Genomic DNA, 63,688 nt, shown 5'->3' with positions numbered 1-63,688 from the left:
TCAGATTTACATTTGAGAAATCTCTGGCCACAATACTAGAGGATTCAGAAAACTACAGCTGAGGTATTTGTAATGAATTTACATTATTTAGTAAACATAAACTTCCACAGAGTGATCTTGTTTATTTTGGATATTTTCATATGTTGGAGCTGTTCTTTGCCTCCATAGTCTTCGCAGATGTAAGCCGAAGGGACTTCTTGCATTCTTTAAATTGGCATGTGCTCAAGCTCCATGTCAAACCCAGACTGAGAAGGTTACAAATTATTTTACAAGTGGTTGTAACAGCCGGGGAGCTGCTGCCTAGTTCCTTTGGTGCAGGTTTTGTACCAGCTTGTGGTTAATAGTTGTTTCAGTGACAGTCAGGTTAAAGCCTCTGCCAGTACCATGAAGTACTTTAATGAGCAGAGCACTCTAAGGACTTAGGGCTGCGTGCTGACCGGCATCAACATGCTTGTCCTAGCTTCATAGAGAACCGTGAAGAATTTCATGGCATCTCTCCTACTCGTGGAGGAAAATGATGTGTTGCAGCTGTGATCAAGTTTCATTGTTCTGCCGTTGTGCAGAACTATAGTTTTGATAGCCCACAGGCAACGCAGAGCAGTGGCTCAACCTCTCACCTAAAAATTTGCAGCCAGGATGAGCAAATATGTTTTCCCTGGGATCTGTGCAGAACTGGATGCAAACTCTGAGCAGCTTAATCCCCCCAGGGTAGCATTAGATTCTGGGACAAAGCAGTCTTACTTTGCTAGAAAATATGTGAAAATTGTTCCCAAAGAGCTTGCAATTCTGTCAGGAACACACATAGCTTCTTGCAACGATTGCATTGTTATTCAAAACAGCGACAAGAAATTTCTGTTTAGACTCTACGTAAAAAGGATTTAAGCTTGCACCTGTGAGAGAAATCAAACGTGTTAGAAGCTAATATGTCTGATCTTGCAGGGTGGATCTCCTTGCCAGATAATCCCTTCTAGGAGGAGTTTTGTTGCAGCGTGAGAGCAGCCCACTATGTGTGTACACATAAATTATATACTGCACGTGTGTATGTGTGTGTGTTAGAGCACGTGTGTGAATACACACCCGTACATACAGCTGTACTTCATTACTGATGTTCAAAAACATGCTGATAAGAAAAAAGATTCCTTGGTGCAGAGTTCACACTGGCCAGCAGTGCTTGGACCTCCCATGTCCCTCAGGTCAATGCAGGAGGGATAATCTTCATTTTGCCATCAGGATCCACAACACAAAGCTCTGCTTCCATCACATGGGAACCGGCTGCCAGTGCTTAGCTGGCTTTAGCTGCATATCAGCGTATGAGTTTGCTGAAAGTGAAACTGTGTGCTTCTTATCTTCAAAAGAAAAAAATTATCAGAAAATGAAGTTAATTTTTCTCTGCCATTCATACAATGGAAAAGTATATATATATACTTTTATATACACATATAGTATATACATATAAAATATAAAGAACTTTATACATATAAAATATAGTATACACATATAAAATATAAAGAAGAACAGACCCACTGTAAAACATAACCCCCCAGAGCTTTTTGTGCATCTTGTAGCAGATATGACTGGTATTGTGAAGAACTAAAATTTGTGTAAATTCAAGCATTTGTTAACCAGATACCTTATTTAGTGCTCTTTCTATTGAAAGAAAGACTCAGGTAAGACTCTGTTGCGTTAGGTTTTATTTCGCAGGAGATCAGACACTCTGAAGGCTGACAAAAGCATTTCAGCTTACATCAAATTTCAGCTCCTTTAGGAAAGTCCTTGCTAAAATGCCACCCAGAGAAAGCAAGCACTTGGTCCTGTGGACCGAACTTGGCTTATTATTTTTCAGTCTTCTAGTACTAATTGGATATTCTGCCTCTGCAGCTTATCTAATTTGGAAAGAATAACAACAGAATCGGGATTCTGGACACCGGTGGAAGCGAGCGCATTCCAGTAATGGAGAGCGCATGGCTCCTGAGCCCTGGGCACCGGGCCAGCCCAGCTTGGTATAAACACACATCTTCATTAACTCTCATTTAGAGAGGGATCGACTGATGTTAGCGTAAACCCAAGTAGTGTAAACCACCATCCAGATGTAAAGGAGAAAAAAAGCCCTCGGTTTCAGGGTTTTGGCCTTACTGGGAATACCGGGTGTGCCTACGTCCACTGGCTATGGACGCGCCTGGCTCTGGTTAAATGTGAGGCTGCAGCTGGGCGAGGGCTGCAGGACTGCAGTCCCTCACATCCTGCACTCGGCCAGCAGAGCCAAATCTGCCGACCCCTGGGTCAGAGCGTGGTTCTCACCTACTTTCCCAGGCTCTTTCTGGGCTGGAGGGGTGTGGGAGTGGGCGAGAAGTTGTCTTAAATCACAGCGACAGTCCTTTAGAAAGCTGCCTTACATCTTTGACGTGTGGCTACAGAGATTAATTATTTTTAAATGAATCTAAATTAAAAGCTACTTACTTTCTGCATTGTGAGTCGGTGACATTAGCACAGTGGGTGTTTATCATGACAATTATGCTGGGAGTTTCAACATTGACTGCTGTATATATTTGCATCTTTATAGAGAAAAGTTGTCATCTGATCAGTTTTTTTCAAATATTACACTTGCTGTCTAAACTGGAAGGTTTAAAAGGTGCTGTAGAAGTTGGGTTTTCTTCTGCCTTGTAGCTTAATGTATGTGTTTTTTCAAACTTCATTGAAAAACATCTATTTTTGTAGCATCATATACAATTTTTGACCCAAGATCAAGATTTAAAGCAGTCTTGATGGCAACCGAAGAGGAGAGCGCAAACTGGAAGATCTCACAAAAGGTCTCTGTAGATTGAGCAGAAAAATGAAAATGCAGAAGGAAAGCTTTTTGCAGAACTAAGCCCACCCCGCAGCCCATCGGGGACGTGCCCGTCAGCGTGCCCAGCTAGCATCTCATCCAAGCCTACTTAGCTGTGCATCAGTAATGGGATAATGCTGGAAATATGCATCACTAATTTTTAAGACGGCTACTCTTAGAAGAAAGCTATCAGACTTTGTGAAGAGCCTACAGAGACCTGTCAGGGCTACGTTTTATCACCACAACATTTTTATTTCCATGTCTCTGAAGAGCCAGGATCTGTTTAAGTTCCTGCAATGCTCACTTATTGTGCAGTTTCACACAGTACCCGAAGGATATTTGACGCAAAGTTTAGCTCCTTCACGTCAGCTGTAAATGCCCCTTGCTGCGTGATCAGGGAGAGGACTGCAGAATAATAACGCAGCAGCCTTTTAATATGCTCATTGCTAAAAAAGGTTTAGCACCAACTATTTTTTTGCTTCATTTTTGTGAACACAGGGTAAGATATTTTTGCAGCAAGACACTATTTCTTGTAGATATAATATGTTTTATTGCCAGTTTTGGCAATAGCAGCCATGTAAGCTCAGAAGGTCTGTAAAAACCTGAAGGTAGCATGGCATTGCGGGTGTGCTGCTCGCAGCTTTGCTTCGTTTGCATGCAGGCAGGCAGGAGGGACACATGGTTGGAGGCCCTGGCTTCTGATAAGAGCAGAAAGCGGGGTAAGCGTCAAGATTTATAACTGCATCTAGGTCACCTGGCTTCCACTGAGTTCTTTGTACATGAAATCATGTTTCCCTTTATGATTGTGACGGCACTTCTATTAAAGCCAGTTAATCAATCATATTGAGTTCTGTGTTACATCTGCCCCTCCTCTCCCACAGGTTTGTGCACGCTCAGGCCAAAGGCACAGCTCTGTGCCTGCAGCCTAGGGAGGGCCTCCCCACCTCTGCCTCAGAAACTACAGCGTGTTTAGGACTCCGGTGTGAATAATGCACTTTGGGGAACGTGCTACATAAAATAGTTAATGAGGCTGGCTTTCATTCCTGGTGAGTCAAGTTTGGGCCAGCAGTGATTTTCGTGCAGCTTAGGTCGGTCGTTCTGCTGCCTAACAGGAGAGATGTGACTGAATGCATTCACCGTGGCAGAGCCAGGTGTCATCTGAAAGAGAATCTGACAAGAACTGAGGTAACCTTCCTTTTCCCCATTTTGATCTTGTGAGATCAAGGTATTTCATTCACAGTCATAAGTGTTAGATTTCCTTTACCTTCTCCTTGTAACTCTTCCCTGCTGTGTCCCTCCTGGGCCAGGCATCAGCTGGCTCTGCCCATGAGTATGTGCCAGAAATGTCTTCTTGAGCAGCCAGACATGCCCAGGAACACCAGCCTGCACCAGCCTCTCCAACCAGGCTCACTCCCTCTCTCACTCTCATCCTGGTCTGACACGTTTTCTTAGTTTGCCAGCCAGAAATCTCTAACAGTCAGCATTTTCACACCCTGCCTTGGCTTCCACACATGCGTCAGCCCAAGCAATGACCCGTGGAGGATCAAGACGTTCACCAGTTTTCTATGCTTGCAGGATTTGCTTTGAAGGGACCTTGAAAGAGGGACCCTGGGACTTGTCTTCTAGAGCAGTGGCTTTTCCAGGGTGGGAAGGTGAAGGAAAGTGCCCACAGCCAGTGTGCCCTGAAGGGTGGTGATATGGGTACAGGAGTGCTCTGGCCTCAGGAATAACCTAATAAAGGGGTACAGAGTTGGCCTGAGAGACCAACCCTATAGTTCTTGACTCCGCTAATTAAAAGTCATGGGAATTTCCATATGTAAGATTTGGCCCAAAACTATTCTTAGTACTTGGGGAGTACATTTTATGGCTTGGAGTTTGTGATTAAATGGGGAAATTAGTTCTCATGCCCCTTCGTCTCCCGTTTATCAGCATGACTGCATTGCAACCAAAATAAATGACCTTAGAAAGGAGAAATTTATGTTACAAAAATATTCATATAGTCTGTATGGGAAGCATGTGAATATTCCTGAAATATGATCAAAACAAAACCCAGATGACTTAAAGACATTGAAGTAACATTATCTTCCTTTTATTCAACCCAAGCAGAATTTAAATCTGCTACAGGCAGTCTCTAGAAATAGCACTTAATGGGATGCCAGAACACCCTGCAGAAAAGGTACAGCACTCATGTATGTGGATTGTCTCTGATTTCATTCAGTTGTGTGAAAGGGCACAGTCAGATATCCATACTAATGGCAACTGTGGAATCGACCCATTCGGGACGACCGGTTACATGCAGTGGGGCTCTTCCTGGTGGAGAGCAGCAAAAAGAAGTCAAACCAATGTCTCAGTTACTAAAATACATCTTCATCGGCATGTTTTATAGGGGTCTACTCTGACACTTATATCAGAAAGTTAACAGTAACTTTCTAAACTAGTATTTTATAGGTTTTATTTTTATTTATTTTTGAGTATTGGTACTCTTCCTGCCCTTACCCTGGGGCCTCGGGCTGATTTTACACCTCTGTGGGCTTCAAGGTCTGGTGGATTTATGAAACATCCCTGTGCTTGCCTCAGGTTTTCTGTCCGTCCTTATGGTGACTTACCCCTGAATACAGACTGTGAACAGACTGCAGGCGGACCCACCCCAGTGCAGGGACACCGAAATGCTGAGTGGCATTGGTAGGTTTTGCATCTGAGAGGACTCTGCAGAGGAAATATTTCAGTACAAGCAGTAGAACATACATTAGCACTGGGATCAAAGCTTCCACTGATTTCATTGGGGGCAGAAACAGATTTTTTTTTTTATTCTTTCTTCTCGTTTTTCTTCATTTTTGAGAACTTTCTTATTCTTCTGGGCATCTGAGGCCTCAGTTTTTCTGTCCATCTTGATTTTAAGGTAGAGTTGGCAAGAAGAAACAGAAACAGAGAAGAAAGCAGAGCTATTGAATACCGCAGCTAGGCCTTTGAGATTTTTTCCCTGTGAATTTTGTTAGAGACAGCTGAAGTTTTGAGTTTCATTTCATTCTCTTTAGTCAGTCAGGTGGTCAGCTGATAATGTCTTTTGAGTTTCCCTTGCTGTTCTGACTTACCCCTCAGACAGCAAAGCTCTCTAACTTCAGAAACAGAAAAGAATGCAGATGTTCATTATACAAAGCAGAGGGACAAATACATAGGTTTTTGTTTTGTTTTGTTTTGCCAATTTATGATAATGCCTGCCTAGAGAAATATTAAAATAAAACCATATGCTCATATTGCAATCAGTGCCTTTTGAAATGCCGCAACTTAAATTTACTGGTTGTTCTTTTTTTTTTTTTTTTTTCTTCTTTCTTTTCTTTTTAGTTTGAGGTTATTTAAACAAATGCATAAAGAGCTTATCATTAAAAATGCTGACATACATTCTTGCAGAGCATTTGGTTGAGTGGACATTGTTTGCCAATGCCTGACCCTGACTTCCCCAAAGCTGTCTTACTTCATGAAGAATAGATATTAAGAATAGATGGCTGGAAGCCAGTATCAGACAGATTTAATTGAGAAACAAATGAGAGTGATTAGCCATTGGAACAAGCTATGAAGAGAAGTGGAGGACTTTCCATGTCTGGATGTCTTCAAATCAACAATCAAATCTCACATGGATGAAATGAGTAATCAAACAAACATTTCTGGGGCCTCAACAAAGGGCAACTGTATCAATGTCAGTGGCCTGTGATCTGCAAAAGATTGCAGTGTTTAATGGCTCCTTCTGGGTTTATGTCTGAGTTCAGGGCAAATTAAAGTACTGATAATGTGAGTGTGACTGTCTGAACCCTGAATTCCCTTGCAGATCTCTTTGTCCAAGTCTGCCAAACGTCCAAGTATTGAGCGAGGGGGGAAATAATCTTGGAAGAGCCCAGTTTTGAAAAGCTGCCAAGAAAATCACGGGCCCACATGTCCCAGGAGACATCTGTAGGTGAAAATTTCTCACAGCAAAGGGAAGCTGTGAGGAGCCTGGCTGAGGAGGGCTGCCCGCCACCGGGCAGGCCCTACCCTGTGGCCCTGAGTGTCCCTTGGTGACATTGACTAACCCATAAGTCACCCCTGGTTCTTCCCAAATACGCTTCCCATCTAAGCATTGATTTGTGCTAAAACCTTTTAGCACTCGCTAAAACAGAGCTGTTGGTAATTCAAGCATAAGAACAGAAAGCGTTGCAAGGCCCCATGGCACTGGCGGTGACAGCAGTGAGGCCAGCAGGCAGGCACTGCCCAGGCGAGCTCTGCAAAGGCCAGCAGCTCCCCTCTATCACAAGGCAACCGAAATAACACCAACAGCAACCACGGCACTCGTAATCACACGGTTTTTAAAATTCCCAGTGTCACAGCTCTCGGCGCTATGTAGCGAATGGCAATTAGGGGAAGGCCTTGATAGCCTTTCTCTTCACACTCGATTATTGTCAGTGAGATATTTGAGAAGCTGCAACTCTTTCGATCCATTTTCATAACGTTTCTCTTGTAGAACAGGCAAGCACATGCTTTGATTTCAGACCAGCACTCTAACCAGGGGTAGTTGCTTCAAAACTAGAAAGACAAATTGATTCCTTTGCTCTGCGTGTTCCTGTGATCTGAAGTCACAGTGAGATATTTCCCCTGTTATCAGTATGCAGACTCCTGCTTTAAATTGCCAATTTCTGAAACACTTTTCAAGCATGCCTGAAATAGAATATTTCATGTGGAAATAAACGAGTTTGTGAAAGTCTTTTAATTATTTTACTTCAGTGAAAAGATTTAAATCTTAGTCTCTCTGGTTCCACATCTATGTTTTAACTTAAAAGAATATGAAGAAGGTTAATCATTTTCATGCCAAATACAGAACAAAGCATATTTTTCCTTTTCCACACATAATGGCCTGATGAGGTTTTGGAGGGGAGGATGTAATTGTTGCAAGGGAATGTTTGGGAATCAGGTCACACTGGACCTCAGACTCTGGGTCTTTCTGAGTTTGTACAGCCTTGCAGTGACATTTGCAGCCAGTGAACATACCAAGCTTCCTGCCCGGCTCCCAGGGAAGCCTATTCACTCACAATAAATTAAATGAGGACTTCCACATAGCATACCAGCCCCTGGGTTACAGCTGGTGAGCACTGCACCACACAGCATGGTGCCATGGAAATGTTGACTGCGGTTTGGTTTGCTGTGATTTGTATCTGTGCCATGCATTTTAAATCAGGTGTGCATTAATGCATCAATTATCAAGAATGAACCGAGCAGAATGCTGAGGGTTTTTTATAAGGACTTATTCAAGGCGAACTGATTTTTTAATGTGTGTTTTGTTGCAACCAACATTACAGTAATTGAAATAAAATTATATGCAAGATGAAATAGGAAGGTTTTATATAACGAAGAAGCCTAATGATACAACAAATGCCAGAATCATTGTTCATGCCAATTCAAATAAAATGTTTAAACGAATTAGCTATGTTTTTTTTTTTTTTTCTTCAATACTGAAATCCATGAAGATTTTATTAAAAATTACTTCAAAAGCATTCACATCTCTGTTAACTGAGGGCATGCCCATATTTCTAAATAGTATAAGGAGTGGCATCAGAGTTTGGAGTTTCTTTTATGCAGCACAGTGAGCATCTTTCACAGCAGCAAAGCAATCTTGAATATTATTGGGGATTCTGCATCTCAAAGTCCTCTCTTGCTGCCTGGTTCCCAGATAGTGAATCTGTTCTCTGAAAGTCATTGCTTGAGCTGGAGCTTCTACAACACCAGTTTCACAAAAGAGTCTGGGAACTTAGGGGACACACACATTGAGGCAGGTCACACATTAGGGCTACTCCTAGGTATGAAAGTGTTGGCATCTGCAGAACAATCCTTTTTGCTGAGCAGGCACAAAATAGCAGATCCTAGACATTAACACTTGTAGGCAATTTGGCCAGAAATATACACTAGTTCAGTTCTCTTTTTCTGTTTCTGCAAATACAGGTGTTGTTTTTGTTCTGCTTTTTTTTTTTTTTTTTTTTTTTTTTTTTTTTTTTAATTTTCTCCAAAAGGTTTTGCTTTGTTTAATTGGTATTTCTCAGTCTTTACAAAGTCACTAGAAAATCCCCAAGCAGCCAGCTATGGAAACTTTACAAAAGAAATAACACTTCAAGTGTCCTTGAACCCAGTCTTAAGAAGCAGTGCGCTTCTTTAGAACAATTTATCCCCCAAATCTTCCATAACGTCTCATAGATTGCTGTCTGTTTTCCTTGGCTCTGATCCAGGCTGGTGAGTGGTTCAGGTCCCCTGCTCACTCTGTGGCTTCATCATGAACAGATTTCCTGCAAAGTTTCATTTTTTTCTTGTGCCCCTCAGGTATTCTGTGTTTCCTAATTGAGTCAATTTGGGCCTTCCGTGCTGTGATTTCCACCAATGGCTAGAAGGGTCTCTGCTCCCTGGACGCATAGTTGATGTTTATTCATCTAATTCCTCACCCGTACTCACTGTAGGTACATGTCAACACATTTCACCACCTACTTTCTCCTGAAGCACAGCTAAATGCCACCTCACCTTTATAGCCTGAAAAGGGAAGTAAGTGAACTTGCACCAAACTTGACCTTGGCCCCAGGGAGGCTGATCTCAATGTTTGAGCTAACCTTTTTAATCTAATTTGGGTTCCTGCAGCTGTAGCAGAGGCATGGCTGCAGCTCCTCTCCTCCCCCCAAAAGCTCTGAAGGAGAGAGGTGTCGGGCACTGTTTCCTTCACAGACATCCCATCAACTGATTTTCTCAGACTATGGAGATGGTTGGTGTTTTAGAGCCTCCAACATCAACATCAGCTGGGACTTCAGGCTGGGCAGGCAGGATGTCACCCCAGGGTGAGAACACAAGGCATGGACAAGAATTGTAGCCTTTGGGCTAAAAGTGATGGCCTACAATCCCACAGATCGGGGTTTCATTCCTACCTTTCTTCCAAGCGTTTTGTGTCCTTCAACAGGTCAGTTCAGGCAAGGATTACAAGTTCTTTCAGAGCCTGGAGAAGCATGTACGTACCTAGCTGGAGCATCAGCCTGTCAACTTTTGTATCAGGATATCCCGCCTGTAATACAACTAACTCCTTGCACAACCATGACTCAGTTGTACAGGCAGTGGAGACCCCCTGGGCTGGCCCTGGAGTGCAGGAGGTACAAAGACTGCCCAGTGCTTAGCCAGAAATGAGCACGTAAAGACACCCTTAGCAATAGTCCTGAGGTTTTGAATCACTGAGGCTCAATTAAAGCCTGAAACGTATTTTTGTAGACTGCTTTGATACTGTTTATTAAGAAAGGCCTGAATTTTGGTGTTGGACGTCACCTGCTTGTTTATCATTATTAAAAATAAATTTCCTTCTCTGCAGGAAGGAAAGATAAAGTATTGTCTCCATGCTTGTCTGCCCTGAAGCAACAGGTAATAAGTACAAGATAGCAGATAATGAATGTATATGTCCAAACACAACTTGACTGTGTGACTCTGCTTGCAGCCCTCAGCAAGATGTTGGTCTGTCATCAGAGCAATGCCAGACTGCAGCCAGTGAGGATCTGAATGCTAATTTTCCCCTCCCAATGGTTTGTACTGCTTTGAAAAGAAGTTTCCTCTAATGAACATCCCATTAAAACGATTCCCTTACACGACAGTTAGTTGAGAAAGTTCCACCTAGTTTATTTTAAAAAATAATTTTCCAAATAATACTGACAGTTTTTTATTCCAATGATCAGAATTTCTTGAATAATGCTAGAGGAATAAAAAATTGTTGCTTTTTTTTTTTTTTTTTTCCCAGAAGAAGTATATTGCAAAAGATACTTGTGGCTCCACCAGGACTGCTTTTGTGAGAGCATTTGTAGCTTTCCTGATAGCAAGGGCTGTTGGACAGCTAGTTTGTCTGATGTGTGGGGGCTCTCTGACATGTCCCATTTCATAAATCAGGGGAAGCCACAGCTTAAAGTGTTCTCTGCCAGATTCTCAGACACCATAATAAACCACAACCCCATTAACATCACTGGCGATGGGTCTGTTTACAGCAGCTGGCACAGTGTGAAATGCAGCTATTGTCCATGGAGGGAAGAGGATATGAAATGTTGGAGAAGCAGACACTGACAAGCAGATTATATTTAACAACAAAAGAGGAGCAGGATGAAGTCTCCATTACCTTTTTTTTTTTTTTTTTTTTTTTTTTTTAATGCTGCAATTTAATGCTCTTCTACTAACTATTGCCATAAATCTACTGCTCTTCTTTTCCCTCCTACAAGCAGCAGGCTTGTGCTAGCACTGTTCACACTTTGCAACGTGACAACAATTTCTGAGGACCCTTCTAAGGAAAGTCTTATGGTAACTATCAGACATTTACAAGTTACAACAAAATTAGACCAAAAATCCTTAAAATATTCATCCCAGGTGTTCAAAAGTCAAAATGCTGTTGTCAATGGTAACAAAACAGCTCAGCCAATTTCCTTGGAAGCCTGAGACACCAACTGAACAGAGCAAGCAGAGAAGTCTGATAGGATTTTGGCTGTGGCATTGCCATGTTCTGGTCAAAGATAACAAAGCCCAGGGCGCACCACAGGTGCAGCAATTCATGCCAGTGATTTCCAACTGCTTACTCAGTAGATGGAAATATCCCTAATTCTCAGCCACAAGCTTTTTTTTTCTCTTTGAGCTCACTAATTCAGATGAGCCAGTTTTTGTAATTTTTTTCTTTTTTCTCTTTAGCAGATGTCATTCTGCTTCTTCTGCTATGCAGCAAAGAACATAAAATGGAAAATAAAGCTGCTGCTGCCTCTTTTCTGCACTCGTAGTTAGCCAACCACAGGACAAGGTGTGCACAACCCTTATGATTTCTGGCATTCAGAGGGGCTGCCTCTCAGTTTTCTGAAGGTTGGGGCTGCCCCTGACTGACATGGAAGTGGAAGGCAGGCCAGGAGCACCACAGCATCGAGCCAAGGAGGAATCCTTGCCAGCCCGAGCTGCCTACAGACCCACAGGACACATTCCCTGCCCTTATCCACCCAATATGGGCCAGGCTGACAGAGAATTACTCTATCTGCAGCATTGCAAGGAGTCAGCTTCTGGGTATCCAGCCCTGATTTGTTAGTGAAAACTAAAGGGTTGAAAACTGCACTAATTAGGAGGTCTTAACAGCCTCTGACTTAATCTTCAGATCTGTTGTAGGTCACGTACGGGGAAATATGGTTTCATACAATTATAAATTAATGAAGAGTATGTGATTAGTGACAATGAACTCTTTGTGGCTTACGGTTTAGTGGAGAATATTTGTAAAAGAGGACTTTGTGCTCTCAGGGCAATTTATTTTGGAGCAAGAGTGTCTATAATCTGCAGGTGTCTCATTAAATTCGGCTGCTGATTAGAAGAAGCAGCCATGTGCGGAGATGTTCATCAGGGGCTCCGTGATTTGTGGTGTCATGCCTGTTTTCTTCTTAATAGCTACACACTGCTTAGCATTGAAGTTCAGCTGCTATGAGCATAACTCTGCAAAAATAGTAGGTTTCCATTCAGAAGCGAATGGCATCGGGCCAGCTATTGATTTATAGATTGACTTATATACCCCTGCGTAACGAGCGTGAGAACACTTGGTATTACCTGTTACCTTTCCTCAGGAGTACATTAAAAATAATTTTCCACTTGATAAATGGACACATGAAGCGTGATCTTTTCACTGGTCGTTTTCACAGAACTGCGGAGTGTGGTTTTACACAATTACACTGGGGAGGGGGAGGTTGAGAAAGTTTGCCTGTACTCCCAGTTCTGGTTACATGGCTTGGCCTGAAGGCAAGATGGATACATGCCCATCTCTTCCCTGCTCTGACATGTGGTTGAAAGCAGCAACTTGGTGTAATGCCTTGAAAACCAAGCAAACAAATAAACAAACAAACAAACAAAAAAAACCACTTTTATATCTGCCGCATGTACTGCTTCTCTGGGGAGAAAATATTGAAGCTTTTAACAAGAGTGATACATAATTTAGGATCCCACTAAGTCTTACTCATCTGCACAACTAAATGCATTTATTTTGTTATTTCTATAGAATTTATTTCACAATTCTCTGCTAGCTACCTGACAGCTACCTTTTAAAGTCTTTGTACCTCCAGCGTCTGACTGGTCTCTTTTCATCCTTTGTCTTCCAATTTCATCTAAGATAGACAAGGAGCAGTGGGATTTTCTCAGCACTGAGGTTCTGTTTGGGAAGACATATCTAAGTCACACCAAAGGACACCAAACTGTTGGGCTTGATTCTGATTTTTTTCCACACTGGGGTCTTGCAGTGGGTATAGATGATTTCAATATCCACTTTTGTCCCTGAAGGTCTTTCATAGAGTGGTGTAGAGAGGTCCAAATGTGAGTGCAAATTCAGGCATTGCTCATTACACACATGGTGCTGGTCCTGCACAGCACCTAGCACTGGGGCTCTTGTCCACTTAGCCCAAAAGAAACAAAAACATGTTTAAAATGTGGCCATATTGTCTTAGAAGTTCAGATGGAGAACTTGCTAGGTAGAGACCAAATATGTGCTTTTGGCCCCCTTGCGTAAAAAATATCCACAGTTGCAAGAAACATCTGGGTATTTTGAGTAATACCAGTTACAAAAGACCATTATGTTTCTCTGATTTTTAACTTGTGTGGCTGGCATTTTAGAAAAGGATACATGCAGGTACTGAGACATGGAGGTCACCTAGTCCTACCTCCAGCTCATCAGGTAGTTAGACCAGATTTCTTGGGGTCTTGTCCTGGCAAGACACCTTTGAATACCTCCAAAAACAGACTCCGCAACCTCTTTGGGACCTTCTTCACAGTATAAAACTTGTTCTTAATATTGAGTTGGAATTTCTTATTTTCTGCAGTGTGCTGTTGCCTCTTGCCCTGCCACCACGTGCTTCTGAGAAGAGTTTGGCTGCATCTCTTTATGTGCTCCCCTCAGTTGTAGACAGAAGTCTCTTCTTAGGGCTAAAGAAGCCTGGTACCCAGCCTCTTCTCATAAAAATCTTCCCTGTCTTTATGCAACAGAGAGGCTGTATTTGTTTGGTACAGCTTTCTTCTAATAAAAAGCCACCATTATCTTATTCATTTAATAGCACTTGATAGTCCCAGAGCTGTCCACAGAGATGCATACAAACAACCTTTAAAAACCCACACCTATCGATTTGTCACTGCTCCAGCTCTGCTCTGTGCTCCGGCAGAACCGCAGCCTGAGGACGTATCCTCAGAGCAGCTCCTTTAAATATTTATGGCTGCATAGTTGCACACTCCAGCTACCAGGCTTTTATCCAGATGCCCTAGCAGGTGTGTGTGTGCCTGCACAATAATTCCTCATGCTTCCAGAGACAGCATCTGACCTGGCTGACAGTTTTGTGAACTCCTGGACTACAAATTAGACATAGCCCTACTGTGCTTTGCTGCCTAAAATGTGAAAGGAGGGAGCCCAGCAGATTCTTTCACTTCCTTCACACTTTCCATAAAAGCTGCCTTATGTCATGGAGAGTGTTCAGACGAATCTTATGTCTCCCACATTGGAGAGCAGATGGTGTTAAATTCCCCCCTACAATCTTTTTGCAGTGGGTTACATTATGATAGCAGGTTTTTCTCAGCAATGTTTGCACGAGGCTTTCAAAATCCCGGAGCTGTGAGAATGGGGTGAAATCAATCCACAAGGCACTTCCGTGGCTCTGCATTTGCTTTGTTTTATTTCACTGCCCTTCTTGGCACGAATGCAGCGTTTCTCTGAGGCTCCAGTCTTTCGCTGGCTTACAAGGGTGCCGATTTGTGAAAGTTATGAAAGAAGCTTTCCAGGTGGAGACATCACAGGACTGGGGACTGAGCTAGAGGATCACCCTTTAGCAGCCTGTTAAGACCTAGCAGAGAAAAGGCTTTTATTTCCTAGCGAACTTGCCCTAAGAACTACGAGAGTTAATTCTCACTGTCAGCACTGTCAGGACCCTCCAGCCCTGAATCTTGGTTTCTGCTCAAAGACTCACTTTAAATGCTTTGATTTTGTCTTCGCCATTTAACTTCTTTTACATGTGAGGCTTCTTCAAGATTTATGAGTGCTCTTGGGTGACTCTGTTTGGGAAATTATCCCAAGAAAGCTTTGAGGGGGGGCAGCCTGAGAGAAAGAGCTCTGCCCCATGTCCCAGGTACCAGGACACTGCTGCCCTCTCACTTTGCAGACCACTGTGCCAAGGACCACCTTCTGTGCACAAGTGGGTGACAAAATGACTGGGTACTCAGCTGCCACAATGCTACATAGCGCTGAGAGTGACTGAAGAGGATGAAAGGAGCTGAGTTACCACCTTGAACCAGTGGGTTGGGTTGGCCTGATCTACCTGCTTGTCATACCAGGTAGAGAAGAAAAGAAGAGCCTGTGACCTGGAGCTCCCTGCCCCTTCCTAGAGCTGAGAGGAGGTGGCTGAGGTGTGAACAGAGTTATAGCCCTGTTGCTGACGTGCCTGATGCCCCTATCTCTCTCCACTTACAATGCAAGGGGCTTCTGCTGTCCTGGTGACATGAATCAAGATCAAACACTGACATGTCAGTGAATTATGCTGGTGTAGTGTGATACAGCCTGAGCCTTTAAACATGCCTAACACCATATGTGAGTTCATCTAGGTACATATGCAAGGGAAAACAAACTCAAAAAGACTGAGGTGGGACCGAGGATTTCTCCCTGCTATTTAACACAGAGTCCCATTGCAGGCATTTCCGTGGTGCTTGTCACTTTGCTGGCCAAGACTTGGCTTTACTTCTCGTTTTAGAGAGGTATCTACTGAAATGACAAAGGAAATACTGTATATAATGCAGTAGAATTGCATTAACTAATGCCTCTTCAGCAATTTTGCTTTGGCTAATATAATACTGTTCACCTGATGTCTTCTAAGAGCTGGAGATGTGAGTTGGATCCAAAAGTTTAACTCTTTAGTCATGTAAAAAATATCGTAATGAAATCAATGGGTAGAAATGGGTAAAAATGCAGAATTTGCTTAAGTGCTCCATTATTTTTTCATTATTTCTGAGTAGTGTGTGATGTTCATTCATATTACTGATTACTCTCGCATTTTCCTGATTTACATAGTAAATGGTAGGAAAAATGAGAATACTGGGCATTTGTGCAGTGTTCACTGAACATTTGTTAGATGACACTGCAGTTCATCAAATAGATGCAGGAGTGTCTATGTGCGTATGTGATGCCTTTACTACACCAAAATAAATAAATAAATAAATAAATAAAATATGTTGACTATAGGAAGCATCGTAGATGTAAATTTGTCAGTTTTTTTTTGTTGTTGTTGTTGTTCCTCTGTGTTCAAGTCTGGATACACAGTTTTGCCAAGAGTCAGTTGTACTCTTAATCCATCTGAAAGCATATAAGGTTGCATCTAAGGTTGGCAAAACATTTATTTGTATGTATGCAATCTAGAATCAGATACCACGGGTATGATCACATTAAAAGCTAAATTTTGAACACTGGAGTAATTACAGAGATATTTACTTACGTGCTATATATCCAGTCTATTAATCAGGTCATTGTTTCATGTAATAATTATTTAGCCACTGATAACTGTCATCTGCAAGGTTAGAATGGTGCTTAATAATCCTTGAACTAGATATAAAAAATGAAGGAAACTTTTTTTCCAGCTATTACCTTTCTTAGCATAATGGGAAAAAAACTATTTCCTAAGAACATGGACAGCCTGAAATGTCCCACATAGAAATGGAAAAGAAATCATTGGAATACATGTGAAATTTGGAGTAGAAAACACCTGCTTTATTTTCTTTTGAATGGGGAAGAAGTGTAGTTTTTAATTATGCAAATGCTTTTGTTCTTTCCCGCAACTTGATATCTCGTACCTTTAAGAGAATGAACCCAACCTGAACTCAATGCAGTTTGGTCTTTTCCTGCTGCATCATGAATCTTGGAGAGATTATGACCAATTTAAGTGGGGTGGGGGATTCTGTTTCTAACTAGCTGCAAGCAAACCATTAAGGAACCAGCAAGGGAAAATGAGAGGTATTCACAATAGTCTCTGGCTTGGATTATGTGTACCTTGAAAGCACTAGCAGCAGATGCTTGTGGAAGTGATTATGCACTGGATCACATGCAGATCCTTCTGGCTCCCATCGCCACTTATGCACATTTGTAGTATAGGAAAAAAACCCTGCAGTTTAAAGAACAAGAGGCTCAAAGTATATTTCAGAAGGCCAAAATAATCCCAGAGCTTTCATGGAGCTCAGCAATCACTCTGCTGTTTAGGGGCCCAAGCCTGCAGGATATTAGTTTATCAAAACTTTAAAGAACCCTGCAAGATAATGTATCATAGCCTTTCTAGAGATTTCAACATTTTGCCATAATGTAATTTATAAACATACAACACTTTTATTGAGAAAAGTCCTCTTTTCTCCTGTTTTCTTGGGTGATATAAGATGTTGGTAATTGGGGCAGTTTTCTGCATGTATGTAAATCATACTAGTAAAAGCTTTCACTAAATAATTTTATTCTGCCTGCAAACATCATTGTATTATGTCAAAAATCTGCTGTATAGACCTTTAGATGCATACAATGAATTACTTTGGAGATATCATTACTGCACCCCCTGTGCTGTTGTTCTTTATATTTTGAAGAAATATGGTAGGAGTTTTGGGGATTTTTTTTTTTTTTTTCCCACAATCAATTTCTTGGTGTTCTCTGATTTTTCAGGACACGGTCTCTTATTAGCTTTCATTCTGAGCTTAGTTGTCCCAGATTTTCATTTTCCAAGCAACTCATTCTTCCATTTTCTACACGTTGCAGCCTTTTTCTGACGCTGAAAGCCTAATCAAAGTGCAAGCCTTTCTCTTGGTTTCACTGAGGATCTGGAAAGGTGACAGTGCCAGCAGCTCCTGGCGGGTGACTGCTTATTGCTTGGATTCACTGCAGATCAGCCCCAACAGATGGATTTTGCTTGCTCTGGGCTTCTGACAGCATCTGCCTAGGTCGCTGAGCTGATTGCACACTTCCACTGATACCGGTTCTGGGCTTTTTTTAGAGTTGGTTGTCCAGATGTTATTAGAAGCACGAGGCTCTGATGTCCCAGCCTGATACTTAATAAAAGCTGCAATTTATCACTGTCCTACCCATTGCATACCTCAATATGAACTGCTGAGAGACAGGTGGCATGGTATGTGGCTTTAATTCCTTTAAAAAATACAAAAGAAATGAAAAGGGCATTTGAGGTCCACACTTGCAAGCAAGGAAAAGGAAAAATCCATGAGGAGTCCCTAACTCCTGCAACATCCTGATCCCATTTTTCACCGGTAGCAATTGTTTATTCAGTGTTTCTAATCAAAAGAAAATAAACGCTTCCCTCTCTTCTCCCTCTGTCCCAAATAACTGTTTTTGTATCTACTGCTGCCTCAAGCAATGTATCTGAATGCTGTCAGTGAACTCACACTAGGCAGTCAGTAGGCTCTACATGAAATACTGGCTATAGTGATGACCTGTTCTGGGGTATTCACCATTATGTCGACCCCATAAGCACTAAGCAGACCGTGCAAACCCTTTGGGGCAAGTGGACTAGGAAGTGGACTTCCAGCCATACTCACCTCTTGTAAACTGTGGGAGCAGATAGTGTATTTAGGTTATTGCAGAGCTGAAACACCTGCCGTTAATGGAGATGCAAAGAAGGAATAAACAATGACTTAATGTCATTCCTGTTTCCCAGGGAGTCATAAATACATGAGGAAATTGCTGAGTAAGGCACTAACGCAGCAAGTGATAGAAATGAATTAAGAGGTAGTGCCACTTTTATAGGGAGGAGAGGATTCGGGAACAGACTGACCAGGCAAAGACATGGGGTGGAGATCAATTTAAAGGGAACAGACTTGTTGGGCTGAGTGGCCACTTCCAGTACAGCCAAATGCTATAATGCTATTAGTAAACCTATGTAAGAGGATTTTTTTTTTTTTTTTTGTGTGGAGACGTAGCTGCTTTGGAGATAGTAGGAGAAACCAAGCAGCCAAGGCCCAGCAGCAGGCAGGACTTCCATTCAGTGCCCATCTGGGCTGGCCAAACCTCCAGGTGCATGCCAGCTGGTTATCTCTTTATGCCAGGGCTGTTTTTGGTAGCCACTGCTGCCAAGGCAGCTTGAATTGGGCTTTGTCAGAAGGGAGCATCGGGCTGAGGAATCTTTCATTTTTTGCCATAAAATATGGGTGTAAAATAGTGCATTCTCAAATGGTTGTAGTTTGCATCTGCCTCCCTCAGGCAAATGGGACTAAACCATTGTCTTCATTTTCTTTTCTTTCTGTCATAAGGAGGAAAAGGAACTGTGCTCTTTTTTTCTTGTTTTGGTCATTGGTACCTTAGCTGAATTAGTTGGAATTTTTCATTGGCTTCAGTGGCAGCGGTTTTCTCTTCCATTCCCCAGGTTTGAGTGACTTTGCAAGGTGCATGGGACAGTGGAGGATCAAGCCCTGTGTTCACACAATCTCTTAGATTCGCCTCGTCTCCCCCTTCACCAAAGCTAGCCGGAGCTGGCTGAGTAAGTGATATGCACCCTCACAACCCAACCACATACAAATAATCCTATTGTGTTATTACTGAGAGGTTTCTGAGGCACTGTTCATTAGGATTGCACTCTGTATCATGAAAAGAATAAACGAAACTTAATGATCTGGGAAAGTGCATGACATGGGGTAAGGAAGTCCCTCTCAGGTGGAGGTGGCTGCAACTAAGCCCCAAAGGGTTTGGGGAAAGCTCTCTTAGGCAGATTTCCTTCCTAAATCCTGCCAAGAAGAAGGATCTTCTGAATAAAGTGACATCCAACCTGTATTTTTTTGCCACCGCATTTCATTTCACTACATCCTTCTTCTCCCCTCCCATTTAAAAACTGAAACATCACAGCCAGTGGAAATTTGACATGACTGAAATGCAAATGTGAAATTGTGAAGGGGAACCCTGCCATGGGTCACCCTGCTACAAAACATCATGTGTCTGCATTACGTGGCCTTTTCCCTTACAATAGGCTTGGGAAGGAGGAAATGATTAACATGATCAGGGAAACGGGGAAGTGATCATAGAATCATTAAGGTTGGGAAAGACCTCCAAGATCATCTGATCCAACCATCCAACTACGACCTATATCACCCACTAAACCATGTCCCTAAGCACCAGGTCCAACCTCTCTTGACTTCACCACCTCCCTGGGCAACCCGTTCCAATGCCTAACTGCTCTTTCTGAGCAGAAATGTCTCCTCATTTCCATCCTGAACCTCCCCTGGCGCATCTTGAGGCCATTCCCTCTAGTCCTATCAATGGTTACCTGTGAGAAGAGGCCAACCCTTAGCTCCCCACACCTTCCTTTCAGGTAGTTGTAGAGCACAATAAGGTCTCCCCTGAGCCTTCTCCAGACTAAACAACCCCAGTTCCCTCAGCCACTCCTCACAGGACTTGTGCTCCAGGCCCTACACCAGCTTCATAGCGCTTCTCTGGACACCTTCCAGGGCCTCGATATCCTTCTTGTACTGAGGGGCCCGAAGCTAAACACAGAACTCGAGGTGCGGCCTCACCCAGTTTTTTCTTCCCCAGACTAAACACCAGTTTATTCAAATTTGCTTCATAAATGAAGTCTTCACTAAGTAAGATGTGTTTTTTCCTATTTCTGCCTTGTCTCTTTTTTCTCATCTTCTCTCTGCCTTTGGTGGTCATGCGCAGACCCAGGAGTTGGACTCAGTGATCCTTGTGGGTCCCTTCCAACTCAGGATATTCTGTGACTCTGATTCTGATCTGTTTCCATGATTTTGAGATACTTCATCTGTCCCCAGCCCTTGCCCACAACCTATCCTTAAACATTTTCTCTATCAATTTCAGACCTTTAGAACAGGACTTGCTCTGGAATTTGGGTTTCTTCTTATTCTGTTTTGTTTTCCTACTTTTGCAAAGGATGATCTTAAAATAGTGAAATATTGTTTGTCTCCCAGGCTAGAGAAGTGTGGGCTGAACACAACCTGATGAGCCAGGAGCTCTGCAGTTCTAGTTCTGGCTGGGCAGCAGTTTGCTTTCAGTACAGCCCCAGGCAAGGCAGCTGATCTTGTACTCTCCATAAGCTTTTTCAGTACTTGAGTGGTTTTTAAAATTACAGTCGTTTATTGCAAGAAATACTTTCGTTGTTTGTTTTTACTAACGCCAGTTTGAAAATTTGAGCTAGTTTTGGTTAAGTATCAGGTCCTCCTAAACAGCTCACATTTTTCTGGTCACAGGCAGTCACTTCAGGAACATCACTGTGAAGAACTACTGCTGCCCAGAAATAGAAGTTTATGTTAGTTAATAGAAGTTTATAATTAGTGCTCCCAGGCTTCAGGACCATCATAATGCTGAGAAATATAAAAATAAAAAAGGTTAGGCGTTGTTACATGTCTCACATCCACAAAACAGTAATGTCAGTTTTAATACTGATGAGTCCTTCTGAGCTTAGGATTGTCACAGGCTGTTGGGCTGTTGGTTTATTTTTGTTTGTGGGTTTTTAAGGTCTTCATGCCAAAAAGAGCTCAAGGGTGTATTACCCAATATTGAGACTAAATATACACAATGTCTTCTGAACCTGCGTGTTAGATTGTCCAGACACTGCTATGAAGTTTTAAATGAAAAGTTAACGATTTTAAACAAATCTAGGAACCTTTATTTTGTAACTGATTGCAAGATCAAAAATTCTTCTGAAAATTTCCTTTTGTTCATAAAAAAAATACTGCATAAGAAATCACAGGGTCTCAGTATTGTTCTGTTCAGTGCAAAGGACAGATTGTTGGCATTCCTGGGTAATTCTGCTCTCTGGCAAACTAATGCCTCTTATCAAGTGCTCTGATGTTCAAGTGCCTGAGGGCTTGTTCACGTGGTAAAATTCAGTGGCACTATTCATACTTCTCCACTGCAGAATATGAGTATCCACATGGGAACTAAACATGGGAGTAATTATTTTGCTCTAGAAAAGCCCTTAGTACGTAATTTCTCCCATTCTCATATAATTTCTCCCCAGTAAAATAGCTATGTCACAAGTAATGCAGCACACCAGAGAAAATGCGTTTGGGGACATCAGAAAGGAGTGCTTTGTGCAAAAGCAACCCTTCACTCATATAACAATGCATTTCCCTACTTGAACTTTTTTTTTCTTTTTCTTTCTCTCTCTCTCTCTTTTTTTTTTTTTTTTTTTTTTTTTGATACAGAAGACTCTGTCCTTGCTTTTAAATTCTTTATTCTACAGTGAAATAAAAATAAACATCATGCACGTATTTCTCCACACCCATCCATCCACTGTGTTAATTATTGATATTAGATGTGCTGTACTATTTTCATTTCCAGAGCACCACCCACACGTCAGTGGATGCCCAGCACTCAGACAGATGCACTAGCACCAGCTCGGGAAAATAAGCAAGAGTGGAATCAGGTAAAGTAAAACAATTTCACACTTCAAAGGATATTAACAGGACGTGCTGCACCTGCAGCCATGAATTTCATTTGCATAGCAGAAAACCAGTCCTCGTGCTGTGAATGTAAGGCAGCGGGCAGGAGGGGTGAAGGATGGGGACAGAAAACACAGGCTGCCTCGCACGCAGTGTCCCTTAGCACTGGCTGTGCTGTGGCCTTCGCAGTTGTGCCTTTTGTGTCTACTCTGCCCTCAGCAGTTCTCGCTGGCTGACCCGCAGCAGGTGGTACAATTTGGAGAGAGATTTCAGGGGTCTCTGGTGCGCGGCAGCATCCACACGCCCCGGCTCTGCACACTCCTGCACAGCCTTCTGCAGCTGCGGCTGCAGGGGGAAGGAAACCAGCGGCCCTCCGAGGCTGGGAGAAAACCAGCGGCGGAATATTTTGTCACAAATGACCTGAGGAAAGCAAAAAGAGCAGATTGCTGTCTTGTGGGAGCTGTAACTAACGCGCTGCCGCTTCCCCGGGACTGAAGCAAAATGTCTCTACTCGTGTAGCAGCTGAATTTAAAAAAATGCCTTCAGCCATTCAGAGGAAGATAAAGAAAAGGAGTTTGTACAGAGGCTGTTCTCTAGCTGAGGAAACCCGCTTCTGCTCAGGCTGCTCTTGTTTTTCTGCATAACAAGTGGTGAGGATGGGGAGGCTGGGAAGCAAAGTGGAGCTGAGCTGTGCCCCCCAGCCTCTGTGCTGAGCGAGCACATCCCAGCAGCACCACTTGGGTGAGTTATAGGACACCTCAATCCGAGGCCAGGAAACCCATGGACCACTTTCTCTGTATTATCTCCGTACTATGTCTGGAGAGTGGAGAACAGCAGCCACAGCCTCCCACTGCTTACAGGTAGACAGCCTTGACTTCACTGTTAGTGGGGGCAGTAATGATAATGCCCTGCTCCTTCTGCCTCTACTCACATGTGAGGCACTGGGCAAACAACGTCTGTACCAGCTACATGGAAACACAGCAAATAAATGCTAGTGAATATAAAGGTCTGTTTGCTTCTCCAACACAGGATTTCTGAATGGGACTGGCACTTATGTGGCCACATTTAAAAACGTGTCTATCTGCACTGCACGGTGTCCTCGTACATACCATACGTTTTATAGTCAATGTGACTGTAAAAGAAATGGATGCATAAAGCAGCTGTGTCTACTCACTTGCAAGTTGTTATTGGCTCTCTGTGCTCCACATTTTCTGATTTTCAGATTGCATTTTGAAAAGCAATCGAAAAAATTACAGTCGTCATCTCCTGTGCAGTTCTGTTCAAGGATGTCCCTCATTTTGGGCTCAAAAAAGGCCATATCCACATCGATGGCCACCACCTGTGGATAAAAACAAGCCATCAAAACCGGCACAGCATAGACTGGACAGGGTTGAGCAAGCATTCCTTTGCTCCTTTCTCTTGGAAATGCTGTGCTGAGATCATGTGCCTGTGGTGAACCAGAATCTCAATGAAAAGGCTTTCTTCAGTGTAACCGAGCAGCAGTGGTCTTATGAATACCAATTCTTAAACAAAAGCAGTCAGTGCTTACCACAGCAGGAAAGGGAAAATTATATGCGGACAGTATGTGCGTCCCTGAGGTCAACTGGATTGATTTGCCTTAAACCAGGACTATCCACCTTGAAGATTGATTAACTTGTTGTTACAGTTTATGCAGATGGCAACTCAACCTTTTAATTATGTGATGCTGCAAAATTACCCGCAGGCCAGATGGTCTCGTTTCACAATTCACCTTTCAGACTACACTTTGCTGCTGTGGAGAGGAGCGCTGCGATGCATCCAGCAGTACCTGAGCAGCTGTAGAAATGGGTCCCTGAGGCTGCTGAAAGCTGGGAGTGTTTGCCACAGTTCTTGTCATGGGGTGGCAGCTGCCCAGTGAACAGTCTCCCTTCAGTGCTATGAAAGCAGCTGCCAGCACTCCTTCAGAGCCATGCTTAACACTTAACACTCAGACCCTTGACTCAGAGACTCTCATAGAGGCTGAAATACTTTTTACAGGGACCTGGGCAAAACAGAGTTACTTGTGTCCAAAAGACAGTCTTATTTTTGAGATTCAACCTTCCAAAATTACACGGGAAGCTGAACTGTGTGGCTGGAGCAGCAGCTGGATCAACCCCAGCAGCTAAAGATGTCTGGTCTGGTAGAAGTCCAAGCAAACCTTCCACAGGCAAAAGAGGAAGGTCTAATCTTCATTTTATTCTTTTTATTTTATTTTTTTTTCTTTTCCCCTGCCCCCAGGGGAATCTTAAAAAGATGAGGCATAGCTTAAAAACTCAAGTATTTTTAAGGTTGTTGGAGAGGTTGATAATCATGACATAGCCTAGGCAATTTCACACATTTGGAAAGGCAGTTTTTGTTCTTTTTTTCTTTACTTCCTTAAACTTTCTACAGATTTGATATGAACAGCTTGTAGCAACTTGTAGCAAGGCAAAGAGACAGTAAAAACAGTGAAACATTTCTCCAGTCCTATGGTCACTGCACCAGCCTCCCAGCGGGTCTTTGCCAGCACTGAGCACCTTTGACAATCTCACCCGTTGTTCTGCTAGGAAGAAAGAGCCCTAGTTCTCAAACATGCAGCTGCAAAGGGGGTCATTTTTTTCACTGCAATTCACCTGTTACAAAAATGCTTGGGCATCCAACCAGATGCTGTACAGATAGATTTAGGTGACACAACCTGTAAATAGCTACGTCTTGATTTTGTAATGTTTGGAAATTATGATGGAGGTGTTGAGTCCTAAGGAAATGCAGGAAGGAACCAATTCTGGAGACAAATGACAAAGCAGCCTAGGGTTCCCACTTCTTGCCCTCCTCCCATAGTCACTCAACAGGAGCTATCACTAATTCCTCCCTCGGCTTTCTGGCTGTAGGCATCTCCTGCCTCTCAGCCCAGTGGGGTGATAGCTGGAGATACCATCACATAATGTACAAATGGAAGACCCATGTGTAAGCAAAGCAGCAGCTCCTTTTTTTTTTTTTTTTTTTTTTTTTTTTTGTAATTAATTTTCCTAGAAAACACTAAATTAAAATGCTTTGGTCTACCAGAAGGTGACACAACCTCTGTCTCTTTGGACCCCAGAAGTCATGAGACAATCCTGGAAAACCAAGCCTCACCAGAAGGACTTGCAATGGAGGACACATCAAATATCCTTCCTCTTCTCCTAAGTGCAATCAGTTTCCTCTACGTAGCCAGCAAAGCAGATGTTCTAGTGTGTGCTCAGCCATGTGCAGTTACAGCCTGCAGAGTTGAAAAGGATGGGCAAGCCTGCCTTGAAGAACCTCTGTCAGATCTCACTTTGCCTAAATACTGGTATGCTTTTCTTAGTTTCTTGCTACACCTCCCCAACCATTCCCTCTTCAGCTGCTGTATTGCACCTGAATAAACAACGTAAGTGAAGGGAAGATGAAGGGGAAGCACTCTAATTGCTCTTAATGGCTATAAGCTTAGGCAATGTTTATCTAGTGCTCTAAAGATTGGAGTGTCCGTGAGTGCTGATAATAGCATTCGAGCTCCTGACAACACTTTGTATGCACTCCGAGTGCAGAAACCCCACCGACGTCACTGCAAACGGCGAGTCTGGTTCAGACGCTTACTACACGGTGGCTCCAGTCCATGGACACAATTCCCACTGAAATCTGTGGAATTTCTGTCCGCAGACTGAATACATATTCAGCAATATGGTGGTGAGCTATGTCATCTCTTAGAAAACATTTACAATTATCCGCTTCAGAGATACAGCCGTACAATGACAAGTCAAACAGCAGCAGTACCAGGGAGTTTCTTTTCACCATCCTCAAATCGTTTCCAGATCAGATAATCTGAACACTAAAGCAAAAAGATGTGTATGTTTGTATGCAGGGAGTTCCCTTTGTGTCAGAGCAGAGAATCCAGCCATAGTGCTCAGGCTCTTAACAGCTTTCCTTTCAGCAACACTGCCAGAAATAGTTGCCAGGACTCAGGTTACAGCTTCATTCACAGCTTCTGAGATCCCCTTGCCTTTGGGAGGCATCCCTCACCGCATACAAAGGATACGACCCCGTCAGTGTCAGTACCTTTGAGCAGGTGAAACAAGTCAGAACTGAATTAACAGCCCCCAAAACAAGCAGCAGGATCTAGTGCTCTGAGATGTGGCTGCACATATTACGATGACAAAACGTAGTAATAAGGCTCCCCTGTCGGTTTTAAAATGTGTTTGTTTTGCAAAAGCTTGGCCAAAAATTGTATGAGGAGAGACCTGTCATTTTTTGCACAGCCCCTTTCAATCTAGAACTCAACCTCAAAATGCTGCAACACAGCCCCAAGGCCCCAGCTTACCGTGAGATCGTGCCTGATAGCAAAGTTTTCTGGTTTGATGTCACACAGGTGAAGTCGGTGAGAGAAATCATTATCGAAATGCTGCACCATGTCCAGAAAGCTGAGTGCGATGTCAATGATGGCTCTCACTCTGCTTCTGTGGCCAGTAAGGGAGGGACCAGCCATGTCTTCCAAGGGAAAAAGAGTTTTGTGCCAGGCGTGTCCAGCTGTGAGATACTCCACGGCATAGAAGTGTCCACAAGAGCCAATAATTCGTAGCACATGTTTGCTGAAGTCCTGCAGCAAACTGAAGAAGATATATTCCTCCTGCTGGAGCAAGGACCACATGCTGGCCACCTGTGCTTTCCAATGGGGTCCCTTCCTCCTTGTCCACAGGGGCCCCATGGTGTTGTTGGACAGTTCCAGACCCAGAACATTTTTGACCTCCAGGGCTGCCATCAGCAGGAGCTCTGTTTCAGTGATATCCTGTGTTTCCACCTCCTCTAGCATGCTGAGGTGCTGGTAGCTGGAGAAGATTTCCTGTTTGGATTTCAGGATGATGGGCTGGCCTCTCCAGTCAGCCTGGATGACCTTCTTTCCCCTGTCGTAGTACAGGCAGTGTTTGTACACCAGCTTCTGTGCCACACACAGGTCCTCACAGAGGTCGCCGGTCAGGACTCCACTGCTGTAGTCAAGACACTGGAGCGAAAGAGAAGAATGACCATAGCAGGACCAGATGCCCCTGGGCCACTTAGAAGAAAGTCAGAGAATCAGCACAGTGTAACCTAGACATCTCCACTTAAACTACAGCTGGATAGCTGGGTCCCTCAGCAGTCCTGCATGTGCAGGACAATTTTGTGCTGGAGATGCCCTGAAGGAAGCTGTAAGAACCTCCCTCTGCACTGCCTGGAAGCAAAGAGGTTGTACCCAGTACCTCCTGGGCCAAGAACTCTCAGAATTTTTAAATTTGTACATGTTTTATAACAAAATTACTTTTCTGCTTGCTAGTTAAGGGGCCACTGTAAATTCATAAGAGAACTGCAAGGATTCCCCCACCAGTCCTTCCCTCACCCCGTAATTGTTTCCATACCATCATGTCCAAGAGTGTAGGCAGTTGCTATATTCCTAAGGGCATTCAGAAGTGCAGCTGCAGGGACTGCTTTGGGGGAATCAGCAGAGGGGTGATCACTGCTCTCTGGTGAAAGGGGAGCAGACCGTGGTGGTGTAGGAAGCCAAACAGCTGGGAGGAGGCTTGACAGTGCTCTCCTTCCTTGTTTTCTGGCATTTGAGCTTGCATTTAAGCGAGCTGGCAGCTCCCACTGCACGTGGAATACTTGCAATGTCTGCCTGACCCCCGCCTTGTTTGTGACTTGCTGCTACATAAACAGGAAACACAAGCATAAAATTCAAGGGATGCATTTCCTTAGAAGAGCCTCTGAGGTGTGCACTGGGAGAATGAATTCTGATGCCAGGCAATATTCGGAGCCCAGGGTTAAAAACACACCAGGGAGCGGGCATGGGATTAAGTCTAAAATCCAGGAATGGTGCAGGAAAGGGTTAACTTAGCTAAATTTTTAGCTAAATTGGCTGAAACAGCTCACCGAGGGCTGGTCAGACAGACATAAAACCTATACTCCAATGTTCTCACAGCCAAAAGAAAATATTCAATGCCAGCCAGGGGAGCCACGAAGGCAAACTGGCATGAATGTCCCGACCCCGCGTCCAGGGGTGCATGTGTGTGATGCACATATCTGCATCCACATCCGCATCAGCACGGTCAAGCACATTCACTGGGCTGCCCACGGACTTCAGAGCACACAGGTCAGTGGTCTTGCTTTTGAAAATTCGCTCCTATGAATGCAATACAAATGTATTATACCTTTTTAAGTAGGAAACATAATTTTCTCTGTGGAAGTAGTTTAGCAACTCTTGCTGCCTGGAACGCTAGGCAATTTTAGAAAAGATGACGAGCAGAAGGATTTTTTTTTCATTTTGTTTTGGAGCTTAAATATAATTACAGTTAAAATCCTTGCTCTCCTACTGAGAAAACCACAACCTAATTCTTGTTCCGCTACATTAAGAGAATTAGGGTGCAGTCCTGTAATTGGGTCCACATGGGTGAACCCTTGCCCCTGTGGACAGTTTTACCGTGGTCCTTTATCAACCACATTCACTCCTGGAGGGCCCATAGGCTTGTACATCTAGAAGAACCCGTGCCCAGAAGACCTGCAGTCAAGTATGTGAATGTGCAGCCTGTTTTCTTGTGTTGCTATCATGTCATTATTAATGGCATTAATGAGAAAAAGTCATGGAAAAAACAGTCTCACATGTCCCAGGCATAGGAGCTGAGTCATTTTTTGAACTTGCTGCCGTTTGGGACTTGTCTCCTGTTCCATTTCAACCAGTATCTGACAAACAGTCTCTGAATGTGATCCTTCTTGCACTGAACCTGGGCAGTGTTTTGCAAACATAAATTGCCCAAGGAGTTCCTACTCTCACGGTGATGAAATACAGATTGTCCCTAAAGAAATAACATTCTCCATTGGTCACCAATGCAAGCAAGAATCTCAGAAAGATTTCCTGAACTAATCAAAAAGCAGCAGAGCAGTTTGAACAACTTTCAAGAGTTTCTTTACTCACAGAATACAGTGAGTTACAATTCACTCTATGATTTTAAAAATGTCCTCATTTTCCTGTTCATTACAGTCTCAAAGGCCAGCACAGACTGACTCCAACTTTACATCCTCTGTACTTCAGCCCACCTTATTCAAGTGGTTTATGTTTTTCCATATGCACGAAACACTGAGTAAGCTTAGCTCATCAGCCTCTCACTATGACAGTTACTTTTTTCAGCCCCTACATCATTTTTGTATTCTTACTCTCTCCCCATTTCTCTCTCTGATTTCTCCCACAGATCTTAGAAGCACAAACTTCTGAACTGAGTGCCACGGTCCAGTGCTGCAAAGACAGGCAGCAGCCTTTCCCTCATTCTCCATTTGGGATACGGTCAGAGCTCATGTCAGCCTTTTAGGCACGGTCTGCACTGGTAGCTCATGCTGAAGCAATTATTTAACCCCCACATCCTTTCCAAAGTCATGCAGTTTCACAGGACAGTCTTCCATTCTACTGGCATAGGTTGTACTGTTTTGTTCCCCAGTCTATTAGCTCGTAATTTACTTTATTAAAGCCCATTTTTGTGGGCTGAAAACTTTTAGCCAGGTGAGTCAGATTACACTGCAACAAAAAGATGCTCTCTTTGTAATTTGCTCACCCAGGACACTTTGCACTAACTGCAGCCTTCACCATACAAGATTTTATAGCACCGTGATGACTGCTGATAAACAGGAGAATTGAAGTTCAAGGAAATCTTCTAGAAATGGTCTGTCACACTGACACCTCTATCTTAATGGCTGCACTTTGAGATCTGTTGATGAGACAGACACAGGAACACAACGTAAGTGAGGCTTGGACTCACTCATCTGTTTCTGTTTAAATTGGCCACATAATTTTTCATATCCTTAGTTCACTTACCAAGATAAGTTTAAAAAGATGGGTTTAAATTCATGTAAAAAATTAAATTAATGTAAACTCTGCCTAGAATTTATATCAATTTAAATAATTTGCTGCACCACTGCCACTTTGTGTGTAAATCAGGCCTGAGAATGAGTCCTGTCTTGTAATCAAGTACTTCTTCTATGTAAATGCTATGCTGATCAAGCTTTGGGGAGGCAGCAAAATTAATGAAACTCTCCAGAGAAAATCAAAACTGATCACTATGCAATTTAGTTTGTTCAGTGTAAACGAAGGTGAGAGTGATGTTAAGAAACAGCAAGCGGTCCTTCAGAGAGCTGAAAGCTGCCTCTGTCTGACACACGGTGCTGCTCTGCCCTTCCCACAGCAGTACACAGCTACACAGAGCTACGTGTTACTTACGAGAGGGAAAGAAACCCTCAGAAATACCACCTGAAGGAGAATATAGCCATGCAATCATCACCCACTTGTTTAAAACGATTCCTCTTCTTCTGTCCTGCCGCATGCATTACAGATGACCGGCAAAATAGTTTTCCTTGGAAGTTGACTTTGCTTTGTAAAAGATGTGAGGCTGAAGCCACCCGGTTGTTTTGCGACCACCTGCACTTTGAAGAGCTGCGAAACTCACGCAGTGTTGCAAAGGTGTACAAAGACCTACTTCTGGGCTGATGAATACGAGCTTGTTTTTTCCTTGTTCCACTAGGACAGTGCCTTTCTAACGCTATTCGGGAAGCCTGCTGGTTACAACCCTTGGTGCTACTGTCCAAGACTCACCGAAGCAGGCAGACGGATGCGGTGCTCTCAGCTACCATTCCTCTGGAAGGACCTTCTGAAGACAACCTCCAGACCATGCTTGCCACACATGGATGAAGACAACTTCCCAAACTGCTGCCTGAAATCTGGCTCTGCCTGAGCTTCTGCAGCTGTGCCTAATCCTCTCCAAACCTGGGGGAAAGTGCCAGGTCTCCATCCACCCAGCACCAGGTCTCCATCCACCCATTTGCTCCGGTTTCTGATGGCAGTGGATGAAGCTGGGGGGCTCCCCACTGTCCTGTGCCCTCACAGAGGGACGGGCAGGATCCTTCCCCCCGGCTGCAGCCCGGTGCCCAGCATCACTCCCCATCCCTGCGATCGCTCCTCCTCTGTCACACAGAGCCGAGGGAAATTTGGGGGGCAGCTCTTGCTTGCTGCCCATTGTCTGGCTGCCAGCAGCATTCCTCCCTTCCCCTCTCACCAACAGCACCACGAAAAGCCCGAAAGAAGAAGCAAAACCCCGCTGCGCGCCTTAACCCACGCTGCTCCTCTTTCCCCGAGCGCTCCTGGCGCAAACCCTAAAACCTGCTTTTTGCTCATTTTACCCCTGGACGGGGATCCCGGGAAGGGGGAGCATCCTCCTGTCCTCCCTCCCTCTCTCCCTCCCTTCCCCTCGCCCTGCCCCGCCACCTACCAGCCTGGCCAGGATGCTGCGGCCGCTCTCGTCCGTGCAGCGCCCGGGGAAGGCTCCCCGGCGGAGGAGGGCGAGGAGCGAGGCGCTGAGCCCCAGCCAGCAGGCGGCCCAAGCCAGGAGGAAGGCGGCCGAGCTCCGCCGCCGGCCCCGGAGCCGCAGCCGCTTCCAGCAGCCCCCGGCGCCCCTCATCGCGGTGTCCGGCCGCCCGCCCCGGCCCCGCGCCGCATCTCCGCCTCGGGGCGCCGGCCTCGGTGGGTCTGAGGGGAGCGGAGCGGAGGTCCGCCCTCTTTTGGCTGCGCTCTCCCGTGCCAAGCTCCCGTTAAATGAGGGAAAAAAAAAAAAAAAAAAAAAGGAAAAAGTTGTTTGTTCTGCAGGAACTTCCCGGCTTATCTCCCGTTTGTGGCTGTGGGGTTGCTCCTGCGCAGCGCACGAAGTCCTGGCGTCCTTTCCTCAGCCCAGGTGCGGGCACTCCCTGCCTCTCTTTACATCACTGGGCTCACTTCTTCCTCCCTTCGCCCTTCGCTCCCTCCTTGAGAGCCCATCACACCATCACACCGTCCCACCACTCTGCTCAACGTAACGCCCAGCACTCAATGCACAGCTCTGTGCAACCCAGATTTGCTGTCAGATACGGTGAAAAAAGGACCAGGTTCGTGTTTTTTTTTTTTTTTTGTTTTGTTTTGTTTTGTTTTTTTTTTTTCCTTGTGCAGATAGTTACCTCAGGCTACTTGCAGTCCCGTTCCAGGAAGATGAATCGCAATTAGTGAAACCGCTCGGAGGGTAAATTACACAAATGAGTGAGAATAGCAGATCTTGGCCCGTAGATATAGAGCCAGAAAAGAATTCAGTGGGCTTGTTTTAATGTGCGCTTCCTGTAAGATGCTCTGGGGCACATTTTCTTAACAGATTAAGGTGATAAGGGTTAATAGATTAAGGTTCACTGTTGGAGAGCTGGACTCAGGAATACATGTTCTGTACCCTCATGTCCAGCTTCATGAAAAACACCTCCCTGTACAAGTAATTAAAATGAAATGCAAGCCAATTGATGGTGTTGAATTTTACCTCTCAGAACAGCAAAGGGGCAGCAGGTTTGCTGCTGTCCACACCTTCTGCATGCTCACTTCAGTTCTTCCCTGCACAGCAGAGCAGATAAACCATATAGACGGAAAGATAAACACATGGCTGAATTACTCTAGCTTTGTAGTCTGGCAGTGGGGAGAACAACAGGGAGAACAACAACACTTGCATCTCCAAAGTGTTGCAGAGGCAGAATCATTGCCACTGGCCACATCTTCTGTTGTTTACTCTCTCTCCATCTCACTTCTTCACCTGCAGAGCCTGCCCATGGCCACCCTTCCTGTATTTTCTTGTTTCTTCCCCAGTCCTTTTACCTAGAGGAAGGTGCCTTTAGTGGCACTGGGGGTACAGCGTGTTTCACACAGCACCAGAATATCTCCCTCCACCTTGGTTCTGGGCTGTCTGTTTAATGGCTTAGGCACTACCAAAACTATGTATTTTTTACATTTGGGTTCGTAAAACATGCCTCTAGATTTCTCTCTGTGTCCATATTCCCCAAGGGACATTATGTAGTATCTTTTCATTATTCATTACCCTTTCACATCTGTAAAGTTCTGTATGTGTATCGTTTGTGCTGCTCTGAAATAAAATCTTAATTGCTTCTGACTTTGGGCTGGGAACAAAATATGGAGACTTCAGCTCTGGTTAGGTGGCATAGCTGAGCTGCTCTAATTGCTGCTGGCAGAGCCAAGCACATTCCCTCCTCTCCTCTCCTCTACCATTCCCTCCCTTTTTTCCCTCTGTGGCTGCACAGTCCACTCCCTTCCCCTAGCAAGATATGTATTTCGCTGCCCAGTGTATTTACTGAACTCATTAACAGAGCAGAAAACTGTAAACCTGATCTTTGCTGCAATATTTTCAGGCAGGTTAAGCAGTTGGGGTGCCTCAGGATGTGTCCAGGCACACCGACGAGGCTGTGGCAGGGAGCAGTGCTGTGGGGCAGGCACTGAGGGATGGAGTGGGGCACAACCGCTGGCTCAGCTGTATCACATCTGCACGTCAAGGGTGCAGTGTGGTATCACCAATACCAATGAAATTATAGCATTTCTAAGAAGAAATGCAATAAAGAAGAAAAATAGCTAAAAAGTGTTAGGTGAAAGAAACCTGATGAAGGAAATGCAAGTTACGCAGCACTCACACTAGACTGTTTACTGCTTTAATTTCATGGTAAATCCCACAGGAGGCATTTGCAGAGAACAACACTCCATCTTCCCAAGAGGTTTCGATATAGCCTTCAGACAATGGAAAGGGTTTGTACCTCATTTTTCAGTCTCTGAAGTTTCGAATATCCCACTGGCTTTCGTAGGTGTGAAAAGTTGAACAACAGTAGTAAATATCTGCGTGTGTACACACGCACATACCTACTCATACCTGTGTGTATACATATACACACCCATATATACATGTCTTTAGATAAGAACAAGAACCAGTCCAGAAAACTTGGATTCATTAAAAGTTAAAAGTCTGGGTGTTGAAGAATCAGGAGCCTTTCATAGCAATTGGTTGCCAGCTGCAAAATTAAAAGCTAGTTTGGGGTTTCTTCTGACTAACAGAGTCAGTTCCAGCCCATCCACAGTAAAATATAAATCCAAATGTCTCTCTGTCATGTAGCAATTTTCACTAGGAAAAAAAACAAAACACTTCTGCATTAGAGGAACTTTGTTTCCTTTATATATTAAAATGTGGCAATTTGACATTGTGTTTCTGGATCCCTGAAAGAAGCAATATCCCTCTTCTCATTTTAACTGAGAAATAATCTTAATGGAAATTAATTGGTTGAAGTTGAATTAGCCTTATAGAGGGCAGCAAAAATAATTCTGGCTTGGTTTCATCTGTGGCGTCTTGGTCAAGCCAGGACCAGGAGGAGCCCTCAGTGTGGGATCTTGCTGAGCCCACAGTTTTCTCATCGACTTCAGGCAGAAACCGTGTTGCATGGGCTCAAGTTATACCGGGCTGTGAGTCCTTATTTTCCTAGCTACCTAATTCATGATGAGGGTTTAAAAGGAAAAAATGAATCGATCATTAAGAACTGCCTTGGCACTCAAATTAATTAAATGTAAAACTGTTTCATTAGGAATTATTGTTCTGTTTGATCGATTTCATCACCTTCTGTCATTAGCACAAGTTGTCGATGGAAATAGGGTACACTTCTGCCAGTCTTTTGTAGGGCACAAATGGAAGCTCGAGAAACTTTCAAGTGCTGTTCAAATATACCTTAAATTAAGTTTTAACATATAAATATTTCTTTCTGATTTCCTGTGGCAAAGCTGAGTAGCTGAAAAAACATCACAGGGTTTGACGTACATTTGAACATGTCCTTTAGGCAGTGAAATTCCCTGGCAGAGTCCTGAGTTCACCAGAGGAATCGAAATGTATTTTCTCATTTATGCCATTAATCAAAAAGAATATGGTGCAAACTACTCACAGAAGTTTTACCGCATCAGTGTGCAGTGAGTTTATCGGGTCACATTGCAAACCAGAAGCAAAAAAGTGGCATAATCTAAAATACAGAGTACAGCTTTGTGGGCAAGGGAAATGCCTAGACTGATTCACCAATTTAAACAAGAGAAGGTGTTCAGACAGAGAAAGGTTTCCCAGGTATATGCATTAAAAGGAATTTCTAATATGTTTTATCCCCTTTTCTTTTTAGTCTCTGCAGATATTTCTTAGGCATAGCTGCCCATGAAAGCCAAATGCATTTATTTTCTTCTTCCTTCTTACCACTTACTAGATCCCACACTGCAAATTTTAATTGTCTTGCTTTTCTCATACATCCACTTTCAGTTAATCTCTTTATTAACCTCATGCCAACTTTCCCCTCTCATTTGGGAACAGTATCATCTGAAGAAGCCAGGGAGATACTTTGGCAGTGACTGTGGCAGATTGCTGTTTACTTGTAATTCTTCAGACTAGATGAAACAACAAAGATGCAAAAATATTCTTTATTTTTTGTTCATATATCAAAAATTATTCCCAACAAGGTACTGCCTTCTGCTTCTCTACTACATTCCTTGTCCATTCATTCTACCAGTCAGGATGGGGAAAAATAGCTTAATTAACAGTAAGATGCAGCTCCATCATTTCATAAGTGGAATTGTAAATGGAATCGTCTTTGCCAGAAACTGGAGTCAAGGCATTGACTTGAAAAGTCAAGTCAGTGACTTGAGAACAATTTTTCTATCATAAAAGGATACTGTCCAATGGAATCTGCCAGTATGTATCATGTTGTACTTCTGTCCAGGGTGTGCAAAAGGGAGAACAAAGAAAGGAAAATGCTGCAATTTTCGTCGCATCTTTCTATATGCAGTTTCTAAGCTTTGCACCAAGTTCAGGCCCAGTGATCTCATTATACCAGAACTGAATCTCATCTACTGAAGGCTCTTTCTGGCCTTCTGTTATGAGATTCTGAAGCAATCCTAGAAATACTTTGAAGTTGCGGTAAGGTTATACAGAAAGATAAAAGAAGTTTTCTAATAAACTAATTCCCTGTGGCCTTTTGCATTGTGCTGTTATTTACGCTACTGATCTGAAGTCACTCATACAGGCAGCTTATTTTACACAGTAGACTCTCAGGGCTGCAATCGTTTAGATATATAGTAGCTCAAAAGAGTAAGAGAGTTAAGTGTCACCTTTTCTAGTCCAATGACTACATTATACATTCCTGTGTATTTTATGTATTCCAGAAGATGTTTCTAAGGCATGGATATTGTCAAGAAAGTTGCTGTGTTGTCATATAGACAGTCTGGTCTGTAATATAGAAGCAGTCCAGTTTATGTCTGCAGAGACTCTGAAACAAGTTTGTTTTAGGAATTTGCACTAGGCTGATTTTAAAGTTGTTTCACTGACAATACTGATCTAGGGTCACCAAGGTCCCCCCACTTGCATCTTGTTTTGCTGTGGCATTGAAAATGCAGCCCAGGTGTGTCAAGAGTGGCTGAAGAGTAGCTCCCTGCTTCTTAGAGCCATGGAAAGCACACGACTGACTCTTGGACATGGAAAAAAACATCTTTATTGAAGGCACAAGCGACCACCAAGTGGACACTTTTGATATTGCACATGTAAGGGTTTGTAAACTATAAATACAATTTCCAGAGTCAACCCGTGTCACTTTTCTCCATTCACAGAAGGAAATCTAAATTTATAGCATTTTTCTGATTGTTTTGCTTTGTTCTTTTGGCTCAAGGGCTGTGTACTACTATAGTACTCTATGTTTTAAAATTCAATGAGCTGTAGCCATCGCACATAGAGTGGGATAGATCATAGTTCATTTGCAAGTGGGTATGTCCATTTCTTGATTTCTCTTTTACAAATCCAAATAATAAACAGAAGAAAAAAAAAAAAAAAGAGAGAGAGAGAGAAAAAAGAAAGAAAAAAAGAAAAAGAAAAAAAAATAGGATTCAGTAGTATCATGGATAACTTGTGGTGTCAGTTCTGTAAAACTTAATTACTCTCAGTTGGTTTCTTGAAACTGTTCTTTGCAGTTTCTTTGTGAATGATGAATGGCTGGGCATGGTGCAAGCTGCAAAACGATCCATTAGTGAAATTCAATTTTCTCTCCGTCCTTGCAAGTAATTAGCTTTTCTTTAGGTAATATATTGTAAGTTTACATGCATCCAATGTTGGATGACATTTGTTTAGGGAAGAGTAGACAAGTTGGGTGCTGCACTGCTTACAACAAATAGCTCACAATTATACCAAGGTTAAACGTCCATTAGTGCAAGGAACTCCCCCATGTTGCTCCTGGGGAAGAAGTAAGGGTGAGCAATCCTGTCTAGCTGTCTGAGCTGCAGCAATACCACTGCCATGTGAGGTCCCTCCTGTTACATAGAGACATATTCCAAGAATCTGAGTAGTAGTTCTGGTGGCCAGGCCTATTTATGAGGGGCTAATGTCTGCACAGCCATCAGTAGCCAAAATAATAAACAAAGACTGCCAAGGCACTGAAAAGTTCTTATGGCTGAGAAGGCTCAGAAGTGGATTGCCAGAGTTTCTTTCACAGAAACAATCTTCATACACAACTTGCAATTCATTTCCTAAGAACAGACAGAGAGGAGAATTTGCTTCTCAACAAAACCGAGCTGGTGTGTATGGTTCACTCTGTAGATGAGTCTTTCAGGAGATGCAATGTTATCTTCCTATGCTATTTTAAAATCTGGTACTGAGTCATCTCTTCCTACCAGGCCGCATTGCGTTTTGTGAGCCGTCTCTTGGTGAGAAACTAAAACTGAGAAATACTTCAGGGCAATAATGAATCTTTTGAACAAATACTATTTGTCATGGGCTGGAGCAAGTGGCCACTGCGGTTAGCAGGAGTTATCCCATAGTTTTCAGTTGGCTTTGGCATTACGAGTATCTTTCAACTTCAAGAGAGGCACACAGGTTGTTTTTATCAGCACTTCTTTAATTGATAATCAATATGTCCTTTTTCTTAAAAGCAAAACTTTGTATAAGCTTGAAAAATGCCTTTGTGTAATGAAGCTTTTGATCCAGAACTTCTAACAATTTAACTGGCAACTGGTATTCCTTTTTTTTTTTTTTTTTTTTTTTTTAAGTGCCATGTTGTTATCCTTTTCCATCTTCCATTTTCCATCACTTTTCTTCTGTATGATCCCATTTTTCTCCCCCCCTTTTATTTTATTTTTACATTTCTCCTTTTTCTTCAATAATTGACCCTTTCTATCCTTCTTAGGCTTTAGTTATCTACCATCAACAGCATCTGTTAATCATGTCTTTCTTCAGAGGACTTTATGTGTTGTAGCAGGAATACCTTCTTCCACAATCCTTAGCAAGAGGTTTCTTCTTGCTAAGAAGAGAGGCCTCTTCTAATCAAAGAGAGGCCTAATTCTGATCAAGTATCAGTGTACTTATTTTCAATTATCACTAAGGTTTACACTTTACTAGAAAATATTTGATATTCCTTGCTTTCATGTCCTCCTGATTCCTGTACATACTGAAATTGTGCTTTTAGCTCGTTCTGTGCAGAGAAACACACATGTATTCTTACCAAAAAACCCTCATAGCAAGACTCTTAAAACTGGGATTGCATTATTCTGAGTGTGATCCTCAGTTCAGGAAGCAGGGAAATCCACCAAAGGATGGGGAAAGGAATCATAGAATCATTTGGGTTGGAAAAGACTTCTAAGATCATCTAGCCCAACGTTTAGCCTAGCACAGCCAAGTTCAGCATTAAACTATGTCACTAAGCTCTACATCTATACTTTTTTTCTTTTTGAAGAACTCAAGGACAACCTGCTTCCCTGGGCAGCCTGTTCCAATACTTCACAACACTTCCAGTGAAGAATTTTTTTCCTAACTTCCACCCTAAACCTCCCATGGCACAACTTAAGGCTGTTTCCTCATGTCTTGTCAGTTGGTGCTTGGGAGAATAGACTGACCCTTACCTTACTACAGCCTCCTTTAAAGTAACTGTAGAGTGTGATAAGCTCTCCCCTGAGCCTCCCTTTCTCCAAGCTAAACAACCCCAGCTCCCTCAGCCGCTCCTCTTAAGACTTGTTCTTCAGACCCCTCATCAGCTTTGTTGCCTTTCTTTGGACATGCTCCAGCATCTCGATATCCTTGTAGTGAGGGGCAAGTGCAGAGAAAGGAACCACAACGAAACCACAGCAGGCACTGGAGAATGCTCCTGCAGAGCTGCAAGACTAGAGGAAAATTCCATCTGGGGAAGCACTTAAGCTTCATTTCCTTTAGGAGAACATGCATCACTGGCCAAGTTCTTTAATATTTCTATTTCACTTTGGCAAATCAACAAGTTATAAAAGGCAGAATTAAAGTCTCCCAACACTCCAAAATATATTCAACCAGAAATTGAAAGTGACATCTACACTTGCACACAGCATATCCTATGCACTTTCAGCATGGATAAACTGGGCATGCTGTTGGGATGAAAAGTTAGGATAAAATAAAGGCTAGTTGAGATTAAGTTACAAAAGGGTAAAGGTTTTGGCATTTGGGCTCTATGGTCATTCCAAAGAAAAGTTCTGGACTGAGGCAATCTCCAAGGGCTGTGGTTCTCATTTGCATTCAGATCACATCAAGCCAGGCTGTTGACCCTTTGCTTGCCTGTGTATTACACTTGTTTGTTACATGACACGCATCCCACCATTCCCATCTGAGCCATTGGCTTCTTATATTAATGCCAAGGATCAAGACAAGCAGGCAGAAGCAGTGAGTGCTTTAGTGACTCTTAGGCAGAGAAACAGACATTGAACAAAGGGACATTTGTGCGTATTTTACTCCTTTTAGAGATCTGGCACAGCTGGCCTAACACTTCAGCAAAACAAGGAATCATTTGGCATGCCCACTCAATGACTTTCCAAGATATGTTGGCTCTGCAGTTTGTGAGTCCTCCAAGGTGTTGGGGAAGAGCAATCTACTAACAGCCTCTCCTGCCATTCTTTCATCTGTGCTTCAAAATCAGGAGCAGGTACAGTAACTGCCCTCTCTGAGCCTAAGATCCCCTAAATAGAAAGACTGCCTACGTTAGGGCAGTGCAATGTGGAGCACGTTGCCAAAAGCACACTCATTTTTGGCTAATCTGTTCATTAAATTTAGGAGAGTTTCTTTCTGTCTGGATCTCTGCCACTCTCCTAATTTGAGACAGTCTCTCCTGCCTGTAGGCAGGTTTGCCAGTCTATAGGTTTATTTTGGGTTCCTAACAGCTACTGACATTTCCAACACATCACTGCTGCAACCTGACAAGAGTATGCAGAAAATACAGATTGCAATATTGCATATAGACTTAGCAAAATAGAACTTGTAGGGAGGAAAAAAGCCACCTTGCATAAAGGCAGGAAAAGGAGGAGTGAGGAGTTATCCAGCAGTGGACAGCAAGACTCTTGTGTTCTGCTTTGTGCTTTCATGGTTTGCTGGTAAAAACAGTGCCTAAGATGAGAGACTCAAGATTTGTGTTGTCTTAATAAGCTTAGTTTAGCAGATAGCAACTACCAAAGGCTTAGAGTAATCAAATTTTGGTACTTTGTGAGGATACTAGAGGATCTGGAGTAGCAACATGCTTCTAAATGTGGTTTTTAACAGGAAAGTTGCAAGCTCATTCATACAGGGGCTACAAGAGTTGCAGAAAGGTTTGATGCACCTACCACGGAGAAAGGAAGCTGGGGACAGGAAGAATTTTACAAGGATCAGTGAGGAAGGAGAACACCCTTGAGAATCCCAGGCAACTTACAACACACCATTGCAGGCCACTGAGTGGAGCTCCTCAGGCTTGTGCCAACCAAGCCAGAAAGTCAACCTAGCATGGGTGCACACCAGCATAGTGCTGTGCTCATGCAGGCTCATCTGCCAGCTACAGAACCATTGCACGCTGTGTAGTTCACAGGGGGTTAGTGTGGACAGCTTTGTTTTGGGTTGGACTGCATGGAGTCACAGGGAGATATGTGCCCTGGCAGCATCAACCCTCCACCAGACAAGCTCAGTCTAGTGAGAGGACACTGGAAATATAAAAAAGAAGTGTGCAATAAATGGTGGGGCAAAGGAAGGGAAGGTGCAGAGAGAGGTAGAAGGGTCCTTTAGTATTTGTTACTGGGCTGTGAAGCCACACAAAAAGAGCATTTATTTTGTTGGAGGAAGGTTGTGAGGATTCAACTCATTAATTACTGTAAGGCACTCTTGCATATATAGATTAGAAAGGGTATGAACATGCCTAAATATTCAGCACTCTACAGTTACATTCATCACATAAACAGCCCTGCCTCTTCGGAGACCACAGCAAGGTTACTTCTGGAGCTGGATTGCTGACTGGAAAATAGTGACAGTAAATGATATTTTAATTTGTTTTAGTTTAGTGCTATTTCTCTAAATGAGTTTGGCCTCTGAGGCCACATTCTTCCTACCACTTGCTTTTGAAAAGCCAGAGGTAATAGGTGAGGCTTACATTGCTGGAATGCCAACAGCAAGGCAATTTCCAGATGTAAACAGCTCTGTTCACATTTAGTCAACAAAGGCAAAGCTGGCAGGGATGTATGTAATCCCATCATTGGATTTGTCCCATTTATCTCCTTCTGTTGGGTCCAACACAAGCAGTACAGTCCCAGGGAAGATTTCATAGCTGGACAAAAAATAGATGTTGTCATCAATAGGCAGAGAGAGAAGTTAAATACCCCAGAAATTATGGTTATCTTTCTACTGACAAATAGCCAGCAGAGAAAGACAACCCAGCTTATTTATACAGGCCTCCATCACGCGACAAGGTTCTGCCTTCTATGACTCTTTGACTTGAGCCCTGTCAGACTATAGGTTCCTGGACACCAAACTAATTTAGGTTGTAAGGGATTTTGGCAATCACACAGTCCAGAAGCGTGCCCCAAACTCTGGCACTGCCTTCTGGATGGACTTTAGATGTATGTGGTAGATAGGTTGTCTCTTGGTGACCCCAGCATCAGGGCACCATGTATTGAACGTGACTGGCCTTTAGTGCTGAATTGGGCATCACTCAGAATCTAAGACCAGCCACCCCCAGCCTCTCTGATATCTGAGGACAAGCGGGAACTCAAGGGGGATTTGGTCCTGCCAAACTTCTTTACCCTTTAATGCAATACCTGGGGCTCCCCACAAACTCTAGTGAGGCTCTGTGGGCTGTGGGCAGGGTGAGGGGAGCCCCATGATGGTGGGCAAGCACAGGCAGAGCTGGCAGAACCTCGAGGACTTGACAGCCACATACGTATACTGTTGTTTCCAGTCCTGTCCCCGGGATGGGCTGTGGACCCTTGTTGCACCTTTGATTACAGCCCTTTCTTTGGTCCCACTCCCTTTTGGTCCTGATGTGACATGCTGACTGGACCCTGGGCCTGGCTTGGCTCATTGCTTGCCATGTCTGAGGCTACCATCCCCTGGATGCACAGCATTCAGATGTGGTGGGACTGTGCCCCACAGTGAGGGCACGGCCTGCATTGGGTCACCCTTGCTGCAGCCTGCACTCACTGCTCCCCAACAAGTAACTCCAAGGCTGGGAGCTCCCCAGCCTCCCAGACAACCTGTCCAAGTGCTCAGCCCCTTCCATTCTGACACCTAACCATCATGGTGGCCCTCTGCCAACAGTCAGTCCTGTTTGTCCATATCCAATATGTTCCAGTTTGTCTTATTTCTCTTTTATCGAGGGGGAAGGCAGAAAAGATTTATGAAGGAAAACTTACGTGTCTCAGAAGACTCGAGTTCATTCCACAAAGTCTGTGTGTTAATGTGCACATCTGCAGAGAGGATACAAAACCCCACAAGGGTTGGTATAAGGTGTCGATGTACATCAGTTTTACAGATCCATCAAGCTAGTTATGTACTTTCAGTAACAGCCTGGTGACATCTTTCATTCCAGAGGAGTGGAAGAGATGTACGTTTTTTAAGACAGTGACAATGAGGTATTCCCAGGGATCATGGTCCTAAAAGAAGAGGATTAACTTCTTATTTACTTCATAAATGTGCTCTGGGCTCTTAAGCTGATTTCATGAGGCCTGTGATGAAGGTTGGTTGTATGAAACACCCACCTACCTTGTGAAGCACCTGGGAAAACAGAGACACTATCTCCATGAACCCCCTGGACATGACACCTTGACTAGCACACACCCACGCCTACAATCTGCAGATTTAACACACTCTGACTTCTTATGTGTTTGAAAGCATGAAAGGATAGAAGACCATGCAAAAAGTGTTATCTTGAAGCTTTCAAGTCATTATTCAGATTAGTGTATTCAAGTCAAGTGATGTTAATGGAGTCAAAATGTCCATACAGAGGCATGTAAGTGGGTGTGATATAACTAGGACACACTGAAGTTTAGAAGGGATTAAAGCCATCAGTGGGGAATTCCTTAAATACCAGTTGCAACCTGCCTAGTGCTTTGGATTTACTGTCAATCTTCCAAAAACTATAGTGTGTGAAAAAGCAAGTAAATCCACCAAAACTGCATTGTTCTCTTAATCTGTATAATATACAGAAACATAATCTTTCCTTTCAATCTAACAATCCACCTAACAATCTAACAATAATGTGAGTGTCTGATGTTCAGAAAGCTGGGCTTGCAACCCACCTAAACAGAACCATATCAGGATAAAGATGAAAAGAGGAAGACAGAGAGAGAATTTACAAGATAAATAGAGACTGAAGACAGGTAATTTACAGCCTTCTATGTTTTTCTTTTTCTCCGCTCAAAAGCACATTAAAGTAACTGTTGTACATTTATCTTACTTAGGAAAAAGGACGAAGAAATTGAGAAATGTGATGCCATACGTCTGCTAATATATAAATTTAGCATGAAATTCATTCAAAAAGAAATGAGAGTGAGAATTCATATGCTTAGTGTGGCATTTACAGAAGCTCTCTGGTCCATTTCGTGGTCTCACATGGAATTTTTCAGCAAGGACCAGCACAGCTGTTAAGATGATGTTATCTCTGTTGGCCTCCTACAGCCAGCAGCGCCTAGTCCATGGCCATCCCACAGAGCCAATTCACGTCTGTTCTGGCCTCAGGCCAGGGCTTTGGTTTTGGCCCCTCACCTGTGCAGCTACTGCTGTTTCAGCTGTCTCATACATATTGTGCTCCTGTGATTCAAAAGCAATAGCACAAGAATCAGTGAATGGTTTGTTTGGTAGAACAAAACTATCTCATACAAAGCATACAAGGAAGAAGAAATAGAGCAGCTTAGATGTTTAGATGGCTTCTGCTGGAGCAGAGCATCCTTGCATTTTCTTTATAGTGTCTTGCTGTGTCACTCACTCTTCTTAAATTTTTCCTCATAAATGTCTCCTTTCCTAACCTTCCTTTCTCCCGTATTTCCAAATTTTTTTTGTATATGTATGTAGATATATTTTGTATCTAAATTATCAGTCTTGTAAAACAAATCTGCATTGCTTTACAGATAATTTACAAGGCCCTCAAAGGTCATAATTGGCACTGTTGCCTTCCAAAAATGTTTTTGCTGTTTTAAATTGGGTAAGCCACTACTTTATGTCCTTGTTTGATCTTCACATAATTCCTCATGATTTTTAGGTCTATACAGGCATACAAAAAAAAAAAAAAAATCTCTATTACAATACATAGTATTTTCTTTGTATATTTCCTTGATGTTTTATTGGGACTTGTTTTCTTTATTTGTATTCCTGGATTGTGGGTTTTGTTTTGGATGTTGTAGTGGGTTTACGTGGTAAGGTTTTGGTAGCAGGGAGCCATAGAGGTGGTTTCTGTGAGAAAGATCTAGAAGCTGCCCCATGTTTGGGAAGGGCCCCATTGTTTTCCAGATCTGAGCCAATAAGCGATGTTGTTTTGCGCCTCTGTGAGAGCATATTTAAGACAGGGAAAAAACGCTGCGACACACAGCAGCCGGGAGTGAGAAACAGCTTGCAGGTGCCAAGGTCAGTGTAGAGGGAGGGGGAGAGGTGCTCCAGGCGCCGGAGCAGAAGTCCCCTGCGGCCTGTGGTGAGGACCATGGTGAAGCAGGATGTCCCCCTGCAGCCCATGGAGTACCACGGCGGAGCAGGGTTCCATGCTGCAGCCCGTAGAGGAGACCACGGTGGAGCAGGTGGCCCTGCACCGACGGAGGCTGCCGCCTGTGGAAGACCCCTGCCGGAGCAGATTCCGGGCCGGACCTGTAGCCCGTGGAGAGGAGACCACGCAGGAGCAGGTGACCTGGCAGGAGCTGCTGCCCGTAGGGGAGCCAGGTTGGAGCAGTTTTCTCCTGAGGGATGGACCCCGTGGTACGGACCCATATCTGGAGCAGTTCTGGAAGAGCTGCTGCCTGTGGGAAGCCCACGCCGGATCAGTTCATCAAGGACTGCATCCCATGGGTGGGACCCCACAGCACAGGGGACGAGAGTGACCAAGAAGGAGCGGCAGAGAAGAAGTGCTGTAGACTGATCATAACCCCCATTCCCCCGTTCCTCTGCGCCGCTCGGGGGGAGGAGGTGGAAGAGGGTGGATGGGGGGGAAGGTACTTTTGTTTTTTCTTTTCCTTTGTTTTCTCACTTCTCTCGCTTGTTAGTAATAGGCAATAAATCTTACTATCTCCTTATGCCGAGTCTGTTTTGCCCGTTACAATAATTATTGCGTGATTTTCTCGTCCTTATCTCAACCCTTGAGCCCCTTTTCACATATTTTCTCCCCATTCCTCTTTGAGGAGGGGGAGTGAGAGAGCGGCTGTAGTGGAGCTCGGCTGCCCACTCGAGCAGAACCATGACAGATGTGGAGAAAAAGTACCAAAAAGTAAGTTCCACATAGGAACACCAGAATGGAAAGAGGCCACTAAGAATCGTCCCATGTCTTGTCATGTAATCCCCTTCAAAAATGCAACAAACCACATTTTAGAAGCAGTTCCTTTTATTGTCTTTCTTTTTCTTTCCCATTGCTCCTGTGCAAGGTTTTCCCTAATACAAGTATGGATGGAAACTTTACTCCCATTCTTAAGCCACGTTTGTTCGTGTGCAGTGGTTTTGGCCATCTGGTCTTCCACCAACACAGGCCAGAGCAGGGTGCGGAGGTGCTGGGGGCTCCCTGTGGGCCAGGACACCAGAAGCGGTGGGGTCTTCCCATGGGGGCCTGATGTTCTGGTTTCAGTCGCCTCCAGGCTGTGCCTGGCATGTATGCTCACTGCAGCCTTGTGCAAGGAGCTGATACCTGCCTCCCTCCTGCCTCCACTTCTAACTCATGAGCTCCCAGTTACTAGATTTCATCTTTTTTTATTTATTTTTTTTTCCTGCAGTCCTCCGGGTCATCAAGTTGCTCCATTTCCCTTCTCTGTATCGACTCTAAGTCCTGGCTCTATGCCTTCAGGAAATGTGATCAGCTCATTCCTTACATTTGTGGCACTGAGATTCACACTACCCAGAGGGTTTGATGGAGTGGTAAGCCTCTTTCAGTAGCTCAGGTAGCAAATATTTTACTGCAGCCTTAGGCCAACTACTCTTTCTATCGCACTTTTAAGAATGTCTATAAAATAACACTAGTTACCAAATGATTATGTCTATAGATGGTTAGCAGCTATATGTTTCAGAGCTATTCAATTACTCATGAACAGAAGTAGCTTCAGCAGCTCCCATCTTTCAGTGCCTTGCTTCATTCAGGCTAGGTGCGGACTAACATCAAGCCTTGTCTTACCCGAGCTTTTCTCTCCCTGCTCCTCAAATGACCTTATGCCTTTCTCCCTTTGCTAGGAGCTAAGAAACCTCTTCACTAGGTGCTCTTATTTCACCTCTGCATTTTACATGTCTACATTAAGCTTTACCTATCTAATCCACTTAAACCATACCTAAATCTGCCTAATCCATCTCAATCACAAATTTAAGAAGCTCCTAAGGACACTCCTGGCATTAATAATGTCAGGAATAATTCAGTAACTCAAATTGATTGAATAATTCAGTCATCCACACGGGCTCTGGCCAAGACCTCCTGAATTTCTTCATACATTATTCTCATATTTTGTCAATATTTATTTATTTAATTATTTATTTATTTACCATAGCATCATAAAGGTTGGAAAAGACCTCCAACCACCCCCCTACCACCAGTGTCACCCACTGACCATGTCCCCACGCACCACGTCCAACCTCTCCTTGTACACCCCCATGGACGGTGACTCCCCCACCTCCCTGTGCAGCCCGTCCCAGCGCCTGACAGCTCTTTCTGAGCAGAAATGTCTCCTCATTTCCCCCCGACCCTCCCCTGGCACACCCTGGGGCCATCCCCCTGCCCCTACCACCCCTCAGCCCCAGCCCGCTCTTTACACGGTGCCTAGGCCCCGCCCCTCTTGCTTCAAGCCCCGCCCACATTCTGCGGCAACCCCCGCCCACCTCCCGCGGCAGGCCCCGCCCCCACCCGCGCGACGCCCTCGAGCCTCCCGCTCCTCGCCCGCCCATTGGCCACCGCCCGCGCGCGCGCGGGGAGCGGGGCCCTCCCGGGGGTATTTAAGGCGCCGCAGCCGCCACGGCCGCTACAAGGAGCCGGGGCGCGGAGAGGCGGTGAGTGGGGGCTGGGGGGCGGGGCGGAAGGCGTGGCCCGGGGCCTGCCCGGCCGCGTCCCCGCGTCTCGCACCGGAGCCTCGCGGCCCGCCCGTGCCGCTGCTGCCGGGGGCTGCGGAGGGAGCGGTGAGGGCCGCGGGTCTCGCTGCAGACCGGGCAGAGGCGCTCGGCTGCGGCGCTGGCCCTGCCTGCGGGTAAGGGGGGAGGCGAAGCTGTCCCTGTGCAGCCAGGGCCTGCGGCACCGCTGCGTTGTGTTGCTGCGTGAGGCAAAGGTTGGGGTGCGCTGGGGGAAATGGAAGTGCAGAGTGTCCTCCGTGAGGGTGGGAAGGGTGCTGGCTGGTCCAGGGAGCTAGCAGAAGGTGCTAACCCAAATTTTTAAAAGGGTTGCAGGGGAGCTTACGTCCCAGCCCTGTGCTGTGCAGTGAGCTGTGTCTGCCTTCCCATGTTCACAGCTTTCTGGGGCAGGCCTCTGCCACAGCTCAACTGACTTCAATGATTCAGTGCCCCCTTTGAATTTTTAGGAGCATTTAATTGCATTTAAGGTGACGCTTAAAGTAGTCCCCAAGTCAATAAGTAGCTTGGTTCTTGTTTGGACAGCCTGTATAATAGATTGTGTTTGATGTCTGCTGTGGAGCTAGAGTCCTGATGCTGCTATAGAAACTGGTCAGCAAAGTTAGAGGGTCGGATACAGCAATGGTGCCTGTGTGCTGCTTTCTCTGAATCTTGCCTGAGCTTCAGCTGTGTGTGAGGATGATGGCTTCTTTAGGGAGACTAGGCTTCAGGAAGAAGTATTGCTTTACCCTCGCAGTGTCTATATAGTCCTGTTAAAGGCATTGTTTTTCTCAGGCCTGAACCCATTCATGGCTATTCAGTGTGGTCCAGCAGTTCAGTTTCTTCAATTAAGTGTTCCTTGAAAATGAAGGGATTTGATTCTAATTGGTGTCTAAAACTCAGTGTTTATACTGTAAATTGTGGGTGGCAAGACAAAATAGAAGTCATCTCCAGTGAGTAAAAGCACATCATTGATCTGTGTAAATACAGTCCTGTTTGACAGCAAATGCATTCTGCATGTCTCATAGATTTGGGACAGTAGAATGTGCTTTCATTGTAGTATGCTGTGTGGGACAGCTTGGTGGCATTCATTTCAGCCATGTATGAGTAGTCAGCTGTTCCAGAAATCTAAAGACAAACAGTGAAATGTTCTACCAACATCAGACTTGCCTTGTGACTTCTGTGTGGAAGTAGAAAGGCTTAAAGGCTGTGGCATGAAGCTGACTGAACAAACTCCTGACCTGTAGCAGCTGGTGCTGCTGAGCACACTTGTTCAGTGAAGTACACAAGTGCCGGAGTTCTGCTTGTGGACCAGGGGCTTGCTTGTAAAACTCATTTTTTCCAGACTTGGATGAGGTGCTGTAGCTTTAGTTCTAACTTGGATTTTCTCACGTGAGCTTCAGCTGAAACTAAAAAACAGAACAAGGAAGTAGTAGTGCTGAGCTAGGCACTGACCGCTTGCTGGGGGGTGGTTTCTGTTCCTGTGTCTTTACTCTTGACCTCCTTTGGAAAGCTGAGTGGCAGCTTAGGACTTCAAGGGTGAGTAAAACAGTTCTTAAACTGCTTGTGTTTAGTGCTCTGCACAGGAGGTCAAGCAAAAATGTTGTACTTGGGCCTAGCCATTAGTAGTCAAGCTATGGCACACCACCAGTTCAGCTCGTACCATAACATGCAACTTCAGGGTGTTTCACTTGAGTAATCTTTTGCCTGTACTCCTGCAGTGAAGTCATGAAATATCTCTACAGGCCAGCTTGCTCAGTTGCTGCTTCCAGAGTTAGTTTGGGGAGGGGGCAGAAGCAGTGCTGTTGAGGCTGGATTTGCTTTTTAGTCACTTCACTCAGATTTCCAAGGAGGGAGTGGCCTCAGGTTTTATATTCCTGTGGCCTGGTGTGTGGTGTTAGCAATTAAAAGGTGAAAGTCTTCTGCAGCTGCTTCATTGCTGACTGCTGCTTAAACTTCTGAAGGCTCACTTATTTTTCTGTCACAGAACTTGCAGCAAGAGCATTCTGCTCAGAAGATGTCTGCTCTTGACACCCTCTTTAAATACATCGATGATCACGAAGACCTCTATGTTAAGGTAAGCTTTCTTTCAGTATTGTCCTGTGGTACAGACAGTTGTGGGATGTTAAAAGTTGGCTTAAAGGTAAGAAATAGCTGACACCAGTAGCTCCTGAATGCCAGACTAGATCCTTCCCTTTTGAGAAGGGAGAGGAAAGATACAGAAGGCTGGAATAAGGCTTTTTCAAATTAAACTCCTCATGTTGAGGGACAGAGGGGAAGGTTAAATTCTGCACTTTGGCGTTTAACCTACAATTAAATTGTACCTTGTTTGCAGTCCCCTTCACCCAAACCTGTGAAGGAATCAGCTGCACAGCGCTGTCACCTACCAGACAAGAAATATGCCAAGTGCCTAACTACCAGACAATTCCCCTGATGTCACATGGGAAAGAGCTCAGGTGGCCTGAGAAGCCTGGTAGACATGAGCTGGTTCGGGATGCTTAAAGAGCTGCAACTGGAGAAGCAAAATATGCTGCCAAACTTTTAAGTCTACCTTCTATATCTGCAGACTGCACTACACTGATGGGGCAGGAGGGCAGCTGTAGGAAAGTGAAACTTCAGAGAGATTTTGAGTATTAGAGTACTACTTTGAGGAGAGGACAAAGCTGGTTTGCCTCAAGTTTAACCTTTGCTAAAATCTTATATGAATTCTGGTGTTTATAGTGCATCCTGTGCCATAAGTGATGTGTAGTAAAACCTGTACCTTTTCCATCTTTCCGCAGCGGCTGGCTGAGTGGGTGGCAATCCAGAGTGTGTCAGCATGGCCAGAGAAGAGGGGTGAAATCAAACGCATGATGGAGGTCGCCGCAAAGGATATTGAGCGACTGGGAGGCACAACCCAACTTATGGATATTGGGAAACAAAAGGTAGGTGAGCATCCCCACAGCAGCTTAGCACAAAGTCTGTTCAGAAGACAAGGTGGGTTTGCACCAGGAGGTGTGCTGGTTTCTGATGATCACAGTAGGGAAGGCACTCAGACTCTGTAAAGGATTATTTAAAATGTTATTTTAGAGCTACTAGTCCAATGAAGGAGGGTAGTATTGTCTGTCCCTTCAGATGCTGGGAACCCAAACCATGCAGCATCTAACAGGCATCCATTTAGCTGTGCAGATTCTCTCCATGGAAATGTTGCCTGTTTTGGTTTGTTTTGAAAATTCTATAATTTTAAAAAGAAAACAACTCTGTTCGTTGATTTCAGTGTCAAACAAAAGAGATGTTCACATGAGAACTTCTTGCTGTGCTTTTAGATAAAGACAAGGACATGCGGGTGGTGTAATTGCCAGTGCCAGATGGGAACTGCCTTGCAAGCTGCAATCAGCTGGCTAAATTTATCCTGCAGCCAAGGGATGTGCACAGCATGAGGCAGGCCTGAAGGCCAAGCCGCATATCACAGCACAGCCTTGGGTGGACTCAAGCTAAGTATTGTATGGATCGTTAATTTGTGGAGGTGTGATGATCTTCTGGTCAGGATCACCACACAAGGGTCCTGTGGGACCTAGAAAGGCCTCTTGGTGTGGGATAATCCTTCCAGCCACACAGTCCGAGCCTCCTGTTAAGACCTTTGTGGTTTATAGTAAGCCTTGGGATCCATATCAATTCTGTCATTGTGTTGGATTTCATGTTAAATATATTTAGCACCTTTCTGACCAAGCAGGAACAGTACCTGCATGTTAAACATTCTTAACAGCGGGCTGGTGTTGGCCCTTAGACCTGTAGGCTGTGAAGATGTTGACTGAAGTTTCAGGTCTAAAAGACTTCTAGGCAGCTCTTCCAGAAGGCTGTTACATTTTGCAAAAGATTGCACTCCTTCCTTACCAGCGAGAGACGGATACTTTGTAGGTGAATCCCGTCCTTATTTTTGGCTGTCTGGATTGCTTCTCTTCACCTGAGAAATGTGATCAGGAGAGAGCTTCATCCAAAGAAACCATCTACTCTCTTGGGCCCTCCTTCAAGTGCCCAGTCACTGTATTTCACAGAATAAGACCCACACCAGAGCTGTTAGACTAGCATTTGGACGGTGATATTCAAAAGGCATTGGGAGCACTTACAAGTTTTGGAAGATGGTTATTGTAATTGGTGCAAATGATTGCTGGGGGAGATCTAAGTATATCAGGATCCTCTGAGCAGTTCTTGCATTTGGCAACTGGAATACACTTTCTGGCAGGACAACAGTTCATCTCATGTCTCCTCTTGAGGGGAGAAAGCTCTTGAGAATCTGTAGGATAATTCTAGCTCTATTACCTACAGCCTAAAATCATGTCACGAGTGTTTCAGTTCACTGAGTCAATCTCATTCCTTTCATCAGTGTAACTTTTTGCTGCCATGTTAATGAAAAGCAAAGTAAAACAACAGGCTGACTTGCCTGATCACAATTAGTTTACTGCTGTGCAGCAGTTTGTACTGAGTACTGCTCAGTGTAGCTGTAAATTCTGGCAATATTGCTTTAATAACTTAAAGCTGCAGCTGAGCAAAGATTGTGTAACCCGCTGATAAAAATCTGAACTTGGAGCCCAAAAGTCAAAGCTGATTCCGATTTTAATCTGCTGAACGGTCTCTAGGCACGTGTTCACCAAAATGGAATATATGCTGACTGAGACCATCAGGGGATAACTGCTTATGGGGCACTCCAGAGAACTAAGCTAAATCCAGCTTTTGAACTCTTGAACTAAGTTCATCGGCAGTACCCTGCCAATTGCTCAGCTGCAGGCAGAGAAATACAGCTGTTGCACAGACTTTGAGTTTAGGCACTTGTTGTCCTCAGCGATACCACTGTCAGGAAGTTTCTTGTTGAGAGTTGTAATGTAGACAGGATGAAAGTGCAGTGCTTAGGTAAGTGTTAGATATGGCAGTTTGGCATGCAGACAGCTTGCTCTGCTAAAATCTGGTGTGGGGGTGGTTAAAAGGAGGTGTGCTGAGTGGCTTGGAAACAGTGACTGTTAGGGGAATGGTCAAACTTTTTCTGACATGGTTCTGTAACACCTTCACTGGCACATCCTGCTTCTGGCAGTCAGTTTAAGTAGCTTAGTTTTGTTTAGCTGTCTGCAGAGGTTATGAGCTTATAGGCATAGCGTTCAAGTATTCATTTGATAAAAATGTGCCACTGACATTCCACGTTTGCATTAAAAACCTCTGCCTTCTACTTCTAGCTGCCTGATGGATCAGAGATCCCTCTGCCTCCAATTGTTCTGGGAACGCTTGGCTCTGATCCACACAAGAAGACCGTGTGTGTATATGGCCACCTGGACGTCCAGCCAGCGGCACTGGAGGATGGCTGGGATAGTGAGCCCTTCACACTGGTAGAAAGAGATGGTGAGAGCTGAGGACCTCTCTGAAATGGAGCATTTCTTAAACATGTGTAGTGTTTAACTGTCTGAAGTCATACCCTGGAAAGAAATGTCAAAGGAGAATAAGATCAGAAGTGAGCACTTAGTGAGGAAAGATGCAGGGGAAAATGGTAAACAATAGAGACATAAAATCTCAGCTGCCCATAGCGCTTGTGTTTTTTTCCCCTGACATTCTAGGCTGCGCTTGCATGCTCTCTTGTAGCTACAACAAATCTTACTGCCCTTCTGAGAGCTGGGTTTTTGTACGTTTCAAAACTTGTGGCCTGTGAGGTCATGTCAGGCTGGGATTTCTGACCACTGCAGGGGTCAGGAGCTCAACGCTGCTTCCTTATGTCTGGAGGCAGGAGTGGTACAGCAGCCTCCATGGGTTGCCTTGTGTTTGTGTACTGTGCTACAAGGAGTACGCAGAAGTCACACCTAGTGCCCAGAGGAGTGTTTGTCTCCTCTAGTGGGGATGAAGAAATCAAGCAATAGCTCCTGTTGAAACAGCACGTAGCCAAGAGGAGACAAACTTTTCAAAATCTGATGCTACCAACAGCCCCTTCTTTGTTTCATTTGTTCTGTGCTGAGACCCAAAGGTCATACAAACAGAAGGACATTGACCATTCTTGTTGTGTAAGCGTTAATCATTGCCAAGAAGAGGTATCTGTGGTAACTAGTGTTTCTAGCAGGGCACTTGGTCACACGTAGCAGAGTCCAAGTCACAAAGTCAGATTACCTCCTCTGATAGTAAGAGCCAGGCTTGCCTCAGGCTGTGGCTTATCTCTGCAGCCTGGCAGTGCAGGAGGTGGATCTGCCAATTGCTGCTTACCCTGCAGGCTCCATGTGCTCTGGCACTGTGGTTACATCTCCCACACAGGGCTCATAGTCACAGCTCTAATGAATTATTGCAACAATATTTGCCTCTGCCATGATCCATGTGCTATATGTTTCCTGGGACTTCCCCACAGCCTGTAAAACTTGTCTTTGGCTGAAGTCCTTCCTGGGTTCCAGAGAAGTGAGTAGTCACTAGCTTCTGAAGCCTTATTCTCAAAATAAAGAATTACAGAATTGAAGCAATATGGAATAGACTTCTTAAAAAGAGGTGCCTTGTTTCTATACCAACATGTTTGTAGAAAATGTAATTATTGTAGAGGGTATAGGAATGACTTAGCCCAAGGCAGTTTCATCTCTTCTAGGCCTTTGTTCTATGCCGAGGGCAGCTCAGGGAGGAGGTGGGTAGCTTTGTGGGAGAACTACTGCAGTCCTGTACCTATCCCACTGCACCTGGTGTGTGAAATGGGATGGGAAACTGCTACCTCATAGGAATCTGTTATGAAAGTTAGTATAAGCAGGGCTAAACTTATGCAAAAGGATGTTTTCTTCTGCAGGTGAGAAATGACCAACTTCATCCTCATTTTTCTTCATACTGGTTAATTTATCTCTGATTTCTGCAGGGAAGCTGTATGGAAGAGGATCAACAGATGACAAAGGTCCAGTGCTTGCCTGGCTGAATGCCTTGGAGGCTTATCAACAAACGAACCAGGTGTGTGCCCAGTATATATTCTGCTTTTCTACATACAGCTGAGTCTAGCAATAAATGTTATCTGAGCCACAAAGCCTTGTGGCAAGGCTGCTTATTCAGCTGACTGGAGGAATGATGCAACACTCATGTAAATTCCCTGACTTCCTGGAAGAGTTGAGTTGTCCTTCTGGCAAGCTGGTCTTGTAGATGCTTGGATTGTACTTAAAATGTTTTTGCTTTAATTAAATATGTAGAAAGGAAAACACATATGGAGCAGGAGTAATAATCAAATGTGCTCTTTCATGTAAGGATGTCATAACTAGCTTGGCCTTCAGCAAAGCTTAATGTCTCACTGCCACTGAATTTTGAGGAGAGATTAACTTGGTAACACTAACCTGGGATCTTTGCTGTGTCTGTTAAAGAAAAAGTGCAATCAGAAATAAAGCAGATACCCTGAGCATCTTGTAAGACCAGTTGCTCTTGGGTAAAGGATTAACAATTCTCAAGTGCTGCACAGGCATCAAATATGGTAAACTGGTCAGATGAGGTAGCTCTGACTCCTCCTGTGTCATGCAGTTTCTGTGGTTAATATTAGAGTTTCTAGCCTTGTGACTTACCTTTGGCAACTGATCTCCAAAGGCTTTCCGCAGTTAAGAGGATTGGGAACCAGTTGTTCTAGAGCTTATTTAAAACTCTTTTGAAGAACTTGAATACCATCAAATAAAGAGTGGCTTAAGTGCCCTTAATTTAAGCACAGTCTGCACTTAAACTTATTTTGGATATAATTACCAGATTCCACCATCATGGAACTGAGTTTACCTCTGTTCTGCTTTGTACATCACAGATCAGAATTACTGATGACTGAAGGAATCAGATGTTTTCACATACTTAATCTGTGCCTTTTCATTTTCAAAGGATTTTCCAGTAAACATTAAGTTCTGCCTAGAGGGTATGGAGGAATCAGGATCAGAAGGCCTTGATGAATTGATTTTTGCTCAGCGAGACACTTTCTTCAAAGATGTTGATTACGTTTGCATTTCTGACAACTACTGGCTAGGCAAGAAAAAGCCTTGTATCACCTATGGCTTGAGGGGTATCTGCTACTACTTCATAGAGGTGAGTTCTGAAATACACTGCCAAAGAGTATTACTGAGCCAAGTTTTCTATTAAAGAAGATGAGTGGTAGCTCCGGATTATCCAAGCCAATAGCTTTTCTTCAGAAAAGGTAGAATTGATGGAGTAGAACAGATCCTGCTGTAATTCTCTAAATATCTTCCTTTTACTATCCTGTGTGATAACTGGGTAGAAGGGCTGTCTTCCAGCTATCCAGCAGCTTCACTGAATGACTCTCTCACTGCATGGATGTCTTAATTCAAGTAATTCCATGAGTGGAGGAAGAAGTCACCACAGTCTCCAGGGTTGGAACAGTCAGTGTACTAAGGGCTTGCACTTCAGAGCAATTAAAAGCTTATGCTTTAACATACAACTGAGTGGTCTGGGTCTGGATTCAAAAATAGATGCATTCTTAAAATACACCCAGCAAAAAGCTAAGATTATCTTCTCTGTGCAGTTCTTGGTGTATCCATGGTAAGATTCACCTGAATTTCATTTCTGACCAGGTCGAATGCAGTGACAAGGACCTTCACTCTGGAGTTTATGGTGGTTCAGTGCATGAGGCCATGACAGATCTCATTGCTCTAATGGGTAAGAAAGCAGGTTTCACTGAATGCATCTGAAGTGGGAGTAAGACCCATTAAAGCATGAGTTAGCACTGAGGAGTTCCTTAGGACTGTGTACACAGCAGAGCCAGTGAAGCTGTTTGCCAGGTATGCCTAAAACAGGCAGATCCCTTAAATAGAGGAATATGAGGAAGGTCTTGCCTAGCTTCTCCTAAAATCTTGTTGGAAACTTGAATGTTAATTAAATCATCTCTCCTGCAAACTCTTCTACATATGCTATATCAAACTCCTTGGGCAATACTGCCTTCAAACAACCAGCTAAACACATAGCAGTAGAGTCCAGGTGCAAGGAAGTGCAGATTTCTGGATAGCTGCAAACTTCATGAGTGCCTTCCATGCTTTTAGTGGAACAAGCTCTGGAAGGTGGAGGCCATTTTTATTAAGTCTGTAGATTTTTTCAGAAAACTAACTCCTACCACCCATAAAAGTGCGCCCTGTAATGACATCTTTTCTGGATTAATGCTGATCCTAAGTGCTTTTTTTTTTTTACAGGTTCTCTTATAGATAAGAAAGGAAAAATCCTCATCCCAGGCATTAATGAAGCAGTGGCATCTGTTACTGATGAGGAGTTGGCACTATATGAGAAGATAGATTTTGACCTGGGAGAATATGCAAAAGATGTAGGAGCAACAAAACTGCTGCATGATACAAAGGTATTCTGTATTCCTATTTGTGCTGGTTAGATGTCTGTTCAGACTTCTGGATTAGTAGAAGACAAGCAAACCTCTGTGGGTACTTGTGTAGTTACCAAGTAATTCAGTAGGCAGAGAATTCATGTGATGTCTTTAAAAATCATGAGATTGCCTTGAAGGTAGTTTCTGATACTGCACAGCTGACTACATCATGCTAGCAGTTCCTCTGCAAAGTGTTGTATTATTGGAAGGTTTGTGTAGTTACCCTGTTTTTTAGGCCAGCTGCCTAGGCAGCTTTAAAGCTGCTCCCTTGTTGTTCTTTGCTATGCATAACGAGAGTTCTGTACAGATTTGAAATGTTCCTTATCTAGTGCTGTTCTCTTAAGACTTGATAAAAAAAAAAAAGCTAACACTGGAGAAAATTCCAGAGGTCAGATACTGCGTGTACACAAACCATCTGACTTCCTGCATCTGTGTGGGAAGTGCAGTGGGTTATCAGCAATCTAGTTGTTTGTAGACAGGACTTCTCATAAGGTGAGGAAACAGGGTGGCTGTGAACTTAAGGTTGATGTACAGAATGTCTTCCTAGACCTGGCAAGCAAAGATTGTCTTGTAGGCACGAACTAGGTAGCTGCCCAAATCTTTGTCCAGGCTCAAGTTTGCTAAATGCTTGTCTGTACTTCTCAAATGGCCTTCCTGTGAGCTGTCCAAATAAATGCTTTTAACTGCATTGAGTCTAGTGTGCAATACTTACACCTTGGATCTTAAAGAGATAAGCCGTAGATGTAAATGCATCTATCATAAAATGCTAAACGTGTTGTAAAGGACAAGTTTACATGTGCAGGTCTGTCTCCTGTCACAGTACTGTCAGGAGAGGACTTCAGGCTCAACTCAAGCAGCCCTAAGTAACAGTTTTATATGCTCGGTCTTGTCTCTGCATGCTCAGGTTTACATCAGCTGAGAGTGCACAGGCTTCCTTGTTTAGCCTTGTCCTATAAAGTAATGGATGAAATATAATGTGTAAGGAGGAGCTGGCAAGATGCTTGTCACTTCAGATACTGCACTAAAGCTGTTCAGCTTCAGCTAGACTGAAATCCTGAGTTGGTTTGCAGAGTTTTAAGCTTTATGCATGCAATAGATGACTAGGGGCTAAGGGGAGATACAAGAAGGCTGTAATCTCCAGGTGAGAAGCAATGTGCTTGAACGTTTTGGGCAGTGATGGTTCTGCTTGAATGGGGATTAGAAGCAGGTTGTACCTGAAATGTGTATCTGAAAGGTCCCAGTGATGGTAGGCAGTAATACTTATGTCAATGAAACCAGAGTTCTGTCAGTTAAATGTAGATAATATGGATAGCTGAAAGGAGCCCAGTATGTCTCAGTTTGCAGTGGAGAGACTTACAAAATTTGTGATCCATAAGAATGTGAATGAAGGTACCTGCCTGACTTGAGCCAGAGGTGTTTTCTATAGTTCTTGAGCATCTTAAAGTGGTATTTCTGTCCTTATCAGAAGCAGACTGGCTGTCCTGTAAGCTGCATAGAAGTGGGAGAAAGCCAAATTAGGGTCACTGAAAAATCTCTGAAGGTGTTGAAGCCAGCTGTTGCATCAATGTGTGCTAGGTGGGAGTAATGGCTTCTGTTTAACTGAGTGATCACGATCGAGGTGCATTTGTCCATGTGAGAAAGTACTGCTGCTTGCAAGTCTTTAATAGATTGAAGGAATTTACTTTATGGGAGTTCTGTGAAATCTGATGTAACCTTGCATCTTTGCCTTTTCTGCAGAGAGATATCCTAATGCACAGGTGGAGGTACCCTTCCTTGTCTCTCCATGGAATTGAAGGAGCCTTCTCAGCCTCTGGAGCAAAGACTGTGATTCCTAGGAAAGTGATTGGCAAGTTCTCAATCAGGCTCGTGCCAAACATGACTCCTGAAGAAGTCACAAAGCATGTATGTTGAGATGCTTTGTTCTCAAAGAACAGTCTCTAGACTTCCTTTCTCTGTGTCTGGGAGAAATTTCCTGATTTCTGAAGCAGTTCTGTTTACTTTGCTACAGTCTTCCATGTTCTGCACCTGAGCTCAGATATTGAGGGAGTTGGTATAGTGGTCTTGATCTCCAGTTTCTCTCTTCTAACTTGAAGACAGCTCAGGAATGAAAGCTGATTTAACTGCAGGGCACTTGCATTGCCACCAGAGCATATTCCAAAGTGTAAGAGTTTGACATAATGGCTGACTGTTCTACAGTAATGCTATTACTTGCCTAAAGGAGGTTCTGACCACAGAGCTACATAGTAATAATATGAAATAGCAATAGCTTTTCTGTACCTGTTCAGCAGTAGTGACGTGCAAGTTCCTTATATGCCTCTAGTATACTGTCTTCACCAGTGCTCATGTGAATAACAGAAAGATGTCTCAATCTTTCCTATAGGTTGAAGACTACCTGAACAAAAAGTTTGCAGAGCTGCAGAGCCCCAACAAATTCAAAGTGTACTTAGGCCATGGTGGGAAACCCTGGGTGTCTGACTTCGACCATCCACACTACATGGCTGGCAGGAGGGCCATGAAGACAGGTCAGTGGGTTTTCCACTTGGTATTGGGGGGGGACTAAAGAGCTCTTGTTCCAGTACCTCAAGGAGCACTGAGGAAGTCATGTTTGCAGAATGTTTATGGTTGCCTGCTCATAGGTAGTAGATCTGGCTCACTAAGTAACAAAGTATTTCAGTTGTAGTACTTAAACTCAATTCGGAGATGCAGGATAGAAGAAAAGTTACTATCAAGCTCATCCCTACTGTACAAGCCTTTTGGTACAGTGCTGCTTTTGTATAAGGATGAAATTGTCAGTAGTTGGGATTATTTCCATAGTCAAAGACCTTAAAGCTTAGGCATTCTAGCATCTTAAGCAGTTATAATAGGTGAACTAGAGCAAATCTAACTTCTCTTGGAGTACAACTGCCTTTTGGGTAGTGTTAACTGCTTGAACTAAACTCTGCTAAGACTCCAACACAATTTCTGGGGGTGAAATTCCACAATTCTTTGGTCTTTGCCATATGGCTAATTAAGAGCTGTTGGTTTGGCCAGCACCATACACAAATGTTTGGTACCTGATTGCTTAAGCAGCAGTAAGAATGTGTTAGAAAAACAAATGCAACCCCAAACTGACTGGAGTACCTCCTTGTTTTAGTTTTTGGAGTTGATCCAGACCTGACAAGGGAGGGAGGAAGCATTCCTGTTACCCTTACTTTTCAAGAAGCAACAGGCAAGAATGTCATGCTGCTTCCTGTTGGAGCTGCAGATGATGGTGCACACTCTCAAAATGAGAAGCTAAATAGGTAAGAACATGCATCTCTATGACAGACTGAGTTGTACTGTGGGTCTTAACATATGTTATGGAAAAGACCAAGGAGGACTGGGCTCTTTGAGTTGTTGAAAGGCAAAGTGCAACTTCCTCATCAGAGGATGACTGAGTGGGTGGTTGTGGTAACTGGTCTGTAGCTGAATCTTGACCTTATTACTACTTCTGATCACGCACATTTGAAACTAGAATGCTTTTGTACTTTGCTGTCAAAGCTGGACTCCTTTCTGCTTCCCCAAGGAAAGCTTCCCACTGCATTTCTGTCCTGCAGCAGTGGTTCCTGTAGCATCTCTTGGCTCCATTGGACAGATACTGCAAAGTGTACAGCTACTAGTGAAACAGCTCAGAGTAAGACACTAAGACATGCTAATGGAAATTATCTTCCCTACAGGTACAACTACATCCAGGGGGTGAAGATGCTTGGTGCATACCTCTACGAAGTTTCCCAGTTGAAGGACTAAGTTGGTTGCCCTCCGGTTTGTGAATCAGAAGTCTGAATTTTCTTAAGAAACAGCATCAACTGTCAATTCTTACACGGCTTCCTTTCTCTACCAACACTCCACTGCTTTGGGGAAGAGGGAAGCATGCGGTTCCACTTGAGAAACAAAGAACACTGTATACCAAAAATAATTCTTTAAATGCTTCAAATGACACAAACTACTCCTGGTCTGGCCAGTAGTCCTGAACTGCATCTTTGTCCCCTTGGTATCACTTCAAAGATGTGGTTTGCTGTACTCATCTGGTCTTCCTGTAAAAGCAGGAGGAATGGTTTGCTCTCAGCTGCTTAAGCAGCCACATCAGTTGCACAACTGTCAGTAAAGTTTAAGGTTCTTATTCCAGGATAGGTCCTGGAAACAGTCAAAGTGATAGATCATGGGGCTGTACTGGAATGTGTTCAAGTGCTAGTGAGGCTTCTGAGTGATTTGGGAGAGCGGTTTGGCTCTTACAGTTTATACCTGCCTGCAGGTTTTGATTTACAGTGAATTAGGTTATAACAGAATTCACTGGGGTAATGACTACTGGCTGTTTTTTGTAAAGCTGCCTTTGTACTCCCTAAAAAGGACAATAAATCATGCTCTAGCAATTGGCTCTTTGTTTCTAAGGTTTAAGTAATGACTTGGGAGGAAAAGTAAACAATTTCAAGTAACTTAGGAGGAGCTCCTCCTATCTGTGTGGAAGTAGATGGACAACATGGCTACACAGACTTCCTGGGAAACAAAGTTTTTATTCCAAATTACTTCTAGGCCTTGATTCTGTAACAGCTTGTGGACTTGAAGCTGATTTTGCAGAATCTTGCTCAACTGAGAGAAAAGTGTTCAGTTTGGGCTCTGTAAGCCAGGACATCATGCTAACACAAGTGATAGTGAAAGTGATAGTGAAATAGGGTGGGTGGGATTTGTAGGCAGAATTGGAGAGAGGAGCATCACTCATTGCAACTACTGACTGACATCCAGCTTCAAGGTGTCTTTGGGAAACATTCTCCAAGACTTCTGGTATTATGTCAAAACCAACTGTTATGTGCTGATCTGAACTGGATTAGGCTCACTTTTTCAACTCCCTGACCAGTGTTAGCAGGCTAAGCTAGGCGACTATTTTAAGTGCTGGTGCTTTGCTCTGGGAATTGCCTAAGAGCATGGTGCAGGCCTGTAGTCCTGTATACTGCTAAATAGAGCAGCATCTGCTGCTTCCTCCCTAGGGAACAGAGGGCAGGAATGTCCTGTCTACCTGGTTTTTACTGTTGCTCAATCTGGAGCCTTAATTGTGGATGGCTGTTGGGGTGGAAAGGAAGCTTCACTTCTCACTGTAAAACTTCTGCCTTGCTTCTGGTTTTTATAGAAATTGATGGCCTGAGACCTCGTATCATTAAATCTTGCACTTGCAGCTGGTGTACAGGCTGAGACCCATGTCATAGGGCCATGTCAGTACTTGCGAGCACCAAGCATCTCTGGAAATAATGGACACTGGGCTGCTAGGTTCTCACCTGCCAGTGATGGTGGAAGGAGTCTGGTATAACCTGCAGCTTGTACATGAGGCTGGCATGCCTAAATGTTCAAAGGTCACCTATATGTGGAGATCAAGATGTTATATGGGATAATCAGTCCAAGCAGTCAATGTTCAATGCTGCTTCCTCAGTTATCTTCCAAGTGGGTAATATACCTGAAAAAACACATTTGTGGCAATTGATGGGCTCATATTACTTTTTTTCCCCTTATGAATTTGAAAAACAACAAAAAATCCACTTCATGGACTGCAGTAATATTAATTTCTCAATGTGTAGAGAAGCTTGTTGGGGCAGTCAAAGTTGTTAATGTCATGAACTCAGCTCAGAAAGCAAGCATGCTTGTAGTTTTAATGTCACTTGTAGCTGTTGTTCTGAGAACCAGTTAATTTCAAGTTCTGCACTGAAAATACTGCAGCAGATCCTGTGCTTCTTGAGTAGTCACAGTATGGCAGAGTGCTGAGGAGTGTCCACAACACAGCAAAGTAACTTCAGGGGTTTGTGGAAGAATCTTGCAAGCTGATCCGATTGGATAGGCAGCGGAAATATTTCATCATGCAGGGAGTGCCAGACTCCTGTGGAAAAGATTAAAATGATTTGGTCTGAGCAAAATGAAGGGGCCTACTTAAGCGCTTGAGTAAGTTGCTAAAATGTTGGGTCCTTCATGAGACTACAGGGACTTCATGTTTGTTTAGATTTATACTTTTCAAATTGGGAGCCTGTATGTTACCTCAAAGTAACAATTGCTGTCTCTTGTCACTGCCTAAAGAGGCCCCAAAAGCAGTTGAATGTGGCTTGAATGGACAGTGCAGGCAAAAAGGACAGGTGGTACCTGCTTGCTTCTGCTGGCTACCTACTTCAAAACTAGCTTCTTGAAGGCTTCTGGAAAACTATCTGTTGCAGAGACCTGGTTTGCCACATCTTTGCATGCTTGTGCATTGCACAAAGGGTTTGTTATATTCTTAGTAGCCCAAGTTGTTTCAGTAGCAGCATGCACAGGAGACAGAAGCTTGACATTATTTAAAATGTGAAATAGTTAAACGTGGAAAAAAGTATCAGTGAAACACAACATCATAGCACCATCTGCTGGGTGTATGCTTGGTGTCTTCCACACACAACATTATACTGTTGATTTTTACCTGTGTACTGAAAGGTTGATCAGCTCCAGTTAACATTTAACATGAACACTTGTGTAAATGTCCCTTAATATATTTTCATTAAAAGTCTCCCAAGGGAAGTGGCTTGACTGCCAACTGCCAAGCTGGTTTCTGGTCAGGGAGAGGTAGCACCAGGAGCAGAGTATGACTGCAGATGTTGGCTAGCCAATGTAGCTGGTGTGTATTTTCACTGTGCTAAGTATCTCATGGTGGTAAGTACTGGAAAACATCCTTGTTGGTTTTGCAGTTCCTTCCTCATG

General features: G+C 43.8%; 2 protein-coding genes across 5 annotated transcripts; one reads left to right on the top strand and one right to left on the bottom strand.

Annotated features, from left to right (window-relative positions):
* Window positions 1–22,036: 22,036 nt before the first annotated feature.
* On the bottom strand, window positions 22,037–31,871 carry DIPK1C (divergent protein kinase domain 1C). 2 transcript variants are annotated; one of them, XM_084512131.1, is made up of 4 exons: window positions 31,549–31,871; window positions 26,592–27,269; window positions 23,436–23,600; window positions 22,037–22,681 (listed from the first exon to the last, which is right to left on the bottom strand). In XM_084512131.1, exons 1-4 carry the CDS (start codon window positions 31,735–31,737, stop codon window positions 22,466–22,468), a joined length of 1,248 nt encoding a protein of 415 aa, XP_084368257.1. In that variant the 5' UTR covers window positions 31,738–31,871; the 3' UTR covers window positions 22,037–22,465. The 2 variants fall into 2 exon arrangements, with proteins under 2 accessions (XP_084368257.1, XP_084368258.1); XM_084512132.1 differs by lacking the exon at window positions 31,549–31,871 and adding an exon at window positions 27,661–27,953.
* Window positions 31,872–47,499: 15,628 nt separating this feature from the next.
* Window positions 47,500–61,356, top strand: CNDP2 (carnosine dipeptidase 2). 3 transcript variants are annotated; one of them, XM_084508896.1, is made up of 13 exons: window positions 47,625–47,724; window positions 49,053–49,188; window positions 49,637–49,726; window positions 50,430–50,573; window positions 52,854–53,016; window positions 54,488–54,576; window positions 55,471–55,671; window positions 56,175–56,259; window positions 56,787–56,947; window positions 58,706–58,870; window positions 59,349–59,490; window positions 60,102–60,249; window positions 60,664–61,356. In XM_084508896.1, exons 3-13 carry the CDS (start codon window positions 49,667–49,669, stop codon window positions 60,731–60,733), a joined length of 1,428 nt encoding a protein of 475 aa, XP_084365022.1. In that variant the 5' UTR covers window positions 47,625–47,724; window positions 49,053–49,188; window positions 49,637–49,666; the 3' UTR covers window positions 60,734–61,356. The 3 variants fall into 3 exon arrangements, with proteins under 3 accessions (XP_084365020.1, XP_084365022.1, XP_084365021.1); XM_084508894.1 differs by lacking the exons at window positions 47,625–47,724; window positions 49,053–49,188 and adding an exon at window positions 47,500–47,598; XM_084508895.1 differs by lacking the exon at window positions 49,053–49,188 and having other exon boundaries at window positions 47,644–47,792.
* The last annotated feature ends 2,332 nt before the right edge of the window (window positions 61,357–63,688 follow it).

Source organism: Aythya ferina (assembly GCF_964211825.1).
Source record: "Aythya ferina genome assembly, chromosome: 2".
NCBI lineage: Eukaryota > Metazoa > Chordata > Aves > Anseriformes > Anatidae > Aythya > Aythya ferina.
The sequence above is the reverse complement of the archived record's forward strand: the minus strand, read 5'-3'. Positions and strand labels throughout refer to the sequence as shown.

Coding starts and splice junctions, on each gene's coding strand:
- DIPK1C (XM_084512131.1), bottom strand. CDS start 31,737: ATGAGGGGCGCCGGGGGCTGCTGGAAGCGGCTGCGGCTCCGGGGCCGG. Junction 23,601..26,591: donor CTATCAGGCACGATCTCACG/GTAAGCTGGGGC, acceptor TTTTATCCACAG/GTGGTGGCCATCGATGTGGA. Junction 22,682..23,435: donor GAGCCAATAACAACTTGCAA/GTGAGTAGACAC, acceptor TGCTTTCCTCAG/GTCATTTGTGACAAAATATT.
- CNDP2 (XM_084508894.1), top strand. CDS start 49,667: ATGTCTGCTCTTGACACCCTCTTTAAATACATCGATGATCACGAAGAC. Junction 53,017..54,487: donor CACACTGGTAGAAAGAGATG/GTGAGAGCTGAG, acceptor TGATTTCTGCAG/GGAAGCTGTATGGAAGAGGA. Junction 58,871..59,348: donor CTGAAGAAGTCACAAAGCAT/GTATGTTGAGAT, acceptor TCTTTCCTATAG/GTTGAAGACTACCTGAACAA.